The sequence below is a fragment of the Pristiophorus japonicus genome, chromosome 16 (genome assembly GCF_044704955.1).
Source record: "Pristiophorus japonicus isolate sPriJap1 chromosome 16, sPriJap1.hap1, whole genome shotgun sequence".
In the NCBI taxonomy this organism is placed as follows: domain Eukaryota; kingdom Metazoa; phylum Chordata; class Chondrichthyes; family Pristiophoridae; genus Pristiophorus; species Pristiophorus japonicus.
The window spans coordinates 71,063,968-71,135,529 of NC_091992.1; the positions used below are offsets into that span (position 1 = coordinate 71,063,968).

The 71,562-nt window shown below is 51.7% G+C and overlaps 1 protein-coding gene and 1 non-coding gene across 2 annotated transcripts; both read left to right on the forward strand.

Moving 5' to 3' along the window:
• The first annotated feature begins 16,456 nt into the window (after window positions 1-16,456).
• LOC139227329 (U2 spliceosomal RNA) lies at window positions 16,457-16,653 on the forward strand. The gene has a single exon (XR_011587425.1). It is a non-coding gene; the product is annotated as a U2 spliceosomal RNA (small nuclear RNA).
• An 874-nt stretch (window positions 16,654-17,527) lies between these two features.
• LOC139226186 (tripartite motif-containing protein 16-like) lies at window positions 17,528-35,589 on the forward strand. Its single transcript, XM_070856819.1, has 6 exons — window positions 17,528-18,112; window positions 24,902-24,997; window positions 25,585-25,818; window positions 26,887-27,055; window positions 28,230-28,319; window positions 34,994-35,589. Exons 1-6 carry the CDS (start codon window positions 17,528-17,530, stop codon window positions 35,587-35,589), a joined length of 1,770 nt encoding a protein of 589 aa, XP_070712920.1.
• The last annotated feature ends 35,973 nt before the right edge of the window (window positions 35,590-71,562 follow it).

A 71,562-nucleotide genomic window follows, 5' to 3' on the forward strand; every position in this document is an offset into this window, starting at 1 on the left:
AGTTCAAGAAGGGGGCCCAGCAATACTTTCTCAAGGGCAACTAACCACGGGCAATAAATGCCGGCCTTGCCTGCGACCCCCATATCCCGAAAATGAAAAAACAAATATTATGCAGCTGGACTAGTAATAAAAGTTTGTCTCCAAATTCTGTTATCCGTGTTGGGTTTTGGCATTCTATAAAATCTGGAAGATAGCAAGAGTCATCATCATCATCATCAGCGAGGTCAGTGCCATGTTGGTACTCCTGATACTGTAGAAGTCTGTGTCCAATTCTGGGCCCCACACGATGAAGGATGCTTTCGAGAGGGTGCAGAATGGTACCAGGGTTGAAGGACTTCAGTGATGTGAAGAGCTGGGATTATTCTCCTTAGAGCAGGGAAGGTTAAGGGATGATTTAACAGAGGTGTTCAAAATGATGAGGGATTGTGTTTGAGTCAATAGGGAGAACCTTATTCCAGTGGCAGGAGGGCCCAGAATCACGGTCATTGGCGAAACTAGATGAGAATTTTCTTACGCAGCGAGTTGTTGTGATCGGGAACGCCTGTCTGAAAGGGCGGTGGGAGCAGATTCAATAGTAACTTTCAAAATGGGATTGAATATATGTTTGAAAAGGAAAAATGGGGAAAGAGCCGGGGAGGGGGACTAATTGGACAGCTTTTTCAAAGAGCTGAGGCCAGGATTGGATCAGCCATGAGCTTATTAAATGGCGGAGCAGGTTCGAGGGGCCAAATGGCCGACTCCTGCTCCTATTTCTTATGTAAGAATGGAACCAGGTGTGTGCAGTCCCACTGAGCCAGGCAGAGGGGGAAACGTGTTGGAGGTGGATGGTGTGCTCGGCTGTGCCAAAGGCTGCAGACAGGCTGACAGCCCGTGTCCGTCACCTTGCGTCAAACACTCGCACTTCTAGAAGGGACGTGGTGAAGAAGCCCTGACTGTGTTCCCTCTCTCTGACCTGTGGACTATTGAAGCCCCTTCCTGCTGCCCAGCTGATGCTGGGTGTCTCAGCACTGAGCGGGGGTCAGAGACTGTGTCCTGGACTGTATGACACAGGGAGCCTCTGGATAAACTCACTGAGCCCTCAGGGAGCTTGCTCACTCAGTGCGTATCTCTGCTTATTGTGCACACACAATGGGCTTTGTCACAATGCTGTTATCATGTTGATCCTGCCAGATATGAATGGCTACACTTGCTTGCTGGATGGATGAATGACTAGGAATGGATTCAGTATTTATCACTGGGGCCTAGTCATTACCTGCACCAACGTCACATGATCAGCGCTCTGTGCCAGGGTTCTCAGTCGCTGCCCTCTCTCTCGCAGCTCCCCACATTTCTGCTGCAGTCGGCTGCGGATCCTGTCGGCCTGGCTCAGTGCCGCTCGCACCGCGCTCTCCACCAATCCAATCACTTCCTCCCCAGCTTCCTTAACTCTTTTGAGTTTACCTGAAAAAAAACATAAACATTAAACCGTGCCACCCGCCTGGGTGACACAGCAGACATTTTCAAGGCCCCTTTTTTTTTTCCTTTCTTTGTGGGTTTTTTTGTGGTTTTTTTTGGGGCGCTAAAATCACATTTTTCCAAGTGCCCCCTATAAAAGGGGAGGGGGACACTAAAAGCACCAGCAATTAAAACAAATTAAACTTTAAAACGTAAAATCAAATTAAAATTTGGTTGCCGGGCGTGATCCCCAGCTTCCTTAACGGCTTCAGTCATTACACAGAATGTGTCGCTGATTTCACATCTCACTTTGAGTGAAGAGCTCTAACAGGGAATAAGAGACGGACCAATCACTGTCTGACCACATGCAACACACATAACCCGTGGCCCTCTGCTGGTTGCCCAGCCGGTGAAGCAAGCCATCAAAACTGGGACAGCACCCCGTGTGTTCCTGGGTCTGTGCCCAGGTACCGGGTCAGAGAGCGGGAGCCTCCCCGCCACCCCCCCCCTCCCCGGGTCAGAGAGCGGGAGCCCTGCCACCTCCCCTCGGGTCAGAGAGCGGGAGCCCCCCGGGTCAGAGAGCGGGAGCCCTGCCACCTCCCCTCGGGTCAGAGAGCGGGAGCCCCCCGGGTCAGAGAGCGGGAGCCCTGCCACCTCCCCTCGGGTCAGAGAGCGTGAGCCCCCCGGGTCAGAGAGCGGGAGCCCTGCCAACCCCCGGGTCAGAGAGCGGGAGCCTCCCCGGGTCAGAGAGCGGGAGCCCCCCGGGTCAGAGAGCGGGAGCCCCCCGGGTCAGAGAGCGGGAGTCCTGCCACCCCCCCCCGGGTCAGAGAGCGGGAGCCTCCCCGCCCCCCCCCCCGGATCAGAGAGCGGGAGCCCTGCCAACCCCTGGGTCAGAGAGCAGGAGCCTCCCCGGGTCAGAGAGCGGGAGCCCCCCGGGTCAGAGAGCGGGAGCCCCCCGGGTCAGAGAGCGGGAGTCCTGCCACCCCCCCCGGGTCAGAGAGCGGGAGCCTCCCCGCCCCCCCCCCCCAGGTCAGAGAGCGGGAGCCCTGCCAACCCCCGGGTCAGAGAGCAGGAGCCTCCCCGGGTCAGAGAGCGGGAGCCCCCCGGGTCAGAGAGCGGGAGCCCTGCCACCCCCCCCGGGTCAGAGAGCGGGAGCCCCCCGGGTCAGAGAGCGGGAGCCCTGCCAACCCCGGGGTCAGAGAGCGGGACCCCTGCTCATCAGCATTACTGGCAATGTGCACATTGGGGTTCCCAACTCTGCTTCAACATATTCCGGGAGCTTTTATCACATGACCTCCTGCCCCCAACTCCTCTCCTGCCATTGGTCGCCCGACATGTCCATCCTCGTGGATCCCCACCTACACACCAATCAGTCTCCTCATTACCCGATTGGCTGATTTTTGAGGGTCAGTCAACCAGCCTTTATCCTGTCTCCAATATATTGTGAACTAATAAAGGAAAGAAAATTAAAACAAAAACCACGGACAGTTGTTTTGAATGTCCCCACTCTCTCTGGGAACAGTGTCCTGAAGATTCATCTTTCATTGCTGGAGACGCCAGGCCAATGGTGCCAGGGTTGGTGTAGGCTGAGTATGCCCACCCAATGTTGCCCACCTGAGTGTGCCCACCCAATGGTGCTAGGACTAGCGTAGGCCGAGTGTGCCCACCCAATGGTGCCCCCTAATGGTGCAGGGTGGGCCGTGGAGACACTCAGGGCAGTGGCTCAGGCAGAGAGGGTACACACTGGGCTGATGTACAGAGGGCTGACCCAGAGTGGAGAGGGGCAGTGAGGGAGGAGCAAGTGAAGGCTGTGGGGATCACAAGGACCAACTCACCACGATCGAGTCAACATGTTGCTGCAGCAGTCGGAGCTCGGCCTGAGTTCTCTGTGTCTGTGATTCCACTTCAGCCTCCTCCTGCACAAGTTCTTTCTTGAAATGAGAAAAACACATCTAGTTAATGAAGAATAAACAATCAGTGTCCTTGAGAGTCACAAACTGCACTGCCTTTTGTTACGTTTACAATAACTCCACAAAACTGTATATCTTCAGCTCAAACTGTTGTGGCCTTGGTCTCTTTAATGTAACTCCAGAGTGAGGAAGCAGCATGGTAGTCTGCCTTTTATACCGGCTTGCCCAGGGTGTGCAGGTGACCCTTGGGTCTCCCACAGGTGCACCACCTGGTGACAAGTCTTTCACATTTGTAATGTTTACATACATAACATCATTCCCCCCCCCAAAGTCTTATGTACAAGTTATTTACAAGTTGAGGCGATCCGGGGCTCTGTGTTCGCTGAGTTGAAGTCCTGGCCTGGGTGAGTCAGTCGGATCATTGCTGCACTGCAACGCGGCTGGTCTGATTGGACTGTCGGTCACGGTGGGTTCATCCTCGTGGTTGACAGCGAGGTCGATTGTGTTAGTGGGTCGCTGGGGGCCAGGTCCTTTCCAGTAGTTCCTGGTTATCTGTAGTTTGCAGTTTGGTCTGGTCCAAATGCTTTCTGCGTTTGCCCATTACATGGTTTTGCAACAAACACTCCATTTTCATCACAAACACTCCATTCCCCTCTTTGGCTAATACAGTGCTAGCAGCCCATCTGGGGCCCTGATCATGGTCTACATCATTTATTCTGATGTCGCGTGGAGGAGCCATACGATCATGGTACATTCACTGCTGATAGCATACGGAAGGCCTGGTTCTGAGTGATTCATCCCAGTGACCTGGGATAGCCGGGTCTGTGGGGAGTCTACCATGACATGTGTGGTGTTCAGCTTTATGATTTGGGCTGCCCGCTCCGGACTATTGTCGCTGACCCTAAGGTCTGGCAAGCTAAGGGTGGCAGACATGGCCTTGAGACTTTCAGTAGTGGCGGGAGGCCGCGTGGTCCCCGTGGATCCTGGGCCATGGTATGGAGGCCCGGACCACCGACTGTGTGTAGCCTCCCTGCCTTTCTTTGCAACATTGCAGGGTTTCCCCAAAGGGGCCAATCTGATGGGATAAGCATTACGTCTTTGCAACGGATAATCTGATCCCGTCTAGCAGTTCACCATTATCAGGCGGTAATGTGGGATCCTGGCTGGTCCAGGTCCTAGTCTGGGGAGCCATTATGGTTGATCCCTCCTTTTCTAGCACTTCCATAGCAGGTCTGCGGGCTGCGCCGTTTCCACCGCGGTGGTGGGCAACGGTAGTCAACTGAGAGCATTAGTGCCGCTCTCAGTGCCTGGCCCGTGGCGGATCATGTTACAGTGCACAGACAGTGTTGGGCCTATTCGAGACAAAGCATTAATAATGGTGCCTATGCTCTCCAAAAACTGTGAGATTGACAGCTTGTCTGACTCGAGCAAATATCGGGACACACTTTGGTACGTCTCTTTGGTACGTCCCGTGAACGCAGGCTACAGCTTTGGGTAACTTATTGGATACATGTACAACCAGTTGGGGCTCGCCTGCTACTTTGGCTTGTTGTAAGGTACCTCCGACCCCATATAATACAACATTTGCCATGAATGGGCGCACACATGGGTTACACAGTGCAAACAACTTATTGGAATGTAGTAGGTTCCTGGCCTTCTCAGCGGCCGCCCCTTTACTTTTGCCCCAAACCCAGTTGTCTTCCTTGCTGGGCAACACATGCCTCTGTTTCGTAGCAGCGACATCGCGTGGTCTGGACGCTTCCTCGTCCCGTGGTCTGGACACTCTCCCTCGTCCCGTGGTCTGGACACTCTCTCTCGTCACGTGGTCTGGACACTCCCTCGTCCCGTGGTCTGGACACTCCCTCGTCCCGTGGTCTGGACACTCTCCCTCGTCCCATGGTCTGGACACTCCCTCGTCCCGTGGTCTGGACTCTCCCTCGTCCCGTGGTCTGGACACTCTCTCTCGTCACGTGGTCTGGACACTCCCTCGTCCCGTAGTCTGGACACTCCCTCGTCCCGTAGTCTGGACACTCCCTCGTTCCGTGGTCTGGACACTCTCTCGTCCCGTGGTCTGGACACTCTCTCTCGTCCCGTGGTCTGGACACTTCCTCGTCCCGTGGTCTGGACACTCTCCCTCGTCCCGTGGTCTGGACACTCCCTCGTCCCGTGGTCTGGACACTCCCTCGTCCCGTGGTCTGGACACTCCCTCGTTCCGTGGTCTGGACACTCTCTCTCGTCCCGTGGTCTGGACACTCTCTCTCGTCCCGTGGTCTGGACACTCCCTCGTCCCGTGGTCTGGACGCTTCCTCGTCCCGTGGTCTGGACACTCCCTCGTCCCGTGGTCTGGACACTCTCCCTCGTCCCGTGGTCTGGACACTCCCTCGTCCCGTGGTCTGGACACTCCCTCGTCCCGTGGTCTGGACACTCTCTCGTTCCGTGGTCTGGACACTCTCTCGTCCCGTGGTCTGGACACTCTCTCTCGTTCCGTGGTCTGGAAACTCTCTCGTCCCGTGGTCTGGACACTCCCTCGTCCCGTGGTCTGGACACTCTCTCTCGTCCCGTGGTCTGGACACTCCCTCGTCCCGTGGTCTGGACGCTTCCTCGTCCCGTGGTCTGGACACTCCCTCGTCCCGTGGTCTGGACACTCTCCCTCGTCCCGTGGTCTGGACACTCCCTCGTCCCGTGGTCTGGACACTCCCTCGTCCCGTGGTCTGGACACTCTCTCGTTCCGTGGTCTGGACACTCTCTCGTCCCGTGGTCTGGACACTCTCTCTCGTTCCGTGGTCTGGAAACTCTCTCGTCCCGTGGTCTGGACACTCCCTCGTCCCGTGGTCTGGACACTCTCTCTCGTTCCGTGGTCTGGACACTCCCTCGTCCCGTGGTCTGGACACTCCCTCGTCCCGTGGTCTGGACACTCTCCCTCGTCCCATGGTCTGGACACTCCCTCGTCCCGTGGTCTGGACACTCCCTCGTCCCGTGGTCTGGACACTCCCTCGTCCCGTGGTCTGGACACTCCCTCGTTCCGTGGTCTGGAAACTCCCTCGTCCCATGGTCTGGACACTCCTTCGTCCCGTGGTCTGGACGCTTCCTCGTCCCGTGGTCTGGACACTCCCTCGTCCCGTGGTCTGGACACTCTCTCTCGTCCCGTGGTCTGGACACTCCCTCGTTCCGTGGTCTGGACACTCCCTCGTCCCATGGTCTGGACACTCCCTCGTCCCGTGGTCTGGACACTCCCTCGTTCCGTGGTCTGGACGCTCTCTCTCGTCCCGTGGTCTGGACACTCTCTCTCGTTCCGTGGTCTGGACACTCCCTCATCCCGTGGTCTGGACACTCCCTCGTCCCGTGGTCTGGACACTCTCCCTCGTCCCATGGTCTGGACACTCCCTCGTCCCGTGGTCTGGACACTCCCTCGTCCCGTGGTCTGGACACTCCCTCGTCCCGTGGTCTGGACACTCTCTCTCGTCCCGTGGTCTGGACACTCCCTCGTCCCGTGGTCTGGACACTCCCTCGTCCCGTGGTCTGGACACTCTCTCGTCCCGTGGTCTGGACACTCCCTCGTCCCGTGGTCTGGACACTCCCTCGTCCCGTGGTCTGGACACTCCCTCGTTCCGTGGTCTGGACGCTCTCTCTCGTCCCGTGGTCTGGACGCTCTCTCTCGTCCCGTGGTCTGGACACTCCCTCGTTCCGTGGTCTGGACACTCCCTCGTTCCGTGGTCTGGACGCTCTCTCTCGTCCCGTGGTCTGGACGCTCTCTCTCGTCCCGTGGTCTGGACGCTCTCTCTCGTCCCGTGGTCTGGACACTCCCTCGTCCCATGGTCTGGACACTCTCTCGTCCCGAGGTCTGGACACTCTCTCTCGTTCCGTGGTGTGGACACTCCCTCGTCCCGTGGTCTGGACACTCCCTCGTTCCGTGGTCTGGACACTCCCTCGTCCCGTGGTCTGGACACTCCCTCGTTCCGTGGTCTGGACACTCCCTCGTTCCGTGGTCTGGACACTCCCTCGTCCCGTGGTCTGGACACTCCCTCGTTCCGTGGTCTGGACACTCCCTCGTTCCGTGGTCTGGACGCTCTCTCTCGTCCCGTGGTCTGGACGCTCTCTCTCGTCCCGTGGTCTGGACGCTCTCTCTCGTCCCGTGGTCTGGACACTCCCTCGTCCCATGGTCTGGACACTCTCTCGTCCCGTGGTCTGGACACTCTCTCTCGTTCCGTGGTGTGGACACTCCCTCGTCCCGTGGTCTGGACACTCCCTCGTTCCGTGGTCTGGACACTCCCTCGTTCCGTGGTCTGGACACTCCCTCGTCCCGTGGTCTGGACACTCCCTCGTTCCGTGGTCTGGACACTCCCTCGTTCCGTGGTCTGGACACTCCCTCGTCCCGTGGTCTGGACGCTCTCTCTCGTCCCGTGGCCTGTGACGTCGACTGCAGCAATCTTCCTCCCCAGGGATTTTGCCTCTGGGGCGTCGGGAAGGCGCATTTGGATTGTTTCGGCCAGAGTCCCACTCTGCTTGGTCGACCTGGAGCCTCTTCCATCGTCGCGAAGAGGTCGTCGGCTTCGGGTGGTGGGTACCGCGCCTGTACCACTGCTCGGTTGATCTTTACCTCCTCGTGGTGGTGACAAGTGGCCTGTGCCTCGGGGATCTGCAAATGGATCTGCACTTCGATGCCTGGTTCAGCTGAAGGTGGGGGCTTGCTCAGCCTTTGAGCAAGGGAGACGTCATTCGCTGGAGAAGGTACACAGAGGTCTTCCCAGTTCCACCGAATCGTCCCCATCCACCTTCTACCAAGCAGCGTTGGCCCATCACCTGAAACAATCTACAGTGGTAAATCGTGCACCGCTCCCTCATGGGATACTTTTAAGTCCGCACTACCAATAACTGGTATCAGTTCCTTGGTGTAGGTGCGCAGCTTTGCCTGAATCGGGATCAGCTTGGGTCGTTGTGCTATGTCGCCCCAAGCCTCTCAAATGCTTTCTGGCTCATAATTGATTGACTCACCCCCGTGTCCCATTCCATGGAGACTGGAATATCGTTAAGTTTAACTTTTAACATTATCAGAGGGCTTTTGGTGGTGAAGGTGTGTACCCCATACACTTCCTCTTCAGCCTCGGGTTGAGTTGCCTCTCTTACTCGTTCAGCGTGATCCACGTCGGATCGGTCATCTTCTGCTGACTTTGCCACGTGGTGAGTCGCAGCATGTCTGCACATTCGCTGGAGGTGCCCCATTGTTCCACAGCCCTTGCACACGTAGTGTTTGAATCGACATTGATGGGCTCGATGATTACCCCTGCAGCACCAACATGGTGTAAATGGATTCGCATTCACGCCTCACGGTGGACTCTGAGTCATCCTAGGTCTGGCCTCTGCGGGCCTGTAGGCCCTGCCATATAAAGTTCTGCCTGCTGAAGGCATTATTTTATGCACAGTACTTGCCGGTGAGTTCCGATGCTGCAATGATATCTGTTTAGTGTTATCGTTCATGGACATAAAAGCTTGGGCTATCGTGATGGCCTTGCAGTCAGCAGTTTGTGAAGAATGACCTCGTGGCCGATTCCAAGCATGAAAAAGTCCCGCAACAAGTCCCCCAAAAATCCAGCAAATACGCACGGTCCCGCAAGGCATCTTAGGTCGGCGACATAGCTCGCCACGTCCTGGCCCTCGGAGCGATGGTGCGTATAAAAGCGACACCTGGCCATCAAGATGCTCTCCTTCGGCTTGAGGTATTCCTGAACCAGCGTGCACAACTCTGCATATGTCTTCTTCGTTGGTTTCGTCGGTGCTAGCAGATTTTTGAGGAGGCCATATATCGTGGACCCACAAACGGTGAGGAGAATCGCCCTGCGCTTGACCGCGGTTTCTTCCTTTTCCAGCTCGTTGGCCACGAAGTACCGGTCAAGAGGCTCAACGAAGGCTTCCCAATAATCACCCTCAATAAATCTCTCAAGAATACCAATGGCAGCCATAACTGCATGAAAGTTCGTGATCTGTTACTCGTCACCAATTGTTACATTTAGAATAACTCCACAAGGCTGTATATCTTCAGCTCAAACTGTTGTGACCTTGGTCTCTTTATTGTAACTCCAGAGTGAGGAGGCAGCATGGTAGTCTGCCTTTTATACCTGCTTGCCCAGGGTGTGCAGGTGACCCTTGGGTCTCCCACAGGTGCGCCCCCTGGTGGCAAGTCTTACACATTGGTAGAGTTTACATACATAACAGCTTTGGTCAGTCGGTGTATGAGCTCCCACCTGTACACCCGTTCCACCCAGGAACAACATACTCTCAAACCCCACGCTCCTCTGTGCTTTTATTGGGGCCAAGGTTCCATGGGGCTTCTGCAGGTCTCCCAGGCAATTGCCGTTGTGGTTAGAATATAACCCAGCAGGGAATGATAAGACAATAAGTTAGAAACAACAAGATCCATCATGGTTTAAAACATTACAGTCAGCAGATTCTGCCACTTTACAATCTCCAACTGGGGTTTAATCGCTTGCTGAATTGAAACCTTGATATTTAAGGAAACATTGCTAAACACCATTGTAAAAAAAGATAGATTTGCATTTATATAGCGCTTTTCACGACCTCAGGACGTCCCAAGTGCTTTACAGCTAATGAAGTACTTTCTGAAGTGTAGTCACGGTTGTAATGTGGGAAACGCAGCAGCCAATTTGCGCACAACAAGCTTCCACACACAGCAATGTGATAATGACCAGATAATCTATTTTAGTGATGATGATTGGGAGATAAATATTGGCTAGGATACTGAGGATAACTCGGCTGCTCTTCTTCGAAATAGTGCCATGGGATCTTTTACATCCACCTGAGAGGGCAGACAGAGCCTCGGTTTAACGTCTCATCCGAAACATGACAACTCCAACAGTGCAGCACTCCCTCAGTACTGCCCATCTGACAGTGCGGCACTCCCTCAGTACTGCCCCTCCGACAGTGCGGCACTCCCTCAGTACTGCCCCTCCAATAGTGCGGCACTCCCTCAGTACTGCCCCTCCGACAGTGCAGCACTCCCTCAGTACTGCCCCTCCGACAGTGCGGCACTCCCTCAGTACTGCCCCTCCGACATTGCGGCACTCCCTCAGTACTGCCCCTCCGACAGTGCGGCACTCCCTCAGTACTCCCCCTCCGACAGTGCGGCACTCCCTCAGTACTGCCCCTCCGACAGTGTGGCACTCCCTCAGTACTGCCCCTCCGACAGTGCGGCACTCCCTCAGTATTGCCCCTCCAACAGTACGGCACACCCTCAGTACTGCACTGGAATATCAACCTAGGCTATAGGTTCAAATCTAGAGTGGGGCTTGAACCCATGACCTTTTGACTCAGATGCGAGGGTATCATTGACTGATAGATGAAAAAGAAATCAAACAAAAACGTGGAAATAAATTCCACTTTTCGAAACATAGAAATTTACAGCACATTTCGGTCCATCGTGTCCACACCGGCCGACAAAGAGCCGCACGGCCCTCGGTCAGCAGCCCTGAAGGTTACATATAAACCTATGAACAATGAACAATGGCGGAAAGGTAAAGCCCAACCAGTCCGCCCCACACAACTGTGACACCCCTTACACTGAAACATTTTACACGCCACCCCAACTGGAGCTATGTGATCTCCTGGGGAGGGATAAAAACCCAGGCCAATTGGGGGAAAAAATCTGGGAAAATTCCTCTCCAACCCATCTGTTATTAGGATGGTTTTGTACCAATGACAGTAAGTTAAGGTTTGAAAAATTCCCCTATGATGATGGGGATATAATCGTGCTTTAGTCTGCAGCCAATTTTGGGATAGTGAGGCCTTCAATCGCAAGGCCCAGTCATTATATTGTCAGTTACGTTAATAATTATTGTCAGCTTGGCTCAGTCAGCAGCACTCTTGCTGGTGAATCAGATGGTCGTGCATTCAGGCCCCACACCAGTGAGGGAGTGCTGCATTGCCGAGATGTTAAAGCAGGGTCCCATCTACCTGTTCTGGTGGAACTCAGTGATCACATGGCACTATTGGACAGTGTCTCAAACAACGTTCCTCCCTCTCCCACAAACATCTCATTCATCTCATCTGTTTATGGCACCTTGCGTTATGGAATGTAAAGATAAACCCCACTCCACTCCTCCGCTGCTAACTGGCTTTTTAAACTCCTCTCCCAGTCTCCATGCTCACCTCCGACAATAAGCTCATGGACTTCTTTGTCTAAGATTGAGACCCTCCGTTCGGCTGCCTCTGCCACTTCCCTTCCTTTCCCTAGCCCACCGGGCCAATCTTCCTCTAAGGAAGCCCCCTGCCCCAGCCTTACCTCACATCTTTCTCCAGTTTCTCTCCAATCTCCACACATGACCTTTCCGAGCTCATCCTGTCCATGAGACCCACTTCCTGCTCCCTTCACCCTATTCCCACCAAACTGCTGACCACCCAACTTCCTTTCCTGGCTCCCATGTCAGCCGACATTGTTAACGGTTCTCTCTCCTCAGGTACTGTCCCCCTCTCCCTCAAATCTGCCGTCATCAACCCTCTCCTCAAACAACCAGCCCTCTACCCCTCCGTCCTTGCAAACTACCGCCGCGTCTCCAACCTCCCTTTCCTCTCAAGTCCTTGAACGTGTTGTCGCCTCTCAAATCCGTGCCCATCTTTCCCGGAATACCATGTATGAATCCCTCCAATCCGTTTCTGCGCCTGCCACAGTACGAAACAGCTCTCATCAAAGTCACAAATGACATCCTATGTGACTGTGACAAAGGCAAACTATCCCTCCTCGTCCTCCTCGACCCACCCCCCGCACCTTTATCTCTGGTGTCCCCCAAAGATCTGTCCTTGGCCCCCTCTTATTTCTCATCTACATGTTGCCCCTTGTTGACATCATCTGAAATCACAGCGTCAGTTTCCACATGTACACTGACGGCACCCAGCTTTACCTCACCACCACTTCTCTCAACCCCTCCACGGTCTCTAAATTGTCAGACTGCTTGTCCAACATCCAGTTCTCCAATATTGGGAAGACCGAAGCCATTGTTTTTGGTCCCCGCCACAAACTCTGTTCCCGAGCCACTGACTCCATTCCTCTCCCCAACTTCTGTCTGAGGGTGAACCACACTGTTTGCAACCTTGGTGTCATAGTTGACTACATATCCGCAGCATAACCAAGACTGTCTAATTCCACCTCCGTAACATCGCCTGTCTCCATCCCTGCCTCAGCTCATCCGCTGCTGAAGCCCTCATCCATGCCTTTGTTACCTCTAGACTTGACTATTCCAACGCACTCCTGGCTAGCCTCCGACATTCTACCCTACGTAAACTTGAGGTGATCCAAAACTTGGCTGCCTGTGTCCTAACTCGCACCAAGTCCCGCTCACCCATCACCCCTGTGCTCGCTGACCTACATTGGCTCCTGGTTAAGCAACGCCTCAATTTCAAAATTCTCATCTTTGTTTTCAAACCCTCCACGGCCTCGCCCGTCCCTATCTCTGTAATCTCCTCCAGCCTCACAACCCCCGAGATGTCTGCGCTCCTCTAATTCTGCCCCCTTGAGCATCCCTGATTATAATCGCTCCACCATTGGTGGCCGTGCCTTCAGTTGCCTAGGCCTCAGGCTCTGGAACTCCCGCCCTAAACCTCTCCGTCTCTCTACTCCTTCAAGACGCTCCTTAAAACCTCCCTCTTCGACCAAGCGTTTCGTCATCTGCCCTAATTTCTCCTTATGCAGCTCGGTGTTAAATTTTTTTGCCTCAAAATACTCCTGAGGCGCCTTGGAACGTTTCACCATGTTAAAGGCGCTATATAAATACAAGTTTTTGTTGTTCTCTCTTTCTCTTGGTGTCCACATAGCTTTTTTGGACAGCTGCTTGGGTGTGTGATGTATATCGTGTAAATGGGAGAGGCCGGGATGCTGGGTTGCAATATCACGGATTACACCAGTGAGGATCATTGAGGAACTGCTGGCTGAGACTCAGGAAGAGATGCATTAATCGAAGCTCAGTTTGGAGCCACACACAGGGTCTCCTGGTATCTGTGAGCACATTAGGATAAAAACATGATGCGCCTCCAACTTCTCTCTAGATGTGTGCTACCCCCAGACTGACTTACCGCAAACACCACAATATGTAGAGAATAAGATAAATGAAGATTTCTTAAAACAACCAATCCAGTCCCTCTCCATTGGACACACTGAGTCCATCAATCCGTCTCTATCCGGACACACTGAGCCCAGCGGTCTGTCTCTATCCGGACACACTGAGCCCATCAATCCATCTCTATCCGGACATACTGAGCCCATCGGTCTGTCTCTATCCGGACACACTGAGCCCAGCAATCCGTCTCTATCCGGACACACTGAGCCCATCGGTCTGTCTCTATCCGGACACACTGAGCCCAGCAATCCGTCTCTATCCGGACACACTGAGCCCATCAATCCGTCTCTATCCGGACACACTGAGTCCATCAATTCCTCTCTATCCGGACACACTGAGCCCATCAGTCTGTCTCTATCCGGACACACTGAGCCCAGCAATCCGTCTCTATCCGGACACACTGAGCCCATCAATCCGTCTCTATCTGGACATACTGAGCCCATCGGTCTGTCTCTATCCGGACACACTGAGCCCATCAATCCGTCTCTATCCGGACACACTGAGCCCATCAATCCGTCTCTATCCGGACACACTGAGCCCATCGGTCTGTCTCTATCCGGACACACTGAGCCCATCAATCCGTCTCTATACGGACACACTGAGCCCATCGGTCTGTCTCTATCCGGACACACTGAGCCCATCAATCCGTCTCTATCCGGACACACTGAGCCCATCAATCCGTCTCTATCCGGACACACTGAGCCCATCAATCCGTCTCTATCCGGACACACTGAGCCCATCGGTCTGTCTCTATCCGGACACACTGAGCCCATCGGTCTGTCTCTATCCGGACACACTGAGCCCATCAATCCGTCTCTATCCGGAGTCCATATCAGACTATTCCCTCCCGCCCGTTGATCCCCTACTCTTGGGCAATAACTGCCTTCCCTAATAAAACTCGAGCAGTAGTTAATTTCTCCGCTCCACTGATGATTCTCTCTGAGAAAACTCCCTTCTTTAACGGGGGTGGGTCATCTCTACATCTGCCATGGAGGAGAGTTGCTAACCTCTAACCTTGATCAGAGTTGTGACCTTTGCCCTCGTGCCCTCCAGTCCTGGGATCTGTGTCCAGATGAGGTTACTCCCACCTCATCAACACCCCTCAATATTTCCAGGCCCGTGATTACCTCTCCTCTTGGTCTTTACTCCAGCAAAAATAAGTATAGTCAGTCGAATCTTTCTTCACAACTTAGAATCACCCTAGTCCTTGGAGGAGGGGTCAAGAACCAGGGGGTATAGATTTAAAGTAATTGGTAGGAGGTTGAAGGGATTTGAGAGGAAATTTCTTCACGTAGAAGGATATGGGGGTCTGGAACTCACTGCCTGAAAGGGTGGTAGAGGCAGAAACCCTCACCACATTTAAAAGATACTTGGATGTGCTCTTCAAGTGCTGTAACCTACAGGGCTACGGACCAACAGCTGGAAAGTGGGATTAGGCTGGATAGCTCTTGGTCGATCGGCGCGTGCACAATGGGCCGAAATAGCCTCCTTCCGTGCTGTAAATTTCTATGATTCTTTGATGATAGTCTCTCTTATCTGAACCATCACCCCCAGGTTGGCCAAATATGCCAACATTTTCAAATCAATGACGATGAGAAGGAGTTATTTCCTCTTTGCTGGACCATTCATCCCAACATTCCCAAACACCCCTTGGGTTCTGTTCCTGTGAGTTTTCACTGCACAGATACAGGTAGTATTGAGAATAATATCACACACAATGAACACAGAAACACACATTGAGCCACCACTCTGAGCAATTCATTGAGATATAAAACCCTCACCTTTCTGTCGGCCCCCTCCTCCTACACCGTGACTGTCTCGTGGTTCCTGTGATCTTTTGTTGTACACACCGAGCAGATAAAGGTCTGGTTTGTTCTGCAGAACAGGTCGAGAGCTTTTCCATCGGCCGAGCACCGTCTCTGGCTCAGGTCCTTGAGCGGCTGGGTCAGGCTGTGGTGCTGGTAGGCCGGAGCCTCCTGGTGGGGCTTCAAGTGGAATCCACAGTAAGAAGCCAGACACACCAGGCAGGACTGTGCTGCGTGTAGCTTGGTGTGGGTACACAAGTCACAGGCCACATCGCCTGGGCCAGCAACAGGCCCGTCAGCAACGCTCCCCCTGGAAGAGGCAAAGTCCTCGACCACTCTACACAGGACAAGGCTCCTGAGAAGCCGAGGTCTGGGACTGAATTCCTGATGGCACTGGGGGCAGCTGTGGGCTCCGGCATCTGTGTCTCGATCCCAGCAGCTCTGAATACATCGCAGACAGAAACTGTGTCCACACGGGATTGTGGCTGGATCCCTGAACAGTTCCAAGCATATCCCACACACCAGGCTGTTCTCTGAGACCAGCACATCCACAGCAGCCATGGCCAGGCAAACAGGACCAAAGGCAGGAGTCAGTGACACTGCGAGCTGAACAGGTTTCCAGCCAGTTAAACACACCCATGGGGGGGGGAGGCGCGGTTACACTGCCAGCCACCAATCAGTTCATTTCAACATCATTGTACAGCCTTGATTCTCCTCTTGGCAACCTTATTTATCTACGGGGTGACGGGCCATTGATAGTCCTGTCTGTCCCTGGGAGTTGGTCACCGCGAGGGACGATGCCTGCTGTTGGAAGGACAGCTTTGGGAGCTGCCAATTCATTGCCCTGCATTACATTATCTCCTCCGCTTTGGGCCATTCATGACATTCCGCCCCACCCCCAGTGCAACACTTGTTGGCATTGAAATAAAGGATGTCCCAAACCCGCGACCTCTACCACCCAGAAGGACAAGGGCAGCAGGCGCATGGGAACACCACCACCTCCACATTCCCCTCCCAGTCACACGCCATCCTGACTTGGAAATATATCGTCGCTGGGTCACAATCCTGGAACTCCCTCCCTAACAGCACTGTGGGAGCACCTTCACCACACGGACTGCAGCGGTTCAAGGCGGCGGCTCACCACCACCTTCGCGAGGGGCAATTAGGGATGGGCAATAAATGCCGGCCTTGTTCTCGGCCTTTTGGCTAAGATCATGCGTAACTGACCTGACAGGGGAGTAACCATGACCCCAACGTGGTTCTCCCTGGATCAGGAAGGTGGTTCTCCTATGCTTTTTGGAAATAGGAGGTGGGTGGGGTGGTTTGACCCATCCACCTCCACGGAGGTGTGTGGGGTTGCTGACCCATCCACCTCCATGGCACGAACCTGGTATTGCAGTACTTCCAGGAACGGTGCTTGGGCTCTAGGCCTTTTGGCTAAGAGCATTAGCGCAGGGTGATCCTTGATGTGTGCAAGGTGACCTCTGGCGTTTGTGATCTGACAAAGAATTGGAAAGATTGGCTACGAAATTTTTTTAAAATAAATAAATAAATAAATAAATGCCGGCCTTGCCAGCCACGCCCACATTCCATGAATGAATTAATAAAACTTTGCAGCCGATGAAGTACTTTGGAAGTACAGTTACTGCTGTAATTCAGAAAATGAGACAGCAGGCTCCCACAGACAGCAATGAGATAAATGAGCAGATAATCTGTTTTCAATGTTAGCTGAGGGATAAATATTGGCCAGGGGACTGCCCCTGCTCTTCAAAAAGTGCTGTGGGATCTTTTATGTCCACCTGAGAGGGCAGACAGGGCCTCGGTTTAACATCTCATCTGAAGGATGGTACCTCCAACAGTGCAGCACTCCCTCAGCATCGACAGGAGTGTCAGTCGGGATTATGGGCCCAAGTCTCTGGAGTGGGACTTGAACCCACGACCTTCTGACTCCGAGACGAGAGAGCTGTCCACTGAACCACGGATGGCACTGGGAGGGCAAGTGACGTATGATGCCACATCATCGTTATCGCCTCATTGGAATATGGGCAGGCACATGCGAAGTCTGCCTTCACTCCCTGATGAAATCTGGTTAACTTTCAGTGTCACTCACCAGCTGTAACACCCCAGTAACACAGCTCTGATTGGTGGCTGGCAGTGTAACCCCTCCCCCTCCCCCCCATGGGTGTGTTTAACTGGCTGGAAACCTGTTCAGCTCACAGTGTCACTGACTCCTGCCTTTGGTCCTGTTTGCCTGGCCATGGCTGCTGTGGATGTGCTGGTCTCAGAGAACAGCCTGGTGTGTGGGATATGCTTGGAACTGTTCAGGGATCCAGCCACAATCCCGTGTGGACACAGTTTCTGTCTGCGATGTATTCAGAGCTGCTGGGATCGAGACACAGATGCCGGAGCCCACAGCTGCCCCCAGTGCCATCAGGAATTCAGTCCCAGACCTCGGCTTCTCAGGAGCCTTGTCCTGTGTAGAGTGGTCGAGGACTTTGCCTCTTCCAGGGGGAGCGTTGCTGACGGGCCTGTTGCTGGCCCAGGCGATGTGGCCTGTGACTTGTGCACCCACACCAAGCTACACGCAGCACAGTCCTGCCTGGTGTGTCTGGCTTCTTACTGTGGATTCCACCTGAAGCCCCACCAGGAGGCTCCGGCCTACCAGCACCACAGCCTGACCCAGCCGCTCAAGGACCTGAGCCAGAGACGGTGCTCGGCCCATGGAAAAGCTCTCGACCTGTTCTGCAGAACAAACCAGACCTTTATCTGCTCGGTGTGTACAACAAAAGATCACAGGAACCACGAGACAGTTACGGTGGAGGAGGAGGGGGCCGACAGAAAGGTGAGCTCACTGCTTGGGGTTCTTCCACTGTACTGTGTATCACTTCACAGAAAGGAAATGGTCTATGTTTAGACCATTCAGCCCCTCCAGCCTGTTCCACCATTCCATGAGATCATGACTGATCTGTATCTTCTCCATCTACCCGCCTTGGTTCCGTAACCCTTAATATCCTTGCCCAACAAAAATTGATCAATCTCAGTTTTTAACGTTCAATTCACCCCCGGCCTCAGCAGCTTTTTCAGGCAGAGAGTTCCCGATTCCCACTGCCCTTTGTGTGAAGAAGTGCTTCCTGTAATCACCCTGAACCGTCTGGCTCTCATTTTAAGATTATGCCGCCTTGATTCCACCACCAGAGGAAATACTTTCTCTCTATCTACATTGTCAAATTCCTTAATGGTCTTATACACCTCAATTAGAGCACCCCTTAATCTTCTACATTCAAGAGAATAAAATTCTAGACTATGCAGCCTGTCTTCATAATTGAACCCTTTTAAACTCAGGTATAATTCTGGTGAATCTGCGCTACACCCCTGCAAGGCAAATCGATCGTTCCTGAGGGGCATGCCTCGAGAGAAAGGCCAACATTCCATTAGCTTTTTCAATTAGTCTTTGTTCCTCATTTCTCACCATCCAGAAACACTATGATCAATCTTGGGTCCAAAGTGGATGACCTCACATTTCCCCGCACTGAACTCCATCTGCCACAGTTTTGCCCACTCACTGAATCTGCCAGTGTCAAGTTGCAACTGTCTGCTCCCATCTGCACTATTTACTGTGACACCGAACTTGATGTCATCAGAAAACTAGGATATACAGCTCGCTGTTCCTTCATCCAAGGCATTCATAAATATAGTGAAAGGCTGAGGCCCCAGTACAGATCCCTGGGGTACACCACTAGTCACATCCTGCCCATTGGGGAACATGCCCATTACCCCATCTTTCTGCTACCTACCCCCTAACCCATTACCCCATCTCTCGGTCTCCTACCCTCTAACCCCTATTCTCTGTTTCCTATTCCCTAACCTCATCTCTCTGTCTCCTACCCCATAACCCATTACCCCATCTGTTGGTCCCCTACCGCTAACCCATTACCCCATCTCTCAGTCTCCTACCCCCTAACCCCTACTCTCTGTCTCCTACCCTACCCCCTAACCCCATCTCTCGGTCTCATACCCCCTAACCCATTGCCCCTACTCTCTGTCTCCTACCCCCTAACCCATTACCCCATCTCTCGGTCTCCTGTCCCCCTAACCCATTGCCCCATCTTTTGGTCTCCTGTCCCCCTAACCCATTGCCCCATCTCTCGGTCTCCTGTCCCCCTAACCCATTACCCCATCTCTCGGTCTCCTGTCCCCCTAACCCATTGCCCCATCTCTCTGTCTCCTACCCCCTAACCCATTGCCCCTACACTCTGTCTCCTACCCCCTAACCCATTACTCCATCTCTCTGTCTCCTGCCCCCTAACCAATTCCCTACCCATGTCAATAGTTTGCCTCCAATTCCACATGCACTCATTTTTGTGAACAATCTCTTGTATGGAGCCTTATTGAATGTCTTCTGGAAGTCCATATAAACAACATCCAGAGACACTTTCTTTTCTACCACATGAGTGACCTCCTCAAAAACCTCAAATAATTAATCAGACATGATTTACCCTGAATAAATCCGCGCTGGCTCTCTCTGATCAGTTCATATTTGTCAAAATTCTCACTTACTCTGTCCCTAATAACAGATTCTGGAAACTTTCACACAATCCACACAACTGACATTAGATTAATAGGTCTATAATGTCCTAGTTTATCCCTGCTGGAGGCTTACTGTGTGAATATTGGGTGAGGATAGGGTCAGAATGGGTTGGGATACTGCCCGCAGTGCAATGGCCATCCAACATTCCCTGTGGGGGCTCACCAGGAAGAATAGCCCCTTGGGAGAGAGTGCCGATAATTATGGAAGCTGTATCTGACTATCCGTCAGTGCCATCAGCAGAGAGGATACTGTGAGAGGGAAATACAAAGGCCAAGCATTGTCATTACAAGGGTTCAGTGTGTTCATTTTAACTTTCTTTGAGCAATTTGCAAAAGCCACGTTTTTGTGTTTAGCCAGTCGGATTTATCCTCCTGCGGGAGTGAACAGCTTCCTGTTGATATGCTGTTAATATAAATCCCACTGATGGTCCATCCCACTGATGTCCCACTAGGTTGTACACGACAATGTGTGAATATTAGCAGCTATGAGTGGGACCGTCAGTGGGACCGTCAGTGGGACTGTCAGTGCGACCGTCAGTGGGAGACCGTCAGTGGGATCGCCATTGGGATCATAAGTGGGATCCTCAGTGGGATCCTCAGTGGGATCGTTAGTGGGACCGTCAGTGGGACCGTCAGTGGGACCGCCATTGGGATCGTCAGTGGGATCGTCAGTGGGACATCAGTGGGACCGTCAGTGGGACCGTCAGTGGGACCGTCAGTGGGACATCAGTGGGATCGTCAGTGCGACCGTCAGTGGGACCGCCATTGGGATCGTCAGTGGGACATCAGTGGGACCGCCAGTGGGACCGTCAGTGGGACCGTCAGTGGGATCGTCAGTGGGACCGTCAGTGGGACATCAGTGGGACCGCCAGTGGGACCGTCAGTGGGATCGTCAGTGGGACATCAGTGGGACCGCCAGTGGGACCGCCAGTGGGACCGTCAGTGGGACCGTCAGTGGGATCGTCAGTGCGATCGTCAGTGGGACCGTCAGTGGGACCGTCAGTGGGATCGTCAGTGGGACATCAGTGGGACCGCCAGTGGGACCATCAGTGGGATTGTCAGTGGGACATCAGTGGGACCGCCAGTGGGACCGCCAGTGGGACCGCCAGTGGGACCGTCAGTGGGACCGTCAGTGGGATCGTCAGTGGGACCATCAGTGGGACCGCCATTGGGATCGTCAGTGGGATCGTCAGTGGGATCGTCAGTGGGACCGTCAGTGGGACCGTCAGTGGGACCGTCAGTGGGATCGTCAGTGGGACCGTCAGTGGGATCGTCAGTGGGACCGTCAGTGGGACCGTCAGTGGGACCGTCAGTGGGATCGTCAGTGGGACATCAGTGGGATCGTCAGTGGGACATCAGTGGGACCGCCAGTGGGACATCAGTGGGACCGTCAGTGGGATCGTCAGTGGGACCGTCAGTGGGACATCAGTGGGACCGCCAGTGGGACCGTCAGTGGGACCGCCAGTGGGACCGCCAGTGGGACCGTCAGTGGGACATCAGTGGGACCGCCAGTGGGACCGTCAGTGGGATCGTCAGTGGGACATCAGTGGGACCGCCAGTGGGACCGTCAGTGGGACCGCCAGTGGGACCGCCAGTGGGACCGCCAGTGGGACCGCCAGTGGGACCGTCAGTGGGACATCAGTGGGACCGCCAGTGGGACCGTCAGTGGGACCGTCAGTGGGACATCAGTGGGACCGCCAGTGGGACCGTCAGTGGGATCGTCAGTGGGACCGTCAGTGGGACCGTCAGTGAGACCGTCAGTGGGACCACCAGTGGGACCGCCAGTGGGACCGTCAGTGGGATCGTCAGTAGGACCGTCAGTGGGACCGTCAGTGAGACCGTCAGTGGGATCACCAGTGGGATCGTCAGTGGGATCGTCAGTGGGACCGTCAGTGGGACCGTCAGTGGGATCGTCAGTGGGACCGTCAGTGGGATCGTCAGTGCGACCGTCAGTGGGACCGTCAGTGGGACCGTCAGTGCGACCGTCAGTGCGACCGTCAGTGGGACCGTCAGTGGGACCACCATTGGGATCGTCAGTGGGATCGTCAGTGGGACCGTCAGTGGGATCACCATTGGGACCGTCAGTGGGACCGTCAGTGGGACCGTCAGTGGGACCACCAGTGGGACCGTCAGTGGGACCGTCAGTGGGACCACCAGTGGGACCGTCAGTGGGACCGTCAGTGGGACAGTCAGTGGGACAGTCAGTGGGACAGTCAGTGGGACCGTCAGTGGGATCACCAGTGGGACCGTCAGTGGGACCGTCAGTGGGACCGTCAGTGGGACCACCAGTGGGACCATCAGTGGGATCGTCAGTGGGACCGTCAGTGGGACCACCAGTGGGATCGTCAGTGGGACAGTCAGTGGGACCGTCAGTGGGACCGTCAGTGGGATCACCACTGGGACCGTCAGTGGGACCGTCAGTGGGACCGTCAGTGGGACCACCAGTGGGACCGTCAGTGGGACCGTCAGTGGGACCACCAGTGGGACCGTCAGTGGGACCGTCAGTGGGACAGTCAGTGGGACCGTCAGTGGGATCACCAGTGGGACCGTCAGTGGGACCGTCAGTGGGACCGTCAGTGGGACCACCAGTGGGACCATCAGTGGGATCGTCAGTGGGACCACCAGTGGGACCGTCAGTGGGACCGTTAGTGGGACCACCAGTGGGACCGTCAGTGGGACCGTCAGTGGGACCATCAGTGGGACAGTCAGTGGGACTGTCAGTGGGATCACCAGTGGGACCGTCAGTGGGACCGTCAGTGGGACCGCCAGTGGGACCGTCAGTGGGACCGTCAGTGGGACCGTCAGTGGGACCACCAGTGGGACCGTCACTGGGACCGTCAGTGGGACAGTCAGTGGGACTGTCAGTGGGATCACCAGTGGGACCGTCAGTGGGACCGTCAGTGTTACCGTCAGTGGGACCGTCAGTGGGACAGTCAGTGGGACTGTCAGTGGGATCACCAGTGGGACCGTCAGTGGGACCGTCAGTGGGACCGCCAGTGGGACCGTCAGTGGGACCGTCAGTGGGACCGTCAGTGGGACCACCAGTGGGACCGTCAGTGGGACTGTCAGTGGGACCGTCAGTGGGACCGTCAGTGGGACCACCAGTGGGACCGTCAGTGGGACCGTCAGTGGGACCGTCAGTGGGACCACCAGTGGGACCGTCAGTGGGACTGTCAGTGGGACCGTCAGTGGGACCGTCAGTGGGACCACCAGTGGGACCGTCAGTGGGACCGTCAGTGGGATCGTCAGTGGGACCACCAGTGGGACCGTCAGTGGGACCGTCAGTGGGACCACCAGTGGGACCGTCAGTGGGACCGTCAGTGGGACCGTCAGTGGGACCACCAGTGGGACCGTCAGTGGGACCGTCAGTGGGATCGTCAGTGGGATCGTCAGTGGGACCGTCAGTGGGACCACCAGTGGGACCGTCAGTGGGATCGTCAGTGGGACCGTCAGTGGGACCACCAGTGGGACCGTCAGTGGGACCGTCAGTGGGACCACCAGTGGGACCGTCAGTGGGACCGTCAGTGGGACCGTCAGTGGGATCGCCAGTGGGACCGTCAGTGGGATCACCAGTGGGACCGTCAGTGGGACCGTCAGTGGGACCGTCAGTGGGATCACCAGTGGGACCGTCAGTGGGATCACCAGTGGGACCGTCAGTGGGACCGTCAGTGGGATCACCAGTGGGACCATCATTGTGACATCAGTGGGATCATCATTGGGACATCAGTGGGATCATCATTGGGATCATCATTGGGACATCAGTGGGATCACAAGTGGGATCACAAGTAGGATCACAAGTGGGATTGTCAGTGGGACCGTCAGTGGGATAGTCAGTGGGATCATCAATCATAGGAAGTCCCTCGGAATCGAGGAAGACTTGCTTCCACTCTAAAAGTGAGTTCTCAGGTGGCTGTGCAGTGGAATACGGGAATTACAGTCTCTCCTGTCACGGTGGTTGAAGGAAAGGGTGGATGGGGAGTCTGGTTTACCGCCTGTTTCTTCCGCTTGGTTTCTGCACGCTCTTGGCGATGAACTTGAGGTGCTCAGCGCCCTCCCGGATGCACTTTCTCCACTTAAGGCGGTCTTTGGCCAGGGACTCCCAGCTGTCGGTGGGGATGTTGCATTTTATTAGGGAGATTTTGAGGGTGTCCTTGTAACGTTTCTTCTGCCCACTTGGGGATCGCCTGCCATCTCGGAGTTCCGAGTAGAGCACTTGCTTTGGGAGTCACGCGAACAATGTGGCCTGACCAACGGAGCTGTTTGAGTGTGGTCAGTGCTTCAATGCTGGACGTGGACGCTAAAGTTGGTGCGTCTGTTCTCCCAGGGGGAGTTGCAGGATTTTGCGGAGACATCGTTGGTGATATTTCTCCAGCGACTTGAGGTGTCTACTGTATATGGTCCATGTCTCTGAACCACACAGGAGAGTGGGTATCACTGCAGCACTGTCGAACATGAGCTTGGTGGCAGATTTGAGGGCCTGACCTTCGAACACTCTTTTCCGCAGGCGGCCAAAGGCTGCGCTGGTGCACTGGAGGCGATGTTGAACCTCGTCGTCAATGTCTGCCCTTGCTGATGATAGACTCCCGAGGTATGGAAAGTGGTCCATGTTGTCCATCAATGGGGCTCCAGTGAAATAACTGGAGACCTGCTGTATGTTGTGATGGGAGAAGTGTAGAATATCTTTAGCTGGGACAAAACAATGGGTTCATTGCATCTATCTTGTGACAGCAGCAGCAAGTTATTCAAGCAGTGTTAGCAGGTAATCATAGATCCCCCTGCTGCAGGGTAGTGCCCCACACAGTCCCTGCAGCGACAGCAAGACACGAGGAAATCGGCAAATGGCAGGTCAGTCAGCATGTCAGAGAAAGGAACAATGCATGTAAATGGCCTCTGCCCAAAATATTAACCAGGATATTCGCTTTCAGATGCTAACTGAGCTGTAGTGTTTCCAGGCAGCCCTGGGCCCTGGGACCTCGGGTTGAGAGAGGGTGCATTTGTTGGTTCTTGTTTCACGAGTAACTTGATATACTTCTCTACCTTCAAGAAACAACTTCTCCAAAAAGAAGGTGACGTGGAAGCCCAGATACAGGGGACTCTGGCTGAGATCAGACACCTGCAGCAAACCATTGACTCCATCACTGTGAGTCTGGAGATACAACAGTTGTCTGTTATTGTCTGGGGTTAGACATTCATTGCCCTCGTCTCCTATTTTAAAATTCCCATCCTTGTTTTCAAATCCCTCCATGTCCTCGCCCTTCCCTATCCCTGTAATCTTTTTCAGCCTCACAGCCCCACAAGATGTCTGCACTCCTCCAATTCTGGCCTTTTGAGCATCCCCAATTTTAATCGCTCCACCATTGGTGGCCGTGCCTTCAGCTGCCGAGGTCCTGAGCTGTGGAATTCCCTCCCTAAACCTCTCTGACTCTCTCCCTCTCTTTCCTCCTTAAAAACTACCTCTTTGACTAAGCTTTCGGTCATCAGCCCTAATATCCCTTTGTGTGGCTGTGTCAAATTTTATTTTATAACATAGAAACATAGAAAATCAGCTCTTCAAGTCTGCACCATTCAATATGATCACGGCTGATTATCTCAACACCATATTCCCGCTTTTTCCCCAGATCCTTGATGCCTTTTGTTTCAAGTGCTCCTGTGAAGCACTTTGGGATGCTTTACTTAGTTAAAGACGCTATCTAAATATTGCTGTTGTTGTCTCTTATTCCCTGTTAGAGCTCTTCACTCAAAGTGAGATGTGAAATCAGCGACACATTCTGTGTAATGACTGAAGCCGTTAAGGAAGCTGGGGAGGAAGTGATTGGATTGGTGGAGAGCGCGGTGCGAGCGGCACTGAGCCAGGCCAACAGGATCCGCAGCCGACTGCAGCAGAAATGTGGGGAGCTGCGAGAGAGAGGGCAGCGACTGAGAACCCTGGCACAGAGCGCTGATCATGTGACGTTGGTGCAGGTAATGACTAGGCCCCAGTGATAAATACTGAATCCATTCCTAGTCATTCATCCATCCAGCAAGCAAGTGTAGCCATTCATATCTTGCAGGATCAACATGATAACAGCATTGTGACAAAGCCCATTGTGTGTGCACAATAAGCAGAGATACGCACTGAGTGAGCAAGCTCCCTGAGGGCTCAGTGAGTTTATCCAGAGGCTCCCTGTGTCATACAGTCCAGGACACAGTCTCTGACCCCCGCTCAGTGCTGAGACACCCAGCATCAGCTGGGCAGCAGGAAGGGGCTTCAATAGTCCACAGGTCAGAGAGAGGGAACACAGTCAGGGCTTCTTCACCACGTCCCTTCTAGAAGTGCGAGTGTTTGACGCAAGGTGACGGACACGGGCTGTCTGCAGCCTTTGGCACAGTCGAGCACACCATCCACCTCCAACACCTTTCCCCCTCTGCCTGGCTCAGTGGGACTGCACTCACCTGGTTCCATTCCATTCTTACCCATCAATCGCAGCCAGAGACTTTCCAGCATTGGATTGTCTCCAACCCCCACACCACTACCCCTGGAGTGTTCCCAGGTTATCTCCGACATGTTGCCCCTCAGTGACATCACGCAGACAATGGGTCAGCTTTCACATGTGTACTGACAACACCCGCTCTCTCTCTCCAGCCCCTCTCGGCCCTCCACTGTCTTAGTGCTGTCAAGTGGTGGCCAACATCCAGCCACAACTTGCTCCAATTAAACATTGGGAAGACTGAAGCCATTACCTTTACCTCCACCACAAAATTAAGGTCATCCAAAACTCTGCTGTCCGTATCCTAACTCGCTCACACCTGTGCTTCCTGACCTACATTGGCTCCCGGTCCCAGACACCACGAGTGGGCAGTGTCCCGGACACCAGGAGTGGGCAGTATGTCCCGGACACCAGGAGTGGGCAGTGTGTCCCGGACACCAGGAGTGGGCAGTGTGTCCCGGACACCAGGAGTGGGCAGTGTGTCCCGGACACCAGGAGTGGGCAGTGTGACTGTGATTCTCGCTCGGTTATATTTTTAATGCTCTGTTGTGTTTCCTGTCAGGAATCTCTCTCTGTGAACGCTTGGTTGCAGACTGGCGATACCTCACTGTTCCGCTCTGATGTTGTGGCCAAGCTCGCTCGTGCCAGTAAAGCAGTGAGCGACCTTTCAGCGCTGGTTACAGGGTACCTGAAAGTGGCTGTCAGGCAACTGAAAAACAGCAAAGTAAAGGGTCAGTCCTTTAGTTCAGCTGTTGGGTACATTTTGGGCAATAATCCATTGTGATGTCACAACTTTACAAGCCTGGAAAATATTTTTTGCAATAATAAGAATGTTTAACACTTAACATCTCAGCATCTCTGTAAATGTGACCAGGATGCATCGTCGCTCCTGGTGCTCTCGATAGCCTTTGCAAGATCAACTATCTTTCCCCTTCACCGATCTGCCCTTGCCTGGATTCACTCTGACCAATCGGATCATAGGTAGAGTATCTCCTGTAAAGGCCCCTGCACTTTACCTCAGGATCTATCCCTGGCCTCCTCCTCTTCCTCATCAACATCCTAACCGTTGGCAAGATGGTGTCAGCTTCCACAAGTAAGCGAACGATACCCAGCTCGACCTCTCGCACCCCCTGCACTGTATGTGTGTTGTTACACAGCTTGTCTGACGTCCAGTCTTGGATGAGCTGAAATTTCATCCAGTTAATCATTGGGGTGACCAAAGCTATCACTTTTGGTGCACAATAAACTCCAGACCCTCGCCACGGATTCCATCTGCTTTTCCAGACACCACCTCAGGCTGAAGCAGACCCTTCACAACCTCAGTTGAGCTTCCAACCTCACATCCTCCGTCACAAGACTGCCTACTTCCACCTTCATAACCTCAGCCCATCTGCTGCTAAATCCCTAATACATGCCTTTGTTACCTCCAGGCCGGACTATTACAATCCTCCCCACCAGCCTCCCATCCTCCACCCCCTGTTAACATCAGTTCATCCAAATCGATGCTGCCGTGTGCTAACTCGCACCAAGTCCCGTTCACCCATCACCCCTGTGCTCGCCGACCTACACTGGCTCCCAGTCCCCCAACGCCTCAGATATAAAATTATCATCCATACCTCTGACTCTGGCCCCTTGTACATCACCCACTCCCTTCGGCCTCCATTGGCGGCCGTGCCTTCACAAGCTCCCACTGCCAAGTGTGCAGTGCGGTTGTGGCAATGCCTCTCCCCCATCGGTTCACGTGGCCGGGGAGGGGCAGTGCGAGTGAGTTACTGCATTCAGGAAAGTCAGAGAGAAGGAGGGAGGATTAAGGGTGAAACAAAACAAAGAAAGTACTAAGACATGAACAGCACAAAGCGAAGTTATTAAAAGTTTCCTGTGTTTTTCCTATATTGATCTGCACAGAGTCGGAGCGGGGTCTGGCCCCAGTGACACCCTCTCCCCACGTTCCCCTGCTTCGCCTGGGCCTGGAGACCAGAGAGGATTTCCGACCCTGTGAGTGTACTTCACTAATATATCAGACCTGTTATTTACTGCCTCGCTCTTCAGACAGACACTGCGAACGGGACAACAACAACTTGCATTTATATAGCACGTGCTTCGCAGCAGTGTTCCAAAACAAAATTTGATACCAAGCCACATAAAGAGAAATTAGGGCAGATTGGCGACAGGGGTAGGTTTTAAGGAGCGTCATGAAGGAGGAAAGAGAAGTAGAGAGGTGGAGAGGTTTAGGGAGGGAGTTCCAGAGCTTGGGGCCTAGGCAACAGAAGGCACGGCCACCAATGGTTGAGCAATTATAATCAGGAGGGCCGAAATAGAGGAGTGTAGACATCTCGGGGGGGTTGTGGGGCTGGAGGAGATTACAGAGATAGGGAGGGGCGAGGCCATGGAAGGATTTGAAAATAAGGATGAAAATTTTTAAATCGAGGCATTGCTTAAACAGGATCCAATGTAGGTCAGCGAGCACAAGGGTGAAGGATCAGCGGGACTTGGTGCGAGTTAGGACACGGGCAGCCGGGTTTTGGATCACTTCTAGTTTACGTAAGTTAGAGTGTGGGAGGCCAGCCCGCAGTGTGTTGGAATAGTCAAGTCTAGAGGTAACAAATTGTTGGCCAGTAAAATTAAGGAAAACCCTAAGATATTCTATAAATATATTAAAAGTAAGAGGATAACTAAAGAAAGGGTAGGGCCTATTAGAGACCATGAGAGTAATCTCTGTGTGGAGGTGGAAAATGTTGGTCAGGTTCTTAATGAATACTTTGCATCTGTTTTCACAAAGGAAAGGAGCAATGCAGATACTGCTATCGAGGAGGCGTGTGATGTTCTGGATGAAATAAATATAGTGAGAGAGGAGGTATTAAGGGGTTTAGCAGCTTTGAAAAGTCCCCAGGCACGGATGAAATGCATCCCAGGCTGCTGAGCGAAGTTAAAGAGGAAAAGCAGAGGCCTTGACCATCATTTTCCAGTCCTCTTTGGATCTGGGCATGATGCCGGAGGATTGGAGGACTGCTAATGTGGTATCCTTGTTTAAGAAGGGAAAAAGGCATTGGCCGAGTAATTACAGGCCTGTCAGCCTAACTCCATTGGTGGGAAAATTATTGGAAAAAATCCTGAAAGACAGGATAAATCTGCATTTGGAAAGACAAGGATTAATTAGGGACAGTCCGCATGGATTTGTTAAGGGAAGATCGTGTTTGACTAACCTGATTGAATTTTTTGAGGAGGTAACCAAGAGGGTCGATGAGGGCAGTGTGTACGATGTAGTGTATATGGACTTTAGCAAAACTTTTGATAAGGTCCCACATGATAGACTGGTCATGAAGGTTAAAGCCCATGGGATACAGGGCAAAGTGGCAAGTTGGATCCAAAATTGGCTTGGAGGTAGGAAGCAAAGGGTAATGATTGATGGGTGTTTTTGTGACTGGAAGGATGTTTCCAGTGGTGTACCACAGGTCTCAGTACTGGTTTTTGTGGTATATATCAATGGTTTAGGTTTGAATATAGGGAGTATGATTAAGAAGTTTGCTGACGACACTAAAATTGGCTGTGTGGTTGATAATGAAGAGGAAAGTCATGGGCTGCAGGAGGATATCAATCTACTGGTCAGGTGGGCAGAGCAGTGGCAAATGGAATTTAATTCAAAGAAGTGTGAGGTGATGCACTTTGGGAGGGCTAATAAGGAAAGGATATACACATTAAGCGGTAGGCCACTTAATAGTGTAGAGGAACAAAGGGACCTTGGAGTGCTTGTCCACAGATCCCTAAAAGTAGCAGACCAGGTGGACAAGGTGGTTAAGAAGGCATACGGAATGCTTTCCTTTATTGGCCGAGGCATAGAATATAAGTGCAGGGAGGTTATGCTTAAATTGTATAATATTTTGGTTAGGCCACAGCTGGAGTACTGCATGCAGTTCTGGTCGCTGTATTATAGGAAGGACGTGATTGCACTAGAGAGGGTACAGAGGAAATATACTAGGCTGCTGCCTGGAATGGAGAATCTTAGTTATGAGGACAGATTGGATAGGCTGGGTTTGTTCTCAGAGGAGGTTAGAGGAGACCTCATCGAGGTGTACAAAATATTGAGTGGCCTGGACATGGTGGATAGTAAGGGTCTATTTCCATTGGTGGAGAGGTCTATTACGAGGGGGCATAGTTTTAAGGGGATTTGAGGGGGGGCTTCTTTACGCTGAGGGTTGTGGGGATCTGGAACTCGCTGCCTGGAAGAGTGGTGGATGCAGACTTTTAAGAGATGGTTGGATGGGCACTAAAAGTGCAGTAACCTGCAGGGTTACGGACCTAGAGCTGGTAATTGCGATTAGACTAGATGATCTTTTGTTGGCCGGTGCAGATATAATGGTAAGTACTGCAGGGAATAGAATACGGCCAAGGTGATCTCCTGGACTAGTTTTGATCGCCTGGATGGGTCGGAGACCCAGATTTTTTCTCCCTAAATTGGCCTGGGATTATATCTAGTTTTTGCCCCTCCCAGGAGATCACATAGCTCCAGTTGCGGGGGAGTGTAAAATGTTTCAGTATAAGGGGTGTCGCAGTTGTGTGAGGCGGACTGGTTGGGCTGGGTGCTCTTTACCTTTCCGTCATTGTTCATAGGTTTATATGTAACCTTCAGGGCTGCTGACCGAGGGCCGTGCGGCTCTTTGTCAGCCGGCACGGACACGATGGGCCGAAATGGCCTCCTTCTGCGCTGTATATGTCTCTGTTTCTATGTTTTTAAAGGCATGCATGAGGGCTTCAGCAGCGGATGAGCTGAGGCAAGAGCGGATATGGACAATGTTACAGAGGTGGTAAGAAGCGGTCTTAGTGATGGTGCGGATATGTGGTCGAAAGCTAATTTCAGGGTCAAATATGACACCAAGGTTGCGAACAGTCTGGTTCAGCCTCAGGCAGAGGCTAGTGAGAGGGATGGAGCCGGTGGCTAGGGGTGAGAGATACATGGGTCTGAGAGTATCTCAGTGGCAAACCTGGTCAGTGAGAATGAGGGCTCTGCTATACCCACCTTCACCCAAAGATTCCTCCCACGGTCGTGTTGAACGATTTCTCACACTGGTTATTGGTACCACTGCCCTCAGTGCAAGAGGCGACTTTATGCCCAGATGTGAAGTTGCTTCTAACAACCCGGGTACCGGCAGTACACTCATAATGATCGTCTCCTGATCCAATCCTCCGGCTTCTACTATCATCACACACACACACAGAGTGGATACTGATCACACGCTATCCGACTGTGAGGGTCACACTGAAGCCTTTCCCGGCCCAGACCTCCTCCCCTGCCCCAGAGATCGGGGGCTGTGAATGTGCCGGCACTGGCCCGGGGGGAGTGGGGCCGATTTCACCCGCTCCCGAGCCTGGCGTTAGTGTCCTGGTAATTTCACACTCTCTGGTCTGGATTTTCTGCTTTTCTGCTTTCGGGGCGGTAATGACAGCGGGCGGTAAAGTTAGCGGCCGGGAACAGTTTGCGCCTCAGTCGGTAAGTTTGGGCATCTGGGCCCTGGGTCACGGTGCGCAGCGCTAAAGGAGGCGTTGTACACCACTCGTGGCACAAGGATGGGAAACTCCCGAACTAAAGAGCTGGGCCTGGCGCGTCTGAGAGAGGCCTGGGGCGCGGGGTGGGGGGGTGGAGGGGGCGGGGAGCCTAAAATAAAACCCAGCAAAATATTCCTAAAACATTGCCCACGGCACAACAACACTATGTTCAGTGAAATTCCTCTTGTGTCACAAAGAGCCGGGATGTTTCCTCTCTCACTAATACTGTGAGCAGCAAGTTAAATTCACACAACGACTTCACTCTGCACAACCCCAAACCATCAGTCGTCACAGAGAATGAGAGAGGTCAGAGCATGATTCAGGCAGTGTTCAATCTGTGCTAAAGTCAGGCAGGAACAGACTACAGTTCTAGTGACATTCTGACCCATCACAGACTGCGTGCATGGTTTATATATCAGAAAGCTGAGGGGATGTACCCCTGGGACATGGCATCATAGGAACAGGGGGGGCCGTTCAGCCCCTCGAGCCTGTTCCGTCATTCAATCAGGTCATATCTGGTCTGTATCCTAACTCCATTCACCTGTTTGTCTCCATATCCTGTTTTACAAAAATCCGTCAATCGCAGATTTAAAATGATGAATTGAGCTGTCACCTACTGTGGGAGAGCGTTCCACACTTCTAGCACCCTTTGTGTGAAGAGGTGTCTCCTAACTTCGCTCCTGAATGGCCTGGCTCGGATTTTAAGGTTATGTTCACTTTTCCCAGAACCCCCACCAGTAGAAAAGTTTCCCTCCCTCATTTCCGTTCAAAATTCTAAAATCCTCCATCAAATCGCCCCTTAACCTCTCTATTCCAGGGAATATAAGTTTATATAAGTTTATGTAATCACTCCTCATAATCTAAACCTTGGATCCCGATAACATTCTGCTGAATCTGCACTGCCTCCCTCCAAGGCCAATATATCCTCGCTAAGGTGCAGTGCTCAGAGCTGTACACAGTGCTCCAGATGTGATCTAACCAGGACTTTGTATTGCTATAGTAAAACTTCCCTTTATATTCTGGCCCTCTAGTTACAAAGGCTAACATATCTATTAGCCTTTGATGATTTGTTGTACCCGACTACTACCTTGTACATGGACCCCGAAATCTCTTTGGGTCACCACAGTTCCTAGCTTGTCACGATTTAAATAATATACAGATCTCTCCTTTTTTGCTTCAAAGTGGATGACCTCATACTTGCCTGTGTTGAAATCCATCTGCCACAGTTACGCCCACTCACTTAATCTATCAATGTCTCTTTGTAATGTTATGCTCCCATCTACACTACTTACTATACTTCCTGTGATCGGCTAACTTGGATATACGGCTCTCTATTGTGTTATCTAAGTCATTAATAAATACAGTGAATAGTTGAGACCCAGCACAAATGCCATAGTGACTTACTTCCAATTCCAATACATACCCATCATCCCTACTCGCTGTCTTCCACTGCGTAGCCAAGCTCCTAAACAGGTCAATAATTTGCCTTCAATGCCATGATCTTCAAGTTTAGCTAACGGTCTCTTGTGTGGAATCTTATCGAATGCTTTCTGGAAATCCATATAAATGACATCCGTGGACATTCCCCTGTCTACTATTTTAGTTACTTCCTCACAAAATTCAATTAGGTTCGTTAATGTGCACAGTACTGGTCACCAATTTATAGAAAGAATACAGAGGCCATGAAGAAGGTGCAAAGGACTGCAAGGTTACCTTTCAGGAAAGGATGAGCAGGCTGAGGGGTGACCTAATGGAGGTCTTTAAAATTATGAAAGGCTTTGGTATAGTGGATATAGAGAGAATGTTTCCACTTGTGGGGAAGGGGCTATCAATATAAGATCGTCATCAAGAAATCTAATAGGGAATTCAGGAGAAACTTCTTTACCCAGAGAGTGGTGAGAATGTGGAACTCGCTGCCACAGGGAGGGGTTGAAGTGAATAGTATCGATGCATTTAAGGGGGAAGCAGATAAGCATAGGAGGGAGAAGGGAATGGAGGGCTATGCTGATAGATTTAGCTGAGGAAAGACTGGAGGAGGCTCGAGTGGAGCATAAACGCCGACATGGACTGGTTGGGCCGAATGGCCTGTTCTGTGTAATCCTGTGTTAGAATTGACCTGTCCTTTCCGAATCCATGTTGGCGCTCTCTAATCAGCTCAAATTTCTCTAAGTGCTCAGTCACTCGGTCCTTAATTATAGATTCCACTAACTTCCCCACAACAGATGCTAGATTAACAGGTCTATCGTTTCCTGGTCTCTCTCTGTCACCTTTCTTATCCAGGGGAAAGTCCCCACGCCTGATGGTTACCCGGGGACCTTTCCTGGAGTGTGGTATCAGAGTGAGTGAGGACAAGGCCTTTCAGTCAAGATCCAGCCCGCATTCATAGTCCAGGGTCCATCCCTGGACCATGTACCAGAGGGCGAATGGCCCTGTGGAGGCGAGGTCCAGTCAGGAGTTAGGACTCGAGGTCTTGAGGAGAGGAGGGGAGAGAATTAGCAAGAAAAAAACAAAGTCCCTAATCAAAACCGCCTTCAGGTTTATTAAAGATGAGATGGCCAACACCGAGCTTGTACGGGTGCGGCTGGAGATGAGTCTGTTACAGGCAGCTGGGCTCACACACCCCCCTGTGGTAACAATCACACTTCATGTCAGCCGTTTCTAAGCCGTGTTGTCTCTAGTTTTTACTCACCTTTGGTACCAGCCCCTATCAAGATGTCCTCGGCCTGTTAAAGATTACGGTGATAAGGTGATGTGTCAGCTGGCCTTGGAGCTGTAGCAACCTTTGCACTCACTATCAGCCTTTTCCATCAAATGATACAGCACAGGCGGCCATTCGGCCCATCTTTTCGAGAGCGATCCAATCAGCCCCACTCTTTCCCCACAGCCCTGAACATGTCGCTTTTTCAAATATTTATCCCATTCCTTTTTGAAAGTGGTTATTGAATCTGCTCCCACTGTCCTTTGTTTACAGCCTTTCAATTGTCGATGTTTTTAATTACAGAATAATCTAAAATGGAATATAGTATAAGAATGCAAGTCATTTTTTCAGATAAAATGGATTCCTTAACTATTTCTCAATCTGAGTCTGTGACAAACCTGACTCTCTCTCTCTCTCTCTCTCTCTCCAGACGCAGTAAAGCTGACCTTTAATCCCAACACGGTGAACAATTATCTGCGTTTATCGGATGTGAATGAGACGGTGACGGAGTGTTACCCAGAGTCACAGGCCTACCCCGATCACCCTGAGCGTTTTGACAGCTTGTGGCAGGTGGTGTGCAGCCAGAGCCTGGCCTGTGGGAGATATTACTGGGAGGTGCAGGGCCAGGCCTCCTCACACAGCTTCCTGGCCAAGGTGGGCATCGTGTACGGCAGGATGAGCAGGAAGGGGGCCGAGCGGGCCTGTTGTATCGGGGAGAATGCCGTATCCTGGTGCCTGAGTGTTTACCCGGATGGAGGCAGCTGGCTCCGGTTCGCCACACGGCACAGAAATAAAGGGGTTAACATCCCGGCAACCCGCTGCGAGCGGATCGGGGTTTACCTGGACACTGAGGCGGGCACCCTCTCGTTTTATGCACTGAGTGACAGAACGATCCTTCTACACAGATTCCACGCAGCCTTCACCGAGCCCCTGTATCCAGCCTTCGGCCTTTACTCCAAATCCTCTCTCACCATTCAGCAGTTTGAACAGACACAGCAGGAGCAGGACACCAGCTATCGCTTCTAACACCAGTCCTAACCCTGGGCCTCATTATCCCAGCACCATCCCAATTTCTTTTGGGAATGTTCCCTGGGAATCAGTGCTAAGCGGTTTCACTGGACATGCCCCAAGAGGTGGAGCCGAAACTATCAGCAGGGTGGGCTCTTCATACAAGGGTGGGTTACAGAGAACCAGGAGAGAGGGGGCGAGTAGGGGGTGGAGGGGGAGAGAGAGAGCGAGAGATACTCAGTGAATCAAACACAATTAGAATCAGTGAGCAGACAGAAGCAATGTGTAAATGCCCTACCCCTGTGGCCCTGAGCTCCAGAAGGTCACTGCCCCACTTGCTGCTGAGATCGCTGATTGTTTGGGGAGGGGGAAGGACAGCAAATAGCCCCAAGACCACAGGGTGAGGAAGGGAAACCCAGCCAGGGCCCCCACTCCTGACTGTAATGGGGCAAACTCCACCCCCCCCCCAAGCCCTTTGTGGGTGTCGGGTAAGGACAGCATTGGGCTCGGCTGTGAGGCCTTCCATGGTTGAACAGCGTGCCAGGGCTGACACAGGAAGAGTCAGCATTGCAGTGGGTGAGGTTCCAGCGGGAAGCTGTGCCCCGGGTGGTGGGTAGAGAATAGGATACGGGAGGGAAGGTGTAAGGTGTGCTGTGCTTACACAACTGACACACTCAGAGCCGCCCTGGGAGAGTGTCGCTCTGCGTCCAATCAACCGAGAGAGAATTCGCATATTGAGGCTCTGGGGAAGGTGCAGAAAAGATTTATCGAATGATACCAGAACTGAGAGGTTATAACCATCAGGAACGATTGAACGGGCTGGCATTTTCTGTAGAGAAGAGGAAGCTGAGGGTCAAGCGGACCTTTACGATGATGAAAGGCTTTGATTGGTTGGACGGAGAGAGGATGTTTCCACTTGTGGGGAGACCAGGACCAGGGGCCAGAAATATCAGAGAGTCATTAATAAACCCCATAGGGAAATCGGGAGTAACTTCTCTACCCAGAGAGTGGCGAGGTTGTGGAACTTGCTGCCACAGGGAGTGGTTGAGGAGAATATCTCGGCTACAAACCAAGCACATTCCCAGAAGGAGGAAATATAGAGCTTCCAAAGCTAGAGCTTGCTGCATGACAAAGGAAACACAGAAAACAGAAAGGAGGTGTATGACAAATGTCAGGTGCAGAATACAGTGCAAAGCTCGGCAGAATACAGAGAGTGTACATTTAAGGGGAAGCTAGATTAGCACACGAGGGGGAAAGGAATAGGAGGATATGTTGATGGGGTGAGGTGACGAGGGTGGGAGGAGGCTAGTGTGGGGCGTTAACACCGGCACGGACCTGCTGTCAATACTGTGTGACACTGTTTCGCTTCTGCCCCCTGCTGGCCAGGAGAGACACATCGATGGGCACGGATAGACTCCGGTCGGCAGGTGGTGAGAATCTGACAGGCTATAAAGCGATGAGTGAGAGAGTGACTGAGGCCGGGATAGAGCTGGGCAGATTCACATGGTGAAGGGAGGAGGGCAGCACATAACCTCTCCAACCGTGGTGTCCAGGGCACAGAGGCAAGGAGCATAAACCAGTTTATGTAGACAAGTGTCCCAAGGCGGAATCAAAAATCAGACACCGAGACAAAGAGGGAGAAACTAGGGCAGGTTGGGAAAAGAGGTAGATTTTAAGGAGGGTTTTAAAGGGGGTGATGGAGGTGGAGATGTTCAGGGTTTGTGAGACCGCAGCGGATGAAGGGATAGTGCCAATGATGGGGTAAAGGAACAAGAGGTCAGAGAGAGGGCAATGGGAAGTTTGAGGGGCGTTAGGTTCTGGGCTGTAGGAGGCTACAGAGATGCTCCAGAGGATGGGGCAAGGCCTGGAGGTTGGAGGTGGGGAGGTTGGAGACGGGGTGGTTGGAGACGGGGGGATTGGAGACGGGGGGGTTGGAGATGGAGTGGAGAAGCTGAGGGTGTGCTGATGGAGGTTTGAAGGGGTGAACGTATAGTGTGTGTGCAGGGAAGGGACTGGAAGCGCCAGGCAGGAAGGGAACAGCACGGATTCTCCTGATGTGTGACTGTGGGGAAAGTTCCACGGCAGCAGATGATGTCAGGTCGGATGTTGAAGGACACAGACCTGGTCCTGCAAATGGTTAAACTTGAACAGAAATTGGACTGTGTAATGAGTATTCATTTTTGTTTCAATAAAGTGAACAAAATGGGAATGAGTCTTGTGTCTGTGGCAAAGTTTCTCGCTCCCCTCAGTGGCTTGTTTAAACCGAATGTCACAGCTGAATGAGGAAATCCTGGAATGGTGACCATGTGGGAGCAGACGGTGAGGCCACCGCTGGAGATGTGTTGTGTGAGTGGACCTAAAATACCAGCGTGCACCATGAAGGAGAGACAGTAGAGCAGTAAGGAGCAGGCAATCCTCTCAAGCACCATGGAGTGGCTGAGGATTGAGCCATGGTCACAGGTGATGGATCAGGTGGGAGCCAGGTCTTTGGGATCTGGAGAGGTGGGCACAGATACTGGGCAGTTTCAGAGCTGGAGAGCAACCTTGTATTCAAGAATCTTAGAGAAAAAAAAGAGGTTAGATATGGAATTAGTTGGAAAGGGATCATGGGTGGGCTCAGGGGTTGATAATGGCTGTTTTGAAGAGGAGGGGAATGTCAAAACCTGAGAAAGGGGGGTAGGTTATGCTGTTGGTGAGCAATGGGCCAAGGAGAAGTATACAGGACTTGAATGGCAAGGGGGTCTATTCCTTTCTCCCTCATAGGTTTATCCAGCTTCGCATTAAATTCATCGATACTATTCACCTCAACCACTCCCTGGATAGTGGGTTTGACATTCCCAGCACTCTCTGGGTAAAGAAGTTTCTCCTGAATTCCCCATTGGATTTATTAGTGACGATATTGATGGCCCCTGGTTCTGGTCTCCCCCACAAGTGGAAATATCTTCTCTGTCTACCCTCTCAAACCCTTTCACAATCTTAAAGTATGTTTTTGGAGCGGTGGGAGTATCTGGCCACGGAGATGGAGACAGGGAGATGCTGGTGCTCACAGGACCAGTATCAACATTCTCAGGCATAGTTGTGGCAGAGCCAAGATTTTGTTTAATTTCATAACAGACGTGACAAAGTAACACACTCCCAACAGGAGCCGCTGACAGCAAGCACGAGTTGGCGATCGGGCGACAGCACGGTCACGGTAATTGTGTGCAGTGCGGCCCCCTTTCAGCTGGGGGGGTTCGGGGGGAGTGATAGTGCCCCTGGGGGAGGGACTGCCGGGGGTGGGGGGACTGATATTGTGCCGGTGGGGGGGGGTGGGGGGCGACTGATATTGTGGGGTGAGGGGAGCTGATATTGTGGGGGTAGGGGGGGGGGCTGATAGAGGGAATTCCAGAGCTTGGGGCCCAGGCAGCTAAAGGCATGGTCACCAATGGTGCAGTGATTGTAATCAGGGAAACGTAATAGGCCAGAATTCGAGAATCACAGAGATCTCGGGGGTTTGTGAGGCTGGAGGGGATTACAGAGATAGAGAGGGGCGAGGGCCATGGAGGGATTTGAAAACAAGGACTAGAATTTTAAAATGGAGACATTGCCTCAGTGTGGGTCAGCAAGCACAGGGGGTGATGGGTGAGTGGGACTCAGTGTGAGTTAGGACATGGGGCAGTGAGCACAGGGGGTGATGGGTGAGCAGGACTGGGTACGAGTTAGGACACGGGGCAGCAGGCACAGGAGGTGATGGGTGAGTGGGTCTGGGTGCGAGTTAGGACATGGGGCACAGGGGGTGATGGGTGAGCAGGACTGGGTGCAAGTTAGGACACGGGGCAGCGAGCACAGGAGGTGATGGGTGAGTGGGACTGGGTGCGAGTTAGGACATGGGGCAGCGAGCACATGGGGTGATGGGTGAGCGGGACTTGGTGTGAGTTAGGACACGGGGCACAGGGGGTGATGGGTGAGCAGGACTCAGTGCGAGTTAGGACATAGGGCATAGGGGGTGATGGGTGAGCGAGACTCAGTGTGAGTTAGGACACAGGCTGCTGAGTTTTGGATGGGCTGAAGTTTAGTTCAGTTCAATTGCTCTCAGTGATGGTGAATTCTGTGCCCAGGGCTATGCTCGCCAATGCGCCTTCCAAGCTGTGAGAGATGACTGATGCTCCCAGCTAGGTTACTCTGAGTGGAGTTTGTGAGTGAAGTAGAACCAATGAGGAGCGATCTTCTTGCCATTTACCAACTACTGCTCCGGTCAAGTTTAGATTTCTGAGCAACCTTGACTGGTGGTTTTAGCTTGGATTACAACCCACCCAGTAACACAAGGGGTTCGGTATTCCCTCCCCCTGGGCGAGGCAAGGTCACAGGGGACGTGCCTTGATACTGTAGGTTGGGAGAGGAGGTGGGAGAGCAATCCCTCACTCACCCTCTCAGTGATGGAGATCAGCGAAGGGGCAAAGACTCTCTCGCGGGCTCACTGGATAACTGCACTACCCATTCAGCCTGGAAGGGGGTTGAGTTCAATCTCTGTGGCCTGTGCAGAGTGAGTTGTATCTCAGTCAGTGTGCAGTAGGAGCTCTACAATTGGCCTCAGTACCCCTAGGCTCAGGTGGGTGGTTGGGGGGAGGGATGGGGGGGAAGGCAGCTAAAGTTCCCAATCCCGATACAATCACCCCTCCTGGAAGGTGCGCCTGTGCAGGCACCCACCTGAAGAATAGCCATTGAGTGAGGTACGGGCAAAAGCAGTGACCCTAGAACTGTACCCAAGCACGAGGGGGTACATTTTGAGGCAGGGGAGGGGGGAGTGAGGGGGGTGACCCACAGGTGTGGAAGCTGTGCTAACACCTTAAAGTCAAACATTTTTAACAAACTCAGTGAGTGCAAAACATTATGGACTTTAACTTCTTGCCTGTCACCATATGTGTACTGACCATTATCCTGTATACTGTATTATACTGCAAAAGAAAATAATCACCTTTTCAAATAAAGACAGTAACTCTTGCCTTAAAATCAGGGTCATCATCATAGGCAATCCCTCGAAATCGAGGAAGTCTTGCTTCCATTCTCAATATGAGAATTACAGTCTCTGTCACAGGTGGGGCAGACAGTTGTTAAAGGAAAGGGTGAGTGGGGAGCCAAGAGAGCAAGAGAGAGAGAGAGAGAGGCGGGGGTGGGGGGGGGGGGGGGGGAGAGACACTGGGAGAGAGGGAGGCGGGGGGGGAGAGACACTGGGAGAGGGAGACTGGGGGTGAGGGAGAGAGAGAGAGAGAGAGGGGAGGCAGGGGGGAGAGAGACACTGGGAGAGAGGGAGGCAGTGGGGGGAGAGACTGGGAGAGAGGGAGGCGGGGGGGGGGAGAGACACTGGGAGAGAGGGAGACTGGGGGTGAGGGAAAGAGAGAGAGAGACTGTGTTAAGATAGAGAGAGAGAGATATTGGTGGGAGATAGGGAGGGAGAGAGAGATAGATAGAATTGGGGCAGAGAGAGAGAGACTGGGGGGAGAGAGAGAGAGAGAATGGGGCAGAGAGAGAGCGAGAGAGAGAGATTGGGGGGGGGAGAGAGAGAGAGACTGGGGCAGACAGAGCGAGAGAGAGAGACTGGGGAGGAGGGGAGAAAGGGAGAGAGATGGGGGGAGAGAGAGAGAAAGACTGGGGAGAGAGGCTGGGGGTGAGAGAGAGAGAGACTGGGAGAGAGAGATAGACTGGGTGGGGGAGAGAGAGAGAGAGAGACTGGGGGAGAGAGGATGAGAGGGAGAAAGAGACTGGGGGTTGGAGAAAGAGAGAGAGAGAGAATGGGGGAGAGAGAGAGAGAGACTGGGGGAGAGAGAGACTGGGGGGAGAGAAAGAGATTGCGGGGAGAGAGGATGAGAGGGGACCAAAGAAATGGCAGACCAATTGAACAAATACTTTGGTTCTGTCTTCATGAAGGTCCAAGTCAGCATGGATTTATGAAGGGGAAATCATGCTTGACAAATCTTCCAGAATTTTTTGAGGATGTAACTGGTAGAGTGGACAAGGGAGAACCAATGGATGTGGTGTATTTGGACATTCAAAAGGCTTTTGACAAGGTCCCACACAAAAGATTGGTGTACAAAATTAAAGCACATGGTATTGGGGGTAATATACTAACGTGGATAGAGAACTGGTTGGCAGACAGGAAGCAGAGAGCCGGGATAAACGAGTCCTTTTCAGAATGGCAGGCAGTGACTAGTGGAGTGCCGCAGGGCTCAGTGCTGGGACCCCAGCTATTTACAATATACATTAATGATTTAGATAAAGGAATTGAGTGTAATATCTCCAGGTTGGCAGACGACACTAAGCTGGGTGGCGGTGTAAGCTGTGAGGGGGACGCTAAGAGGCTGCAGGGTGACTTGGACAGGTTAGGTGAGTGGGCAAATGCATGCAGATGCAGTATAATGTGGATAAATGTGAGGTTATTCACTTTGGGGGCAAAAACACGAAGGCAGAATATTATCTGAATGGCGGCAGATTAGGAAAAGGGGTGATGCAACGAGACCTGGGTGTCATGGTACATCAGTCATTGAAAGTTGGCATGCAGGTATAGCAAGTGGTGAAGAAGGCAAATGGTATGTTGGCCTTCATAGCTAGGGGATTTGAGTATAGGAGCAGGGAGGTCTTACTGCAATTGTACAGGACCTTGGTGAGGCCTCACCTGGAATATTGTGTTCAGTTTTGATCTCCTAATCTGAGGAAGGATGTTCTTGCTATTGAGGGAGTGCAGCGAAGGTTCACCAGACTGATTCCAGGGATGGCAGGACTGACATATGAGGAGAGACTGGATCGACTGGGCCTGTATTCACTGGAGTTTAGAAGGATGAGAGGGGATCTCTTAGAAACATATAAAATTCTGACGGGACTGGACAGGTTAGATGCAGGAAGAATGTTCCCAATGTTGGGGAAGTCCAGAACCAGTCTTAGGATAAGGGGTAGGCCATTTAGGACCGAGATGAGGAGAAACTTCTTCACTCAGAGAGTTGTTAACCTTTGTAATTCTCTACCGCAGACAGTTGTTGATGCCAGTTCGTTGGATATATTCAAGAGGGAGAGAGATATGGCCCTTATGGCTAAAGGAATCAAGTGGTATGGAGAGAAAGCAGGAAATGGGTACTGAGATGAATGATCAGCCATGATCTTATTGAATGGTGGTGCAGGCTCGAAGGGCCGAATGGCCTACTCCAAAGTATTTTCTATGTTTCCATGTTTCTATGTGACAATCCGACTGGATGGACATTTCATCTTTGCGTCGGTGAAATGGCTTAATTTCATCTTGCATTTACCTTGGGAACAGCCGACCAGTTCCCATTTAGGACGCAACTCTTTACTAATGATAGCACAGGATCCTGGCTGGTCCAGGTCCTGATCTGGCGAGCTGTGACGGGCGACCTCTCGCTCTCAAAAGCATCCATGACCAGTATCAAGTCTGCGGGTTGCGCCATTTCAACCCTAGTGATGGGTAATGGTAGCCGACTGAGAGCATCGACACAGTTTTCAGTGCCTGGTCTGTGGCGGATAACATAGTCATAAGCGGATAATGTTAGTGCCCATCTTTGGATGTGGGGCGAAGCATTGGTATTTATACCTTTGCTCTCTGAAAACAGCGAAATGAGCAGCTTGTGGTCAGTTTCAAGCTCAAACCGAAGTCCAAATTGGTGCATTTTCTTAACCCCATATACACATGCTAACGCCTCTTTCTCGACCATACTATAGGCTCTCTCAGCCTTAGACAGACTTCTAGACGTGTATGCAACCGTTTGGAGTTTGCCCGATACATTGGCTTGCTGTAACACACAGCCGACCCTGTACGATGAGGCGTCACAAGCTAGCACTAAACGTTTACATGGGTCATAATGTACAAGTAACTTATTTGAATATAGCAGGTTCCTGGCCTTCTCAAAGGCTGTGTCTTGAGATTTGCCCCAAACCCAGTCGTCACCCTTACGTAGCAACATGTGCAAAGGCTCTAACAACGTGCTCAACCCGGGTAGAAAGTTACCAAAATAGTTGAGGAGTCCCAGGAACGAACACAGCTCCATTACATTCTGTGGTCTGGGTGCATTCTTGATAGCCTCTGTCTTTGAGTCTGTGGGCCTGATGCCGTCTGCTGCAATCTTTCTCTCCAAAAATTCGACTTCTGGCGCCAGGAAAACACACTTGGAGTGTTTCAGCCTGAGTCCCACTCTGTCTAGGCCCTCTTCCAGGTTATGTAGGTGTTCAGTGGTGTCACGACCGGTGATCAGGATGTCGTCTTGCAACACAACGGTGCGCAGAACAGATTTCAGCAAACTCTCCGAGTTTCTCTGGAAAATGGCTGCAGCCGAGTGAATCCCGAAAGGGCATTGTGGTATATAAACAGTCCTTTGTGTGTGTTGATGCACGTCAGTATTTTTGAAGATTCAGCCAGCTCCTGTGTCATGTAGGCGGAGGTTAGGTCCAACTTGGTGAACGACTTACGCCCCCCCACCCCCCAACCCGGCTAACGTTGCAAACAGGTCACCTGCCTTGGGCAGCGGGTACTGGTCCTGTAGTGAGACTCGGTTAATCGTTACCTTGTAGTGACCATGCCATCACTTTTCAACACCAGAACAATTGGACTGGCCCACTCGTTGAACTCGACTGGCGATATGATTCCCTCGCGTTGGAGTCTGTCCAGTTAGATCTCGACTTTCTGCCTCATCATGTACGGAACCGCCCGAGCCTTGTGATGGACAGGCCGTGCATCGGGGCCCAGATGGATCTGTACCTTGGCGCCTGTGAAGTTGCCGATGCCTGGTTCGAATAGCGAGGGAAACTTGCTCAGCACTTGAGCACACGAGGCGTCATCCACTGAAGATAGTGCTTTGATGTCGTTCCAATTCCATCTAATCTTTTCTAACCAGCTTCTGTCGAACAGCATTGGGCCATTGCCTGGAACAATCCACAATGATAGGTCATGCAGAGCTCTATCATACGATACCTTCACTGCCGCACTTCCAATGACTGGTATGAGCTCTTTGGTGTAGGTACACAGCTTTGCATTAATCGGGCTCAGTTTGGGCCTGTGTGCCTTATTGCCCCACAGTTTCTCGAAAGCCTTTTGGCTCATTATTGATCGACTCGCACCCGTGTCCAACTCCATGGATACTGGAACTCCATTTAATTTAACTTTCAGCATTATAGGAGGGTTCTTGGTGATGAAGGTATGTACCCCGTACACTTCTTCCTCGGGTTAAGTTGCCTGTGCTGCGTGATCCATACCAGATCGATCATCCTCTGCCACGTGGTATGTCGCAGCACATTTGCACATTCGCTGGAGGTGCCCCATTGTTGCGCAGCCTTTGCACATGTAGTGCTTGAATCGACATTGATGGGCCCGATGATTACCCCCGCAGCGCCAACTCGTGCTAATGGATTCACATTCACCCCCGATGGCGGATTCTGAGTCATCACAGGTCTTGCAGCCGCAGACGTATAGGCCCTGCCATATGCAGTTCGGCCTGCTAGCGATGTCATTTTATGCACAGTACTTGCCGGTGAGCTTTGATGTTGAGAAGATATCTGTTTGGTGTTATTGTCTGCCATGCATGCCTGGGCGATCGTGATGGCCCTGCTCAGGTCTACGGTTTCGGCAGCCTGCAGTTTTCGAAGAATGACCTCGTGGCTGATGCCCAGCATGAAAAAGTCCCGCAGCATTTCCCCCAACGCAGCTCCAAAACCGCAAGGTTCCGCGAGGCGTCTCAGGTCGGCGACATAATCTGCCATGCCCTGGCCCCAGAGCGATGGTGCGTGTAAAAACGATTCCTGGCCATGAGGATACTCTCCTTCGGCTTGAGGTGGTCCCAAACCAGCGTGCACAACTCTGTATATTCCTTCTCCGTTGGTTTTGTCGATGCGAGCAGATTCTTGATGAGACCGTATATTTTAGGCCCACAGCCGATGAGGAGAACCGCCCTGCGCTTGGCCACGTTACTGTCTCCTTCCAGCTCGTTGGCCACGAAGTACTGGCCGAGACGCTAGACAAAGACTTCCCAATCATCACCCTCTCTCATATTCCAACAGCAGCCATGGTTGCATGAAGGTTTGTATTCTGTTACTCGTCGCCAATTGTTATGTATAGAAGAACTCCACGAGGCTGAGTACTGTAAGCTAAACTTAGTGTGACCTTAGTCTTCTTTATTACAACTCCAGAATGCCTAAACAACATGGCAGCCAACCTTTTATACTGGCCCTGCACGTGTGTGCAGGTGACCATTAGGACTCCAACAGTCGCGCCCTCTGGTGGCAAGTATTACATAGTTACATACATAACAGAGAGGGAGAGAAAGAGACTGAGGGGAGAGAGAAAGCGAGATTGGGGGAGAGAGAGCGACTGGGGGAGAGAGAGAGAAAGAAAGAGAGAGATTGGGGGAGAGAGAGACTGGGGTGAGAGAAAGAGAGAGACTGGGGGAGAGAGGGCGGGAGACTGGTGGGAGAGAGGGAGTGAGAGAGACTGAGGGGAGAGAGAGAGAGAGAGACTTGGGGGCGAGAGAGAGAGTGAGAGAGACTGGGGGGAGAGAGACTGGGGAGAGAAAGAGATAAAGAAAGGGGGAGAGAGATAGAGAGGGAGGTTGGGGGAGAGCGAGAGAGTGAGACTGGGGAGAGAAAGGGAGGGAGGGAGGGAGACTGGGGGCGGGGGAGAAAGGATGGGAGAGAGAGTCAGGGGGGAGAGAGGGAGCGAGAGAGACTGCTGGGAAAGAGAGGGAGAGAGACTGAGGATAGTGAGACTGTGGAGAGAGAGAGTCTGGGGGGGAGGGAGGAGAGGAAGGGGGTGAGAGAGAGAGAGAAAGAGGCTGAGGGAGAGAGGGAGCGGGAGTGTCTGGGGGGGGGAGAAAGAATGGGAGAGTGTTCAGGGGGGGAGAGGGAGGGAGAGAGACTGGGTGGGGGAAAGAGGGAGAGAGACTGGGGAGAGAGACTGGGGGAGAGAGAAAGGGGGGAGAGAGAGAGAGAGGCTGGGAGAGAGAGAGAGAGGCTGGGAGAGAGAGAGAGAGACAGGGGAGAGAGAGAGAGAGACTGGGGGAGGGAGAGAGACTGGGGAGAGAGAAGGCGGGGGAAGAGAGAGAGGCTGGGGGAGAGAGAGAGAGAGAGAAAGAGAGACTGGGGAGAGAGTGAGAGTCTGGGAGAGAAAGGGAGGGAGAGAGACTGGGGAGAGAGAGGGAGAGAGTTTGGGGGTAGAGACACTGGGGAGAGAGAGAGACTGGGGAGGAGAGAGAGACTGGGGAGAGAGGGACGGAGAGAGAGAGAGACTGGGGGGAGAGAGGGAGGGAGAGAGGGAGGAAAGAAAGAGACTGGGGGGGGGAGAGAGAGAGACTGGGGGGAGAGAGAGGGAGAGAGAAAGAGAGAGATTGGGGGAGAGAGAGACTTGGGGGAGAGAGAGAGAGACTGATGGGAGAGAGAGAGAGACTGGGGAGAGAGAGAGAGAGAGAGAGAGGGGTAGGGGGGAGCGAGAGAGACTAGGGAGAGAGGGAGGGAGAGAGATGGGGGGAGAAAGGAAGGGCGCGAGAGTCTTGTGGGGAGAGGGCAGGAGAGCGACTGGGGGAGAAGGAGGGAGACTGGTGGGAGAGAGGGAGGGAGAGAAACTGGGGGGAGAGAGAGGGAGAGAGAGAGAGATGGGGGGAGAGAGAGAGAGAGACTGGGGGGGGAGAGATTGGGGAGAGAGAGTGTTATGTTCAGAATAAATTCACAGGACTATATCGCAAACTCAAACTGTTGTGACCTTGGTCTCATTATTCAGACTCTAGAGTGAGGAAGCAGCATGGTGAGTCACCTTTTATACCTGCTTGTCCCAGGGTGCACAGGTGACCCTTAGGTCTCCCACAAGTATGCCCCCTGGTGGCAAGTCTTACATTTGGGTAAGGTCTACATACATACATAACAACACTCCCCCCCCCCCCCCAAAGTCTTATTGTGCAAGTTATTTGCAAGTTGAGGTGATCAGGTGCACCGTGCCCCCGGTCGATCACCTGGTTTGAAGTCCTGACCTGGTGATGGTGGGTTTATCCTCGTGGTTGATGGCGAAGCTGATTGTGTTAGTGGGTTGCTGGGGGCCAGGTCCTTTCACAGTGGTTCTTGGTTATCTGTAGTTCGCAGTTTGGTCTTTTCCAAATGCTTTACTCATTAGCCCGGTACATGGTTTCACAAACAAACGCTCCATTTTCATCACATACACTCCATTCCCCCCCTTAGCACCCCTAATGCGGTGCTAGCGGCCCAACTGGGGCCCTGAACATGGTCTTCATCACTTATTCTGATAACGCGTGGAGGGGCCGTGCGATCATGGTGCATTCTCTGCTAATGGCATACGGAAGGCTCGGTTCTGAGTGATTCTGTCTGGTGACTGCGTAGCACCCAGGATAGCCGGGTCAGTAGGGAGTCTACCATGACACACGTGGTGCTAGGTTTAGTGATTTGGGCTGCCTGCTCCGGGCTATTGTCACTGACCCTGAGGTCTAGCAAGCCCAGGATGGCTGGCCTTGAGACTTTCGGTAGTGGCGGGAGGCCTGGTGGTCCCCGTGGACCTTGGGCCGTATTATGGGGACACCGGGCTACCGACTGTGTGTAGTCGCCCTGCCTTGCTTTGCAACGTTGGGATGAGTCTTTCTTCTCTGCGATGGATAGGTTGCCACATCCCGTCGAGCAGTTCACCTTTGGCAGGTGGTGACGTGGGATCCTGGCTGGTCCAGGTTCTAAGCTGGGGAGCCGTTATGGTTGACCCCTCGCTTTCTAGCACTTCCACGACCACGAGTGGGTCTGCAGGCTGCGCCGTTTCCACCCCGGGGGTGGGCAACGGTGGCCACCTGAGAGCATTAGTGCCGCTCTCAGTGCCTGGCCCTTGGCGGATCATGTTACAGTGCACAGACAGTGTTAGACATTCTCAAAACAACGCATCGATAATGGTGCCTCTGCTCTCCCAAGCTTGTGGGATGAGCAGCTTGTCTGACTCGAGCACACATTGGGACACTCTTTGGTACGTCTCTTTAGTCCCATGAACACAGGCTGTTGCTTTGTTTAACTTATTTGATACATGTTCAATCATTTTGGGTTCGCCCGCTACTTTGGTTTGATGTACAACACACCCAACCCCATGCAGTAACATCTCACTTGTTACAAGTGCTTTATCAGATACATATACGACCGGTTGGTGTTCGCCCGCTACTTTGGCTTGTTGGAAGGTACCCCCAACCCCATACAATGGTACATCATTGGCCGCGAAAGACCGCTCGCAAGGGTTACATGGTGCACACAATTTATTGGAGCATAGTGGGTTCCTGGCCTTCACCGCGGTCGCTCCATTATCTTTGCCCCAAACACAGTCGTCTTCCTTGCTGGGCGACACATTCCTCTGCTCCGTTGCGGTGACCTCCGGTGGTCTGGAAGTTCTCTCGTCCCATGGTCTAGGCGCCCTCTCCTCCGTGTCCGTGATGCCGACTGCCGTGATCTTCCTGTCATGTATTCAACTGTCATTGTAACCCATGTATAAACTGACCTAAGTTGTACACCGTGAGAACGCTGACCACTGGGTGGTGAACTTGTGGGAGATACTCCTAACCTATAAAAGGGGAAGCTCCACCCACCTTCTGCACTTCAGGCTGGAATAAAGGTTACCGGTCACAGAGTGACCTTCTCTCAAGTATGAGCCTCGTGTGCATTTGTACTTAGAGTAAGGGCATATCATTGGCGACGAGAAACTGGGATTTAAACCACGTGAGCATGGCCACTAGCAGCACAGAAGAGAGGTACTGTGTTGGTGATGATTTTGTCACTAAGGAATGGCTGGGACAGGATTCGGCCGACAAACGCAGGGCTCATCTCCTGACGGTTTGTGGATCCAGGATGTACTCTCTGATGAAGGACCTTCTAGCGCCAGAGAAGCCGGTGGACAAGACTTTTGAAGAGCTCAGTAAGTTGATCGGGGAACACTTTAAACCGGCGAGCAGCATACACATGGCGAGACACTGGTTTTACACACACCGGCGGCGAGAAGAGCAAAGCGTTCCAGACTTCGTGGCAGATCTCCGGCGACTGGCGAGCCTATGTAAGTTCCCAGATGCATGCAGAGCGGAGATGCTGCGAGAATTTTTTATTGAGGACATCGGGCACGCTGGGGTTTACAGGAAACTGATTGAGACCAAAGACTTGACCCTGGAAACAGCGGCTTTGATGGCCCAGACATTCATCTCAGGGGAGGAAGAGACCAGAATGATGTTTGACAAAAATCTTGGTTTAAATGCAACAAATGGACAGGGAGTCAACATTATTAACGCAGCACACAGTTCTCTAGGCAGACAAGGGCAATCGGACATACCCGAGCATGTAGTCGAACCCAAAGGGGGAATTCAACAGAGACAATGGCTAGCTGAACGGCGATTCATGCCATCGTAAGGGACAATGCGGGCAGTAATGGGGCCATCAACACCTGTCAATGGTGCATTTAAGGACAGTTACAGAGACAGTCAGAGACGATCGACTGGTAATGGACCTTTTGTTTCCAACAACGGCTCATGTTGGAAGTGTGGAGGCAAACATACAGCCAGAGCTTGCAGGTATCGGCAATATACCTGCAGAAATTGCAACGTCAGCGGTCACTTGGCGCAGGAAGCCTGTAGCCAGGTTGATGTATGAGGAGAACGGGCCCGATGTAAGCCCTACGAGGCCAAATGGACACTGAGGGAAATTGCTGGAAGCTGAAGTTCAGCGAGTTCATGTGGAGCACATATACAGTTCATACACCAGGACGCCACTGATAATGATGAAAGTGCTCCTCAATGGCATCCCAGTATCAATGGAGCTAGACACGGGGGCCAGCCAGTCCCTGATGAGTATCAAACAGTTCGACAAGTTGTGGACGTCCAAGGCCAGGAGGCCAAAATTATTGCCGATTGGCGCACAGCTATGGACATATACAAAGGAGATCATTCCGGTGCTAGGCAGTGTCACGGTAGTCATGACCCACAAAGATTTGGAGAACAAGTTGTCACTCTGGGTTGTCCCGGGGGACAGTCCCGCACTACTGGGGAGGAGTTGGCTTGCTGTCATGAACTGGAAATGGGGCGATGTCAATGCAATTTCTTCTATGGAGCGAGTATCATGCTCACAGGTCCTGGACAAATTTGACTCACTATTTCAACCTGGCATTGGCACTTTCATGGGGACCAAGGCAGTGATTCACATAAACTCGGACGCCAGGCCAGTACACCACAAGGCCAGAGTGGTGCCGTACGTGATGTGGGAAAAGATAGAAGGCGAATTGGACCGCCTGCTGAGGGAAGGCATCATCTCGCCAGTCGAATTCAGTGACTGGGCGAGCCCGATTGTGCCGGTGCTTAAGGCGAATGGGTCGGTCAGGATATGTGGTGATTACAAGGCCACCATCAATCGGGTGTCACTCCAAGACCATACCCGCTACCGAGAGCGGAAGACCTCTTTGCGACGCTATCCGGTGGCAAGCTTTTTTCAAAATTGGACCTGACCTCAGCTTACATGACCCAGGAGCTGGCGAGTGAGTCGAAGAAGCTGACCACCATCACGACACACAAGGGGTTGTTTAAGTACAACAGATGTCCGTTTGGGATTCGTTGGGCCGCCGCGATCTTTCAACGAAATATGGAAAGCCTCCTCAAGTCGATTCCAAGGATGGTGGTTTTTCAAGACGACATCCTCATCACAGGTTGTGATACTGAAGAACACCTCCACAACCTGGAGGAGGTGCTACGCAGACTGGACCGGGTTGGTCTGCGACTGAAAAAGGCGAAGTGCATCTTCCTAGCTCCAGAGGTAGAATTCCTGGGGAGGAGGGTAGCAGCAGACGGGATCAGACCTACTGCGTTCAAAACAGAAGCGAACCAGAGAGTACCCAGACCCCGTCACACGACGGAACTGCATTCGTTCCTGGGGCTCCTGAACTATTTTGGTAACTTTCTTCCCAAATTGAGCACGCTGTTAGAGCCGCGACACGTGCTCCTACACAAAGGTCGCGAATAGGTCTGGGGGGGCAGCTAGGAAAGGGCTTTTGAGAGAGCACGAAATTTGTTATGCTCCAACAATCTGTTAACGTTATATGACCCGTGTATGAAACTTGTTTTAACGTGCAATGCTTCGTCCTATGGGGTCGGGTGTGTGTTGCAGCATGTCAATGCCAAGGGTCAGTTACAACCAGTAGCTTATGCCTCCAGAAGTCTGTCCCAGGCAGAAAGGGGCTACGGGATGGTAGAAAAGGAAACGCTTGCATGTGTATATGCTGTAAAAAAAATGCACCAGTACCTGTTTGGCAGGAAATTTGAGCTGGAGACAGATCACAGACCCCTTACGTCCCTTTTGGCCGATAACAAGGCCATAAATGCAAATGCGTCGGCCCGCATACAGAGGAGGACACTCACATTAGCTGCCTATGACGATACAATTCGGCATAGACTGGGCACTGAAAACTGCGCCGATGCACTCAGCAGGCTCCCACTAGCCATCACCGAGGGGGCAACCGAGCATGCTGCTGAGATGGTCATGGCTGTTGAAGCTTTCAAAAGCGAAGGCTCAACCGTGACAGCCCGTCAGATTAAAGTCTGGACTAATAGTGACCCGCTATTGTCTTTAGTCAAGAAATGTGTCCTGAATGGGGACTGGGCAGCCACGTACAGGGCATGCCCTGAGGAATTTAACCATTTCACAGGCGCAAGGATGAACTCTCGATTCAAGGCGATTGCCTACTATGGGGGAACCGAGTAGTCATGCCCCAGATGGGCAGAGAGATGTTCATCCGAGAACTCTACAAGGAGCACCCGGTCATTGTCATGATGAAGGCAATTGCCAGGTCACACTTTTGGTGGCCAGGGATAGATGCAGACCTGGAACTTTGTGTTCGCAGGTGCAACACGTGTGCCCAGCTGGGCAATGCACCCAGGGAAGCCCCCCTTAGCCCCTGATCCTGGCCCGCCAAGCCATGGTCACGTATCCATGTGGACTACGCAGGTCCCTTCATGGGAAAAATTTTTTTGGTTGCAGTAGACGTCTACTCCAAATGAATCGAGTGTGACATTCTCAATTCAAGCACATCCTCTGCCACAGTAGAAAGTCTACGGGCAATGTTCGCCGCCCATGGTCTACTGGACGTCTTGGTCAGCGACAATGGCCCGTGCTTTACAAGCATTGAGTTCCAGGACATCATGACAGGAAATGGTATCAACCATGTCAGAACGGCACCGTTCAAGCTGGCCTCAAACGGCCAGGCGGAACGAGCAGTGCAGATAATCAAACAGGGGATGCTCAGAATCCAAGGGGGTTCCCTACAAAGCCGCTTATCACGCCTCCTGTTGGCCTATAGATCCCGACCACACTCGCTCACAGGGGTTCCACCCGCAGAGCTGCTAATGAAAAGGATGCTCAAAACCAGGTTATCCCTCATACACCCCCCATGAAAGAAATTGTTGAGATCAGGCGCCAGTCACAATGTGACTACCATGACGGGAATGCGAGGGTGCGATGTATTGATGTCAATGACCCTGTTTTTGTCCTCAACTACGCTGCAGGGCCCAAATGGCTTACAGGCACTGTGATTGCTAAAGAGAGGAATAGGATTCTGGTAGTTAAACTTACCAATGGACAAATCTGCCGCAAACACGTGGATCAAACAAAAAGGAGGTTCTGCAACCCCATAGAAGAAGCAGAGGAAAAACACGATGTAGAGTTCACTCCACCACAGGTGACCAAACACCAGAACCAAGTGGAGGAGAGCCCAGTCACTGTGGGCAGTCCGGACAGGCCTGAGGCACCGCAAACAGCAGACACTCAGGCCAGCGCCCAACAACCGGAACCTCAACTCAGGCGCTCTACAGGGGAGCGTAAATCACCAGAGAGACTTAACCTGTGATCCCAATAAGACTTTGGGGAGGAGGTGATGTCATGTATTCAACTGTCATTGTAATCCATGTATAAACTGACCTAAGTTGTACACCGTGAGAACACTGACCACTAGGTGTCGAACTTGTGAGAGACACTCCTAGCCTGGACTTTCAGGTATAAAAGGGGAAGCTCCACCCATCTTCTTCACTTCAGTGCTGGAATAAAAGTTACTGGTCACAGAGTGACCTTCTCTCAAGTATGGGCCTCGTGTGCATTTGTACTGTATAGTAAGGATGTATCACTTCATCCCCAGGTATTTTGCCTCTGGCGTCGGGAAGACGCATTTGGATCGTTTCAGCCGGAGTTCCACTCTGCATAGTCGACCTGGAGCCTCTTCCATCGTCGCGAAGGGGTCGTCGGCTTTGGGTGGTGGGTACCGCGCCTGTACTGCTGCTCGGTTGAACTTTACCGCCTTGTGGTTGTGATGAGTGGCCTGTGCCTTGGGGGATCTGCGAATGGATCTGCACTTCACTGCCTGTTTCAGCTGAAAGTGGGGGTTTGCTCAGCCTTTGAGAAGAGGAGGCCTCGTTCGCCGGAGAAGGTACGCAGAGGTCTTCCCAGTTCCATCGAATCTTCCCCATCCACCTCCTGCCAAGCAGCATTGGCCCATCATCTGAAACAATCCACAGTGGTAAATTGTGCACCGTTCCCTCGCGGGATACTCTTAGGTCCACACTACCAATAACTGGTATCAGTTCCTTGGTGTGGGTGCGCAGCTTTGCCTGAATCGGGATCAGCTCAGCTCGCTGTGCTTCATCACTCCACAGCCTCTCGAAAACCTTCTGGCTCATAACTGATTGACTCGCCCCCGTGTCTAGTTCCATGGAGACTGGAGTGCCATTAAGTTCAACTTTTAACATTATCGGAGGGCTTTTGGTGGTGAAGGTGTGTATCCCATATACTTCCTCTTCATCCTCAGGTTCAGTTGCCTCTCCTGCTCGTTCATCATGATCCTCGTTGGATCGGTCGTCCTCTCCTGACTCTGTCAGAGATCGTTTGTGTTATATATGCAAACTTGTATATACTCTGTACAGCCACCAGAGGGCTCACCCCCTGGACTCCCAAGGGATATCATAATCCGCAGATGTCTCAGAGTCCACCATCAAGTGTGATGAATGCAAGGCCATTAACAACTTGTTGGCGCTGCGGGGGTGATCATCCTTTCCATTCATGCCGATTCAAAGGGTACGTTTGCAAGGGCTGTGGAACAATGGGACACCTCCAACGTATGTGCAGGCGAGCTACAAATCCTGTTAATCCTGCAAACCACCATGTTGCAGAGGAGGACAGATGAATCAGAACTCAGACCGAGGAGGCAGAGGTACATGGGGTGCGCACATTTACCACAAAGTGTCCCCCGATAATGCTGAATGTTGAACTAAATGGACTCCCGGTGTCAATGGAGCTGGACACGGGTGCGAGCCAGTCCATCATGAGCAAAAAGACTTTCGAAAAATTGTGGTGCAGCAAGGCCTCATGGCCAGTCTTAACTCCAATTCGCACGAGACTAAGAACTTATACAAAGGAACTGATTCCTGTAATCGTCAGTGCTACTGTAAAGGTCTCCTACGATGGAGCGGTGGTACCGGGTGATGGTCCCACGCTGCTCGGCAGGAGCTGGCTGGGAAAGATATGCTGGAACTGGGACGACGTCCAAGCGCTATTGCCCGCTGACGACATTTCGTGTGCCCAGGTCTTAAACAAGTTCCCTTCGCTGTTCGAACCAGGCATCAGGAAATTCCAAGGAGCAAAAGTGCAGATCCACCTAATTCCGGGGGCGTGACCCATTCATCACAAGGCAAGAGCAGTACCGTACATGATAAGAGAAAGGGTAGAGATCGAGCTAGACCGGCTGCAAAGAGAGGGCATCATTTCACCGATCGAATTCAACGAGTGGGCCAGCCCGATCATCCCAGTCCTCAAGGGAAACGGCAACGTCAGAATCTGTGGCAATTACAAAGTAACTATCAATCGTTTCTCCCTGCAGGACCAATACCCACAACCAAAGGCCGACGACATCTTTGCAACGCTGGCGGGAGGAAAGACGTTCACGAAGCTGGATTTGACTTTAGCCTACATGACGCAGGAGCTGGAGGAATCATCGAAGGGCCTCACCTGCATCAACACGCACAAAGATCTCTTCATTTATAACAGATACCCGTTTGGAATTTGATCAGCCGCGGCGATATTCCAGAGAAACATGGAAAGATTACTGAAGTCAGACCCGCGCACGGTGGTCTTCCAGAACGACATCTTGGTTACAGGTTGGGACACAGTCGAGCATCTGCAGAACCTGGAGGAGGTTCTTAGTCGACTCAACCGCGTGGGGCTCAGGTTAAAACGCTTGAAGTGCGTTTTCCTGGCACCTGAAGTGGAGTTCCTAGGGAGGAGGATCGTGGTGGATGGCATCAGGCCCACCGATTCGAAGACTGAGGCCATCGAGAACGCACCGAGGCCACAGAACGTGATGGAGCTGCGGTCGTTTCTAGGACTCCTGAACTACTTTGGTAACTTCTTACCGGGTCTCAGCACACTGTTAGAACCACTGCATGCCTTACTGCGTAAAGGGGATGAATGGGTATGGGGCAAAAGCCAAGAAAATGCCTTTGTAAAAGCGAGAAAATTCTTATGCTCAAATAAATTGCTTGTGTTGTATGATCCATGTAAACGTTTGGTACGAGCATGTGATGCGTCGTCATATGGCGTCGGGTGTGTATTGCAACAAGCTAATGATTTTGAGAAATTGCAACCGGTTGCTTATGCATCCAGGAGTCTGTCTAAGGCTGAGAGAACCTACAGCATGATTGAAAAAGAAGCGTTAGCGTGTGTCTATGGGATAAAGAAAATGCATCTATATCTGTTTGGGCTAAAATTCGAATTGGAAACTGACCATAAAACACTTATATCCCTGTTTTCCGAGAGTAAAGGGATAAATACCAAAGCATCGGCCCGCATCCAGAGATGGACGCTCACGTTGTCCGCATACAACTACGCCATCCGCCACAGGACAGGTACAGAAAACTGCACCGATGCCTTCAGTAGGCTGCCATTGCCCACCACAGGGGTGGAAATGGCGCAGCCCGCAGATCTAGCCATGGTTATGGAAGCATTTGAGAGTGAGCAATCACCCGTCACTGCCCGGACGAGGCAGGACCCTTATTGTCCCTAGTCAAAAGCTGTGTACTTCACGGGAGCTGGTCCAGTGTCCCAGTGAAAATGCAGGAAGAGATAAAGCCGTTCCAGCGGCGCAAAGATGAAATGTTTATAAGGCAGACTGCCTTCTGTGGGGCAATCGAGCAGTGGTCCTCAAGAAGGATAGAGACACCTTCATCAATGACCTCCACAGTACCCACCCAGGCATCGTAATGATGAAAGCGATAGCCAAATCCCATGTGTGGTGGCCTGGTATCGATGCAGACTTAGAGTCCTGCATGCACAGATGTAACACATGCTCGCAGCTAAGCAATGTACGCAGGGAGGCGGCACTAACTTTATGGTCTTGGCCCTCCAAACCGTGGCCTAGGGTCCATGTCGACTATGCAGGCCCGTTCTTGGGTAAAATGTTCCTTGTGGTTTTAGATGCGTACTCCAAATGGATTGAATGTGAGATAATGTTGGCAAGCACTTCCGCTGCCACCATTGAAAGCCTGCGGGCCATGTTTGCCACGGCCTGCCCGATGTCCTGGTGAGCGACAACGGGCTATGTTTTACCAGTGCTGAGTTCAAAGAATTCATGATCCGTAACGGGATCAAACATGTTATATCTGCCCCGTTTAAACCAGCATCCAATGGTCAGGCAGAGAAAGCAGTGCAAACCATCAAGCAAGGCTTGAAGAGGGTAACTGAAGGCTCACTGCAGACTCGCCTATCCCGAGTCCTGCTTAGCTACCGCACGAGACCACACTCGCTCACTGGGATCTCACCTGCTGAACTGCTCGTGAAAAGAGCACTTAAGATAAGGCTCTCGTTAGTTCACCCCGATCTACATGAACAGGTAGAGAGCAGGCGGCTCCAACAAAGTCAATACCATGATAGCGCAAATGTGTCACGCGAGATTGAAATCACAATCCTGTTTTTTTATTGAATTATGGACAAGGTCCCAAGTGGCTTCCTGGCACTGTTGTGGCCAAAGAGGGGAGCAGAGTGTTTAGGGTCAAACTTTCAAATGGACTCATTCATTGGAAACACTTGGACCAAATCAAACTCAGATTCACAGACTACCCTGAGCAACCCACCTTGGACCCTACCTTCTGACCCTCGAATACACACACCAGTGGCAACCGACACTACGGTTGACCACAAAGCAGAACCCATCATCCACAGCAAACCAGCAGGACCCAACACACCAGGCAGCCCAGCAAGCCAGCTGCACAGCAGCCCAGCGAGGGCCCAACAGATGATTCACCAATACCAGCTTTTGCCCCGAGACGATCAACCAGGGCAAGAATGGCCCCAGATCGACTCACATTGTAAATAGTCACACTGTTGACTTCGTGGGGGGTGGAGGGGGGGAGTGTTGTTATATATGCAAACTTGTATATACTCTGTACAGCCACCAGAGGGCTCACCCCTGGAGTCCCAAGGGATCCCATAATCCCTTGGGAGCACAGGTATTTAAGAAGGCCTCACAGGTTGGAGAGGAACTCTGGAGACCTGCAATAAAAGACTAAAGTCACACTTTACTTTGAGCTCACAGTATTCAATCTGACTCTTTATTCATACATAACAGTTTGCACATTTGCTGGATGTGCCCCATTGTTCCACAGCCCTTGCGCACATAGGGCTTGAATCTACATTGATGAGCTCTATGGCTGCCCCCGCAGCGCCAACATGGTGCTAATGGATACGCATTCACGCCCCACGGCGGACTCTGAGTCACTCTAGGCCTAGGTCTGGCCTCTGCAATTGGGTGGGCCCTGCCCTGTGCCATTTTGCCTGCTACACACATTCCCAAATCTAGGGATTCAGCAGACAGCAGTTTGCGAAGGATGACCTCGTGGCCGATTCCAAGCACGAAAAAGTCCCGCAATATTTCTCCCAAGGATCCTGCAAAGTCGCACTGCCCCACAAGGCGTCTTAGGTTGGCGACAAAACTTGCCACGTTCTGGCCCTCGGAGTGACAGTGCGTATAAAAGCAGTACCTGGACATCAGGATGCTCTCCTTTGGCTTGAGGTGTTCCTTAGCCAGCGTACATAGCTCTGTGTAAGATTTGTCCGTTAGTTTGACCGGTGCCATTAAATTTTTAAGGAGGCCAGATACCGATGACCCACATACGGTGAGGAGAATCGCCCTGCGCTTGGTCGCTGTCTCAGCCGTGTCCAATTCATTGGCCACAAAGTACTGGTCGAGGCGCTCAATGAAGGCTTCCCAATCATCACCCTCAACAAATCTCTCAAGAATACCAACGGCAGCCATTACTGCGTGAAAGTTCTTGATCCGTTACTCGTCACCAATTTGTTATGTTCAGAATAAATTCACAGGACTATATCACAAGCTCAAACTGTTGTGACCTTGGTCTCTTTATTCAGATTCCAGAGTGAGGAAGCAACATGGTGAATCACCTTTTATACCTGCTTGCCAGGGTGCACAAGTGACTCTTAGGTCTCCCACAGGTGTGCCCCCTAGTGGCAAGTCTTACATTTGGGTAAGGTCTACATACATATATAACAGAGAGACTGGGGGAGAGAGAGAGACGGGGGGAGAGGGATGGAGTGAGACTGGGGGGAGAGAGAGATAGAGAGAGGGAGGGAGAGAGAAAGAGACTGAGGGGGCAGGGAGAGGGTGAGTAAGAAATTGGGGGGGAGAGAGACTGGGGAGAGAGAGAAAAACTGGGAGAGAGAGAGACTGGGGGAGTGAGGGAGGGAGACTGGTGGGAGAGAGGGAGGGAGAGAGAAAGACAGGGGGGAGAAAGGGAGGGAGAGAGACTGAGGGGAGAGACCTGGGAAAGAGAGAGAAAGAATTTAGGGAGAGAGAGAGACTGGGGGGAGAGAGGGAGGAAGAGAGACTGGGGGGGTGGTGGGGGAAGAGAGTGTCACGTATGTATGCTTGGGGTTACTAGCCACCGGGGGGCGCCACTGGGCTGTACGCATGTGTGTGCAGGACAGGTATATAAAGCAAGCCACCATGTAATGTGGGCACTTTGGGCAATGATCCGACCGGAACGACCTAAAAGTACCTTCCCGGCTCCAGTGGCAGGACGCCTGGGGAGGAAGATCAAATTCACAGGCACTCTTCCAGCTTTTGTGGCAGAATCGTGGGAGAGAAGGATCAAGGCAGTTGACCGTGAGGACAGAGGCAAGATGGTGTCCCTGCTGCAGCGAGGTGCAGCGTGGCTGGAAAAAAAGATGGCTACGGCCATATCACGAGGTGCAACGCTGAGGGACCAACACGTGGTGTCTAACAAAGGATTTGATTGGGGTAAAGCCAGCAGGGTTCTCTTAAAGGAGACCTGCAACCAACTGCACTTAAAGAGACATTGTATGCATGGCAATCAATGTAACAAAACGATTAAGAATATAAAGAACAAAATGTTGTTGCAAGATGTCGCAAATAGAGTGTCCCCAAATTCGGGAGGGTAAAGACGCTGATCCTGATGCCCTGTCCCACGTGTTCCCTCAAGTTATAGGCCAGTGACCTCAGGAGGGTGAAGGCACTGATCCTGATACCCTGCCCCAAGGATGGTATGTTGCCTCCCTGGTGCAAGGGTCAAGAATGTCTCGGAGCGGCTGCAGGACATTTTGAAGAGGGAGGGTGAACAGACAGTTGTCGTGGTGCATATAGGTACCAACGATATAGGTAAAAAAACGGGATGAGGTCCTACAAAACGAATTTAGGGAGCTAGGAGCTAAATTAAAAAGTAGGACCTCAAAAGTAGTAACCTCAGTGCCACGTGCTAGTCAGAGTAGGAATAGCAGGATAGCTAAGATGAATACGTGGCTTGAGGAGTGGTGCAGAAGGGAGGGGTTCAAATTCCTGGGACATTGGAACCGGTTCTGGGAGAGGTGGGACCAGTACAAACCGGACGGTCTGCACCTGGGCAGGACCGGAACCAATGTCCTAGGGGGAATGTTTGCTAGTGCTGTTGGGGAGGGGTTAAACTAAAATGGCAGGGGATTGGGAACCTATGCAGGGAGACAGAAGGAAGTAGAATGGGGGCAGAAGCAAAAGATGGAAAGAAGAAAAGTAAAAGTGTAGGACAGAGAAACCTAAGGCAAAATGCAAAAGAGGCCACATTACAGCAAAATTCTAAAAGGGCAAAGTGTGTTAAAAGACAAGTCTGAAGGCTCTGTGCCTCAATGCGAGGAGTATTCGTAATAAGGTGGACGAATTAACTGCGCAGATAGCAGTTAACATTTATGATGTAATTGGCATCACGGAGACATGGCTCCAGGGTGACCAAGGCTGGGAACTCAACATCCAGGGGTATTCAACATTCAGGAAGGATAGACAGAAAGGAAAAGGAGGTGGGGTGGCGTTGCTGGTTAAAGAGGAAATTAACGCAATAGTAAGGAAGGACATTAGCTTGGATGATGTGAAATCGGTATGGGTGGTGCTACGGAATACCAAAGGGCAGAAAACGCTAGTGAGAGTTGTGTACAGACCACCAAACAGTCGTAGTGAGGTTGGGGACAGCATGAAACAAGAAATTAGGGATGTGTGCAATAAAGGAACAGCAGTTATCATGGGCAACTTTAATCTACGTATTGATTGGGCTAACCAAACTGGTAGCAATACGGTGGAGGAGGATTTCCTGGAGTGTAATAGGGATGGTTTTCTAGACCAATATGTCGCGGAACCAACTAGGGAGCTGGCCATCCTAGACTGGGTGATGTGTAATGAGAAAGGACTAATTAGCAATCTTGTTGTGCGAGGCCCCTTGGGGAAGAGTGACCATAATATGATAGAATTCTTTATTAAGATGGAGAGTGACACAGTTAATTCAGAGACTAGGGTCCTGAACTTAAGGAACGGTAACTTTGATGGTATGAGACGTGTATTGGCTAGAATAGACTGGCGAGTGATACTTAAAGGGTTGACAGTGGATAGGCAATGGCAAACATTTAAAGATCACATGGATGAACTTCAACAATTGTACATCCCTGTCTGGAGTAAAAATAAAACGGGAAAGGTGGCTCAACCGTGGCTAACAAGGGAAATTAAGGATAGTGTTAAATCCAAGGAAGAGGCATATAAATTGGCCATAAAAAGCAACAAATCTAAGGACTGGAAGAATTTTATAATTCAGCAGAGGAGGACAAAGGGTTTAATTAGGAGGGGGAAAATAGAGTATGGGAGGAAGCTTGCTGGGAACATAAAAACTGACTGCAAAAGCTTCTATAGATACGTGAAGAGAAAAAGATTAGTGAAGACACACATAGGTCCCTTGCAGTCAGATTCAGGTGAATTTATATTGGGGAACAAAGAAATGGCAGACCAGTTAAACAAATACTTTGGTTCTGTCTTCACGAAGGAAGACACAAATAACATTCTGGAAGTAGTAGGGGACTGAGGATCTAGTGAGAAGGAGGACCTGAAGGAAATCCTTATTAGGCGGGAAATTGCATTCAGGAAATTGATGGGATTGAAGGCCGATAAATCCCAGGGGCCTGATAGTCTGCATCCCAGAGTACTTAAGGAAATGGCCCTAGAAATAGTGGATGCATTGGTGATCATTTTCCAACAGTTTATCGAGTCTGGATCAGTTCCTATGGACTGGAGGGTAGCTAATGTAACACGACTTTTTAAGAAAGGAGGGAGAGAGAAAACGGTTATTATAGACTGGTTAGCCTGACATCAATAATGGGGAAAATGTTGGAATCAATTATTAAAGATGAAATAGCAGCGCATTTGGAAAGCAGTGACAGGATCGGTCCAAGTCAGCATGGATTTATGAAAGGGAAATCATGCTTGACAAATCTTCTAGAATTTTTTGAGGATGTAACTGGGAGAGTGGACAAGGGAGAACCAGTGGATGTGGTGTATTTGGACTTTCAAAAGGCTTTTGACAAAGTCCCACACAAGAGGTTAGTGTGCAAAATTACAGCACATGGTATTGGGGGTAATGTACTGACGTGGATAGAGAACTGGTTGGCAGACAGGAAGCAGAGAGTGGGGATAAACGGGTCCTTTTCAGAATGGCAGGCAGTGACTAGTGGGGTGCCGCAGGGCTCAGTGTTGGGACCCCAGCTATTTACAATATACATTAATGATTTAGATAAAGGAATTGAGTGTAATATCTCCAAGTTTGCAGATGACACTAAGCTGGGTGGCGGTGTGAGCTGTGAGGGGGACGCTAAGAGGCTGCAGGATGACTTGGACAGGTTAGGTGAGTGGGCAAACGCATGGCAGATGCAGTATAATGTGGATAAATGTGAGGTTATCCACTTTGGTGGCAAAAACACGAAGGCAGAATATTATCTGAATGGCGGTAGATTAGGAAAAGGGGAGGTGCAACGAGACCTGGATGTCATGCTACATCAGTCATTGAAAGTTGGCATGCAGGTACAGCATGCCGTGAAGAAGGCAAATGGTATGTTGGCCTTCATAGCTAGGGGATTTGAGTATAGGAGCAGGGAGGTCTTACTGCAATTGTACAGGGCCTTAGTGAGGCTTCATCTGGAATATTGTGTTCAGTTCTGGTCTCCTAATCTGAGGAAGGACGTTCTTACTATTGAGGGAGTGCAGACTGATTCCAGGGATGTCAGGACTGACATATGAGGAGAGACTGGATCGACTGGGCATGTATTCACTGGAGTTTAGAAGGATGAGAGGGGATCTCATAGAAACATATAAAATGCTGACGGGACTGGACAGGTTAGATGCAGGAAGAATGTTCCTGATGTTGGGGAAGTCCAGAACCAGGGGACATAGTCTAAGGATAAGGGGTAAGCCATTTAGGACTGAGATGCGGAGAAACTTCTTCACTCAGAGTATTGTTAACCTGTGGAATTCCCTACCACAGAGAGTTGTTGATGCCAGTTCATTGGCTATGTTCAAGAGGGAGTTGGATATGGCCCTTACGGCTAAAGAGATCAAGGGGTATGGAGAGAGAGCAGGAAAGGGGTACTGAGGGAATGATCAGCCATGATCTTATTGAATGGTGGTGCAGACTCGAAGGGCCGAATGGCCTACTCCTGCACCTATTTTCTATGTTTCTATGGGCCCAAGTTTCCACATGATTTGCTCCTGATTTTTAGGAGCAACTGGTGGAGAACGGAGTATCTTAGAAATCGCAATTCTCCACATTTAAGTTTTCTGCAGTTCTAGTCAGGTAGCACAGTTTCACTTTTGAACAGAATTTTTTTTTCAAAAGGGGGCGTGTCCGGCCACTGACGCCTGATTTGAAAGTTTCCACAGTGAAAACGTACTCCAAACGAACTTAGAATGGAGCAAGTGAAGATTTTTGTAGAACTGAAAAAACCTTGTCTACACATTAAAAAATCAGGCGCAGGTTACAAATTAGGCGTCCGGAACGAGGTGGTGGGGGGGGGAGGGGGGGAAGGGAAGTCATTACATTCTACAATAAATCCTTAGTTATACTTATACAAATATTATACAAATAATTCCAACTTGAATAAAATTTATAAGCAAAGAAAAGATTAAATAAACCATGTTCCTACCTGTGTGAAAGTGCTTCAGGCAGGGAGAATGCTGCAGGAAGCCTCACAAGTTGAGGCAGCTGTTCCCGCCGGCGGGGGGGGAAACGCAGTGAGGGCCCGATTGACTGACGGCAGCAGCTGTTCCCGACAGCGGGGGTGGGGGGGGTGGGAAGGCTGCAGGAAGCCTCAGATGTTGAGGCAGCCATTCCCGACGGCAGTGGGGGGGGGGGGGGGAGGCCCTCCTGCCGTCGGTCGGGCCCGTCGGGAAACGGCTGCCTCAACTTCTGAGGCTTCCTGCAGCCTTCTCACTGCTGCAAGAAGCCTCAGTGCTGATCATGGAAGGGCAATGTGCTTTTATTAAAAAATTATTAAAAAAATAACAGCTGCAAAGAACTACAAAAATGGCCGAGTGCCAATGTTTCCTTCACACTGCGCGAACGCTCCAACGCGCACGCGCAGGGTTGCCGGCACGAAAAAAACTCATTTAAATGGTACCCGCCCCCTCCTACTTACAAAATCGGCGCGAGTGGTAGGCTCCGCCCCCTGGGCGCCGCGCCAAGCACACATCGAGCTGCAAAGCGCTCGAGAATAGCGCGTTTTTTTTCAGGCGCCGTTTTCGGCGTGAAAAACGGACGCCCAGCTCGGAGGGGCGCCTGTTTTGCCACGTGTGGAAACTTGGGGCCTATGTTTCTATCCCACGCTGCAGGCATCCGATAGCACTATTCACCACGGACCTGGAAAGGAAAACGGCGCCAATATGCGCAGTCGGCCACCGTTGCCCACCACCTGGGTGGAGACGGCGCAGCCCCCAGACCCAGTCTCTACCTCGGCCATGTCCGGGAGAAAAAGGTCAGACCCAGTGAGTTCCCCAAACGGGACCTGGAACAGCTAGGTTCCCAACACCGTCAGAGAGCAGGCAGAAGATTCTGCAGTCCTTAAAGGAGGACATCTGTGGCTCTGCCCACCACTAGGCAACGGCAAAGGCCCCGAGTCCTGGCTAGGTGAGTGAACCAAGCCCACCCCGCTAGCAGGGGGTGCAGCGCCGCCATCAGACGACTGGGACCCCATCCGGTTGCTCTGAAACTAGCGTCCTCGCATACCTGTACTGCTACCTCAGTACTGACCATGACTGAACCATGAATGCAATCTAACCAATCCTGGCGCACGACCGCAAAACGTAACGAATGTAAGTCACTGAACCAAGGTGTCACGATACAAATTGTAAAAAAAATTTTTTTTTTCTTTCTTTGTACTTGCACTGTGTCCGATCCTGTATGTTAATGTAATGGGCCAGCTGCATGATTTTGCTTTGAGGAGCGGGGGGGGGGATGGGTGTATGTAGCCATGGACACACACATGGATCATACCCAGAACCCACTGGAACCTCCACTGCATCATCGAAACATCCAAACTGGTAACCACGACACAACGTTGTGGCAAAAGGACTTGGGAGATAACAGGGAGAGAGCCAAGCCAAAGCACAACCAAGGTGCAAGGGCTATTGGTACTTAAGTCTGGGGAGAGCTAAGCTAGAGCACATAGTGCAAAGGTAATTGGCACAAAGAACTTGGGGGAGAGTGATGTTATATATGCAGATTATAGATATACTCTCTGTGTAGTCACTGTATAGTTGCATCAGATGGAGACTTGTTTACCTGATGTTTCTATAGATATGTAAAGAGAAAAAGGTTAGTACAGACAAACGTAGGTCCCCTGCAGTCAGAATCAGGGGAAGTCATAACGGGGAACAAAGAAATGGCAGACCAATTGAACAAGTACTTTGGTTCGGTATTCACTAAGGAGGACACAAACAACCTTCCGTATATAAAAGGGGTCAGACGGTCTAGTAAGAAGGAGGAACTGAGGGAAATCCTTATTAGTCGGGAAATTGTGTTGGGGAAATTGATGGGATTGAAGGCCGATAAATCCCCAGGGCCTGATGGACTGCACCCCAGAGTACTTAAGGAGGTGGCCTTGGAAATAGCGGATGTATTGACAGTCAATTTCCAGCATTCCATAGACTCTGGATCAGTTCCTATCGAGTGGAGAGTAGCCAATGTAACCCCACTTTTTAAAAAAGGAGGGAGAGAGAAAACAGGGAATTATAGACCGGTCAGCCTGACATCAGTAGTGGGTAAAATGATGGAATCAATTATTAAGGATGTCATAGCAGTGCATTTGGAAAGAGGTGACATGATAGGTCCAAGTCAGTATGGATTTGTGAAAGGGAAATCATGCTTGACAAATCTTCTGGAATTTTTTGAGGATGTTTCCAGTAGAGTGGACAAGGGAGAACCAGTTGATGTGGTATATTTGGACTTTCAAAAGGCTTTCGACAAGGTCCCACACAAGAGATTAATGTGCAAAGTTAAAGCACATGGGATTGGGGTTATGTGTGCTGACATGGATTGAGAACTGGTTGTCAGACAGGAAGCAAAGAGTAGGAGTAAATGGGTACTTTTCAGAATGGCAGGCAGTGACTAGTGGGGTACCGCAAGGTTCTGTGTTGGGGCCCCAGCTGTTTACATTATACATTAATGATTTGGACGAGGGGATTAAATGTAGTATCTCCAAATTTGCAGATGACACTAAGTTGGGTGGCAGTGTGAGCTGCGAGGAGGATGCTATGAGGCTGCAGAGTGACTTGGATAGGTTAGGTGAGTGGGCAAATGCATGGCAGATGAAGTATAATGTGGATAAATGTGAGGTTATCCACTTTGGTGGTAAAAACAGAGAGACAGACTATTATCTGAATGGTGACAAATTGGGAAAAGGGGAGATGCAACGAGACCTGGGTGTCATGGTACATCAGTCATTGAAGGTTGGCATGCAGGTACAGCAGGCGGTTAAGAAAGCAAATGGCATGTTGGCCTTCATAGCGAGGGGATTTGAGTACAGGGGCAGGGAGGTGTTGCTACAGTTGTACAGGGCCTTGGTGAGGCCACACCTGGAATATTGTGTACAGTTTTGGTCTCCTAACTTGAGGAAGGACATTCTTGCTATTGAGGGAGTGCAGCGAAGGTTCACCAGATTGATTCCTGGGATGGCGGGACTGACATATCAAGAAAGACTGGATCAACTGGGCTTGTATTCACTGGAGTTCAGAAGAATGAGAAGGGATCTCATAGAAATGTTTAAAATTCTGACGGGTTTAGACAGGTTAGATGCAGGAAGAATGTTCCCAATGTTGGGGAAGTCCAGAACCAGGGGTCACAGTCTAAGGATAAGGGGTAAGCCATTTAGGACCGAGATGAGGAGAAACTTCTTCACCCAGAGAGTGGTGAACCTGTGGAATTCTCTACCACAGAAAGTTGTTGAGGCCAATTCACTAAATATATTCAAAAAGGAGTTAGATATAGTCCTTACTACTAGGGGGATCAAAGGGGTATGGCGAGAAAGCAGGAATGGGGTACTGAGGTTGCATGTTCAGCCATGAACTCATTGAATGGCGGTGCAGGCTCGAAGGGGCGAATGGCCTACTCCTGCACCTATTTCCTATGTTTCTATGTTTCTGTGTACTATCAATAAGATTTACTCTGTGTATATACATGCTGGCACAACTAGAGGGTGCAACTGGTGGAGACCGGGATTTCCTGCCCTGGTATAAAAGGGGAGCCACCATGCTGCTGCCTCATTCTGGAGTTACGAATAAAGGACCGGGGTCACTACAGTTTGAGTACAACACATTGCCTCATGGAGTCATTCATAGGTACATTACAGACGTAGTAGAAGAGATCAAGAGTCTTGGGGGGAGAGGGAGAGACAGGGGAGAGAGACTGAGGGGAGAGAGAGACTGGGGAGAGAGCAAGTGACTGGGGGCAGAGAGGGAGAGACTTTGGGGAGAGAGACTGGGGGAGAGAGAGAGAGAGAAAGACTGGGGGAGAGAGGGAGGAAGAGAGACCGGGGGGAGAGCGGAAGGGAGAGGGAGAGACTGGGAGAGAGAGGGAGAGAGAGAGACTGGGGGAGAGGGAGAGAGACTGGTAGAGACTGGGGAGGGAGAGGGAGAGAAAGAGACTGAGGGGGAGAGAGAAAGAGAAAGATTGGGGGAGAGAGGAGAGAGAAAGAGAGAGATTAGGGAGAGAGAGAGAGAGACTGGGGAGAGAGAGAGAGAGAGACTGGGGAGAGAGAGAGAGAGACTGGGGAGAGAGTGGGAGGGAAAGAGACTGGGGAGAGAGAGAGAGAGAGAGAGAGGGAAAGAGAGAGATTGGGAGAGAGAGACGGGGGGAGAGGGAAAGAGAGAGATTGGGGGGAGAGAGAGACTGAGGAGAGAGAGCACGACTGGAGAGAGAGAATGAGACTAGGGAGTGAGAGGGAGAGAAAGAGACTGGGGGTGGCAGGGAGAGAGAGAGAGAGAAAGATTGGGGGAGAGAGAGAGACTGGGGGAGAGAGAAGGAGAGAGAAAGAGAGAGATTGGGGGGGAGAGAGAGACTGGGGAGAGAGAGAGTGAGATTAGGGAGGGAGAGGGAGAGAAAGAGACTGGGGGGGGAGAAAGAGAGAGAGAGAGAAAGATTGGGGGAGAGAGAGAGAGACTGGGGGAGAGAGAGGGAGAGAGAAAAAGAGAGATTGGGGAGAGAGAGTGAGACTGGAGAGAGCATGGGAGAGAAAGAGACTGGGGCGAGAGAGAGAGATTGGGTGAGAGAGAGAGATTGGAGGAGAGGGAGAGAGACTGGGGGAGAGGGTGGGAGACTGGTGGGAGAGAGGGAGGGAAACTGAGGGGAGAAGGAGACTGGGGAGCGAGAGAAAGAGAGAGCGAGAAAGAAAGGGGGGAGGAAGAGGGAGAGGCTGGGGGAGAGAGAGAGAGGCTGGGGAGAGAGAGAGAATGAGACTGGGGGGACAGAGGGAGGGAGACTGGGGTGGGGGGAGAGAGAGAGGGAGAGAGACTGGGGGTAGAGAGACTGTGGAGAGAGAGACTGGGGGGCGAGAGAGAGAAAGGGGGTGAGAGAGTGTCATGTATGTACTTTTGGGATCACTAGCCACTAGATGGCATCACTGTTTGAGGCCATTGGGCTGCACACACGTGTGTGCATCCCAAGTATAAAAGGCCAGCCATTTTGTATATTAGTCACTTTGGGCCTCGATAAAGCAGAGCCAAGGTTATACCTCTTGGAGTTAAACAGTACTCAGTCTAACACTTATTGCATACACAACATTTGGCGACGAGACAACAAGAACCTTTGCATGCAAAAATGAGCACAATTGGATTGTTGGAGCGATTTGTGGAAGGAGAAGATTGGGCAGATTTTGTGAGCCGTTTGAACCAGTTCTTCGTGGCCAACAAAATGGAGGAGGTCGGCGACGCAGATTGGCGCCAGGCGGTGTTCCTCACGGTTTGCGGTCCAAAAATTTATGGTCTGATAAAGAATCTACTCCTGCCTGTGAATCCAACAGAGAAGACATATGAAGAATTGTGTACACTGGTACAGGACCACCTTAAGCCAGACGAAGGCGTCATCATCTCGAGATACAGATTTTACACGCACGTTCGCTCAGAGGGCCAGAATGCGGCAGAATCCGTTGCTGACCTAAGACGTCTAGCGGGACAGTGTAAGTTTGGGGCTGTGTTGGCAGACATGCTGTGGGAGTTCTTTGTAATCGGCATCAACCACGAGGTGATCCTGCGTAAACTATTGGTGGTGGAGACGTTGGACTTGAACAGGGCCATCGCCATTGCTCAGTCATGCATGATGACGGATAGAAGTCTAAAGCAGATATCAGTGAAAAATTGAAACTCGGCAAGTACTGTAAATGTGATTGATTCGGTGTTCGGCAGAGCAGCACATGGCAGGGCCTACTCGACTGTGTACGCGAAACCTGTGGCTGCTCAAAGTCCGCCAGCGGGAATGCATCTGATTTCTCTGTGTTGGTGTTGTGGGGGAAATCACCGGCACCAGCAGTGCTGATTTAAGCAATATAGTTACAAAGGCTGTCTGAGAGTGGGGCAGCTCCAGTGCAAGTGGCCACAGATGAGCAAGCGTGCTGCGACACAACACGTGGAGGACGATGGTCAGACTAGCGCTGATCTGGATACGTAATCCGAGATACCAGAGGAGGAAGTGTATAGATTGTACTCATTCCTAACTAAGAGCAAACCGATAATGATCAACGTGAAATTTAATTGGGTGCTGGTATCGATGGAACTGGACATGGGGGCGAGTCAATCGATAATGAGCCAGAGGGCATTCGACAAGCTGTGGGATACTAAGGCTGTGAGGTCCAGGCTGAGTCCAGTCAATGCCAAGTTGCGCATGTGCACCAAAGAACTCATAACGGTGATTGGCAGTGCCACAATTAAAGTGTCGTATGACGGTGCGGTTCACGAGTTACCGCTATGGATTATCCCAGGCAATGCCCCAACGCTGTTCGGCAGGAACTGGCTTGAAAAAATCAGATGCGACTGGAACGACATCAAGTCGTTGTCGTCGGAGGATGATACATGTGCCCAAGTTCCCCTCGCTGTTCGAACCAGGCATCAGCAACTTTACGGGAGCCAAGGTGCAGATCCACGTGGACTCGGATGCAAGGCCCATCCATCATAAAGCTCGGGCAGTTCCGTATATGATGAGGAAGAAGGTCAAAATCGAATTGGACAGACTCCAGCGTGAAGGGATCATATCACCGGTTGAATTTAATGAATGGGCCAGCCCCATTGTTCCTGTGCTGAAAAGTGATGGCACAGTCAGAATCTGTGGAGACTACAAGGCTACAATCAACAGGGTTTCGAAACAGGATCAGTACTTGTTACCAAAGGCTGATGACTTGTTTGCAATGCTAGCCGGGGGGAAGTCGTTCACCAAACTGGACTTGACATCGGCCCACATAACACAGGAGCTGGTCGAGATGTCAAAGAGACTTACATGCATTAACACGCATAAAGGACTGTTTATTTATCACAGGTGCCCTTTTGGAATTCGTTCGGCTGCAGCAATATTTCAGAGGAACAGGAAGAGTCGACTGAAGTCCGTCCCAGAACCATCGTGTTCCAAGATAACATCCTGATCACAGGTCGTGACTTCGAGGAACATCTGAACAACCTGGAAGAGGTTCTACATCGTCTGGACAAAGTGGGACTCAGACTGAAACATTCGAAGTGCATCTTCATGGCACCAGAAGTCGAATTCCTGGGGAAGAAAATTTCTGCTGACAGCATCAGGCCCACGGACGCGAAAACCAAGGCCATCAAGAATGCACCCAAGCCGCAGAAAGTGACGGAGCTGCGTTCGTTCCTGGGTCTACTCAACTACTTCGGTAACTTCCTACCTAAATTGAGCATCTTATTAGAACCACTGCACATGCTGCTAAGAAAAGGTGACAACTGGGTGTGGAGTGCATCTCAAGACAGAGCTTTTAAGAAAGCCACTAATCTGCTTTGCTCTAACAAGCTGCTGGTACATTATGACCCATGTAAACGTTTAGTATTGGCCTGTGATGCTTCGTCATATGGAATTGTTTGCGTACTCCAACAAGCTAATGAGTCGGGTAAACTTCAACCAG

What these genes read in the sequence shown, in the direction of transcription:
- LOC139226186 (XM_070856819.1), top strand. Translation starts at nt 17,528, where the DNA reads ATGGCTGCTGTGGATGTGCTGGTCTCAGAGAACAGCCTGGTGTGTGGG. An exon ending in AAACCATTGACTCCATCACT is followed by an intron (nt 24,998 to 25,584) that starts GTGAGTCTGGAG and finishes ATTCCCTGTTAG; the next exon opens with AGCTCTTCACTCAAAGTGAG. An exon ending in ATCATGTGACGTTGGTGCAG is followed by an intron (nt 25,819 to 26,886) that starts GTAATGACTAGG and finishes GTTTCCTGTCAG; the next exon opens with GAATCTCTCTCTGTGAACGC.